Raw genomic sequence first — 72,089 nt, 5'->3', positions numbered from 1 at the left:
CTTGCTTCCCTCAGGGCACGAGCACATCTCGAAGATTGCTTCTGTTCTTTCGATCCATTAGGACAGTGCAAGGATCCCTCCGGTTCCGTTGAAGTATGTAGGTTTGCAGTTGATGAAATCTTAATAAGTACACTCCCGTGCACGTGGATGGATTTCACCATGGCTAGAGTTGGTGCCAGTCCCCGTTCCACTAACGCCCCCAGAGTTTACTTGGGCCATGGCGGCGGTCACAGCTGCCTGGAACATCATCGCATCAAACCGCTGCGGTGGGGATGGTGGTGGTGGAGTTTGAGTTGCAGGTCTGCCCCTGGTCGGACGAGGACGAGGCGGCATCTTTTACTGAAAATTGATAGAGATGATGATAATAGTAAGAATCGATTGTGAGTATGATGAGTGGGTTCCATGGACTAAATCGCCATAGTCCAAATATCAGATAGAGTCATAATAATAGAGTAGGGAAATGCAAAAGCACAGACTTTCCCATAGATTAGACAACTGCCAATATTACTGGTATTAATGATGTAAAATGAATTCAGGAAGAGTGACCTCACCGTAGGTCTTACATCAAACCATAAAGGAAAATGTTGGCAGTTTAGTAGTCTACTTATAAGATGATCGTTATTAGTTGACTCAATACTTGCATAGTGCATACCAATTACATGCAACCAAAACCGGATAGACCTTCGAATATGTGACCCTAACTCTAAATCCACAACCAAACAAGGAACAGGAAGTAAAGCAAAGATCACAGATTCTGAGTCTATAACGCCTTAGTCGCATGTAACCTTAGAGTATCCACTTAGCCACTATTTCCCTACTAGTAACGACCTTTTTAGTTCTCACATATGTAATCCACAGTAATGCAGAATACCCCTATGGTATTCTGTTCTAATGTTCTCCTTGTGGTAGTGTTGGTAAGTTTTTAGACTTGTTGCAACCTTACAATCATTCTAAGGCACATGCTAGTCACTCCTCAGAAAACATAGTTGATCAGGCTATATCTCCTTAGGTTTGACTATATGTCTCTAAACCTAATTGTGATGTCCAACAATCATAATACTTTTGTTCTGTTCTAGTATGATACTGACCCTGGTATGAATAGAGGTATATATATACTTAGTTAAATATTTTATTATTTTAAAGTATATATTCTTGGTCAGAGTGTTTTAATCCCGATGTGTTTATAGTTCGTATATCTTTTATGGGTTGATATACTTGATTCACTATAAACAGTGCTCTGATACCAATCTGTCACACCCCAAAACCAAGAACGGCGGAAACGTTCTTGGGTGGAGGACGTCATGTACAGTATCACAACAATGCATAATAGTAAAGACAAGCAACATCATCCATTTCATTAATATAATAATTTTAATACAAGCGTGTTCTGTATAGTTTGTAAGACACCAAAATTATAATCAAAATAAAAGATGAGTCTTGTATATGCTCCATCTTCTCAAAAGCTTCATCTGTACCTGTCAACTAATGACCTAAGAATACAAGTTATTTTGAAAGCGAGTATCAGCATAAAGCTGGTGAGTTCATAAATATTTAGTGTCATTGTTTGTATAAAAATGTTGGTAACAATGTAGTGTAGTAATCGAATTCAAATGTTTGTAAATAGTATACTCCCTGGAAAGCCCTATGTTTTCCAGTAAAAAGGTAGTGTAGTATACTCCCTGGAAAGCCCTATGTTTTCCAGTAAAAAGGTAGTCTTCTACCAAGACCCGAGTGTTTGTATAATTGTCCTTTTGTAAATGTAAGGGTTTTCCCTAGTGAAAACTATTAGTATAAAATATAGTTTACTTAAACGAGTATGTGACAAAGTCACAAAGTAATGAAATACAGACTCCAAGTGGTACTGAATGAACAATACGCCTCGAAAAGTCTAAAGTAGTAATATGTAGACCCCATGTGGTACTGAATGAACAATACGCCTCGAAAAGTCCATTTTTGCCTTAAATCCTTATTTAGTTAATTTAAGGTTTGAATGTGAACTCGTATGTAACCATGCTGATTGACGGCTGAATGATTGATGACCCTCCAGGTCACACGTAGTATGGTGACATTCTGTCACCCCTGGGCCTGGTCGGCTCGGACTGTAGCTAGCAGTCGGGATGTGGGAGTGTCTGTCCCGTATAGATCTATACACATAATGCCCGCTCTCCCTCCAGGAGACTCTGGTTACACGGTGATAGCACAATGAAGTGTCGTATCGAGAAGTAGTATGTCACATTCTGTTTTAGTATTAAATGTTTGTATAGTGTATAGTATGTTCTCTTGTATAATGTATAGTATGTTCTCTTGTATAGTGTATAGTATGTTCCCTTGTATGGTGTATAGTATGTTCTCTTACTCAATGTAGTACTTATGTAGTGACTCATAAATGTATTGACTCTTGTATGGGTCGATGTAATAGTAGTAGTGAGTAGTAATCCCTTAACTATACCTATAATAGTTAAATAGTAAGGTTGTTTGGATGCCTTTGTTACACAAAGGTACTGAACTGAAGTGAAAAGCCTTTATATCCAACACACACACACATATATATATATATATATATATATATATATATATATATATATATATATATATATATATATGATATATAACTAAGAATTCAACGACATTCAGACCGATTACAGGATACCCTAAGTCCACAACCAAACAAGGAACAGGAAATAAGGTGAGCTATCAATCCTAAGTCCTTCAAGTCTTACTTATATAAATATATGGGTGTAGATATGAGTTTGAAAATAATGAAAGTTTAAAAGAGTTTAAAAGCAGTTTTAACATTTAAAGAGTTAAATAAAAGGTTTGTAACACTTGAAAATCCATAAGTTTGATAGCAATTTGAAAGCAGTAGTAAATCTTTCTGTTTGTTCTAGTTATTAATCACATGTGATTAAAGCAATAACTAGAAATGTTCAACTTGTATCCCCCCCCCCCATAAAAGCATTTAAAATCATTTAAAAGGTTAATTAAGGGGTATGAACTCACCTGCAGTGAGTGGTTTGGATGGAAGTGCCGGGTAGGATGCTAGGTGTCAAGTGAGGACTTGAACACACACACGGATCCTATGTAACATGTAGTGATACATAAATGTACCCAATTAATCATTTAATAACTAATTAATCAAGTAAAGACACTCTAATACATGGTTTCAAGTGTTGGGAGTGCTAAAGGGTTGTATCTAAGGAGAGTATGGACTCACATTGAAGTTTACCTCCCATTTGGCACCAATACATGAGTTTACGGTTTTTGGTCAAAACCCCCATGAGTTTACGGCCGTAAACTCATGGTAAATGGTACCATTGTGTGATTTAAGGTCTTATACCCCTCAAGGAAGTGTTCTAGGTTTGAATCAAAGGCTTAGGAAGGGTTTAGGGCAAAAAATGGCCCATCTTTGGAGTTTACGGTCCTTGGACCACTCCTTGGGAGTTTACGGTCGTAAATCCATGAGTTTACGGCCGTAAACTCATGGTTACTCCAACCATTTCGTGATTTGGGGTTTCTAGCTTATGCATGCAAGGTTCTAGTCCAATATCCAAGCCTTAGAAGGTGTTAGGGGAACATAAACACCACTTGATGGTGTTTACGGTTCAAGGATATCCCTTGACCGTAAACACAAGTGTTCTTGAGGGTTTTTGATGTTCTTCAAAGGTTTAGCAAGTATCCTAAGCAAGTAACTAGTTAGGAGGAGTGTACTTACTTATAGGAAGCTTGTAAGAGTGTTTAAGGGCCAAAAACACTAGTGTGTGTTCTTGGTGTTCTTGGTGTTTTGAAGAACACTTGAAGATCTATGAAAAAGACAAGATTTCATGGATGAAATCGTGTATAAACACTAGATAAGGTGTTATATCAACAAATCTAGGGAAGAAACACTTACATTTTTGGAAGATTTGAAGAAATGTGATATGATACTTGAGAGAAAATTTGGGTGTTCTTGAGCTTGGAAGTGTAAAGTGAGGGAATAGTGGGTAAACTCATGCTATATGCATGAGTTCTTGGTAAAAAGGAGTTTACGGCCAAAACTCCTCATGTTTAGCCGTAAACACCTAGCTAGGGTGTTGTTTGATTTGTTTGTTACACATCACTCATAACGATACTTCCTTTTATTTTATTCGTTTGACGAATTTAAAATAAAAACACCCAAACGGATTTTAAACCGGCTAAAATTTTTCAAAAATGAATTTGACTAATATTTGTAGTGCTTGACTGTAGAGTTTGTACAAATGAAAATTTCGGGTTGTCACAGCGATCGTGGATGATGTGCCGATCGTGTGAGATTATCCAGAAGTGTTCCCGGAGGATTTTCCAGGGTTACCTCCGGAGAAGTAGGTGGAGTTCAGGATTGATTTGGTTCTAGGTGTGGCTCCGATAGCCAAAGCACCGTATCAGCTGACTCCTCCCGAGATGCAGGAGTTGTCTACACAGCTGTAGGAGCTGTTAGACAAGGGATTTATTAGGCCGAGCAGTTCGCCTTGGGGAGCCTCGATTCTGTTTGTGAAGAAGAAGGAAGGGTCTCATCGAGTGTGTATCGACTACCAGGAGTTGAATAAGGTAACAGTGAAGAACCGTTATCCCCTCCCGAGGATTGATGATCTTTTCGACCAACTTCAGGGTGCATCTTGGTTCTCCAAGATTTTTTTGCGATTGGGTTATCATTAGATGCGGGTCCGAGATGAGGACGTGCAGAAACTAGCTTTTGTGGACTCGAGATGGCCATTATGAGTTCGTGGTGATGCCTTTTGGGCTCACCAATGCTCCAGCCACGTTCATGGACCTCATGCACCGCGTGTTCAGACCGATGCTAGATCGTTCTGTGATAGTATTCATCGATTATATCTTGGTTTATTCTAAGACTCAGGAGCAGCATGAAGAGAACTTGAGGGAGGTGCTGGAGACTTTGAGGACGAAGAGACTTTTCGCAAAGTTCTCCAAGTGTGAGTTCTGGCTATGCGAGGTGCAGTTTCTGGGGCACCTTGTCAACCAGAAGGGTATTCTGGTCGATCTGGACGAGGTCGAGGCCGTGATGCAGTGGGTGGTTCCGAGGTCTCCATATGAGATTCGGAGCATACTTGGTTTGCTGGTTATTATCGCAGATTCATTCAGGATTTCTACAAGATCGATGTTCCCTTGACCTGACTGACCAAGAAGTCGATGACTTTTCGCTGGGGGCCTGAGCAGCAGGAAGCTTTTGAGACTCTGAGATAGCGGTTGTGTGAGGTGCCGATTCTGACCCTGTTGGAGGGTGTTGATGACTTTATGGTTTATTGTGATGCATCAATCACAGGTTTGGGGACAATGTTGATGCAGCGGGGTCGCGTGATCACTTACGCTTCGAGGCAGTTAAAGCCTCATGAAGCGAATTATCCAACACATGATTTGGAGTTGGGGGTCATGGTTTTCGCCCTCAAGATTTTGCGGCATTACCTCTATGGGGTCCGGTGTACAATCTGCACGGATCATAAGATCCTGAGGTACTTGATGGATCAGCTGAATCTGAATATGAGGCAACGTTGATGGTTAGATGTAGTGAAGGATTACGATTGTGAGATCCTTTACCACCCGTGGAAGGCGAATGTGGTGGCCGATGATCTCAGCCGCAAGGCGTTCGCGTCTCCGATCAGAGACCTATGTTTGAGGATGACTGTGATTAATCCGTTATTAGAACGGATTCGTGAGGTACAGGTTGAGGCTATAAAGGAAGAGCGTCGGAAGAGCGAGCATATTGTGGGTCAGGTGGCTTCCTTCGATTATGATAGTCACATATTGTTGACTCTGCATTGGAGAGTCTGGATTCCGTATTGGGGTGGTGTGTGCCAAGGTCTAATGGAGGAGGCTCATAAGTCGAGATTCACTATTCATCCCGGGGGGACGAAGATGTATAGGGATCTTCGTCCTGATTATTGGTGGCCCTGCATGAAGTTGGATGTGGCATGGTACATGGAGCGGTGCTTGACTTGCAGGTAAGTCAAGGCTGAGCATCAGCAATCTCACGACAAGATGCAGCCGTTGGAGATTTGCGTATGGAAATGGGAAGACATCACTATGAATTTCATCATGAAACTTCCCAGGATGACGCGCGGGGTGGATTCTATCTGGGTCATCATGGATCGATTGACCAAGAGCACATATTTCATTCCGATCCAAGAGAGTATTTCTGTAGAAAAGTTGGCTGAGATTTATGTTCGGGAGTTGGTGGCACGTCATGGGATGTTGGTATCAGTGGTTTCGGACAGGGATGTCAGATTTACTTCCGAATTTTGGAAGCGGTTTCATGACGAGGTGAGCACTTGTCTCCATTTCAGTACAACATTTCATCCGCAGACCGATGGTCAGAGTGAGCGGACTATTCAGACTCTTGAGGATATGTTGCGTGCATACGTGTTGGATTTTAGTGGGAGTTGGGATACGTATCTTTCGTTTGCGGAATTTTTGTATAACAACAGTTATCACGCCAACATCGATCAACCTCCTTTTGAGATGCTCTACAGAAGGAAATGTAGGACCTCGATTTGTTGGGGCGAAGTCAGTCAGTGAGTTATGGGGAGTACCGAGGTGGTGCTCAAGACCACTAAGTTGATTCAGCAGGTTTGGAGCAGGCTTCAGACAGCTCAGAGTCGGCAGAAGAGCTATGCCGATAGTCGTCAGTTAGACTTGGAGTTCCAAGTAGGAGATATGGTTCTCCTAAAGGTGTCACCTTGGAAAGGTGTCATCCGGTTCAGGAAGCGGGGCAAGCTGGGCCCCATGTATATTGATCCATTTAGGGTATTGGCTCGGGTGAGCCGGGTTGCATATAGTCTTGATATTCTAGCCGAGCTCAGTCAGATTCATAGAAAATTTCATGTCTCTTAGCTGAGGAAGTGTTTAGTGGATGATTCTGCAGTAGTACTATTAGAGGATATTCAGGTGGATGACTTCTTGAATTATATTGAGAGACCAGTGGTGATTTTGGATTGAAGAACGAAGACCTTCAGGAACAAGGTAGTCAAGCTGGTGAGGGTGTAGTGGCAGCACCACAAGGGATCAGATTGGACTTGGGAGCCTGAGGAGGGGATGAGGGATCACTATCCAGAGTTGTTCGGGGAAGCGAACTTCGAGGACGAATTCTGATCCAAGTAGGGGAGAGTTGTAACACCCGATGGTTCTAAGGTTCTATTTATTATTTATTTCATTGTTTAATTCAGTTATGTGCTTTGGGCTTTTTGAGTTGGCCTTTTATGTGTGGGCTAGTCGAGGTCGTGTGTTGGGGGTAAGACTGGTGTACGCAGAGCGTAGTTGGTCTAAGTGGATTGCAGAGGCATGCACGTACGCGCTGCGTATAAGGATGTACGCGCAGGGTACGTACTCAGACCCAAAACTCTAATTTTTAGGGTTCAAGCCCTATATAATGTCATTAAGTCCCAAGTGTTAGCCTCCCTATCAGCCTCTACAGTCCAGAAACCCTAAAATCGAGTCTTAACTTCCATTGTTGAGTGCGTGAGCCTTGGATAGGTTTTGGTGTTCATATTTGTGCATTTTGAAGGAGTTGAAGAAGCTATAAGTTTCTTAGCCTGAAGAGGAGGTCTTGGAACCAGAATCACCACCTTATTTGCCAAGATTTTGAGGTATCAAGTTCCCATCTTGATTGCTAGATGCTTAGATCTCTTTTTGGGTTAAATTGTTATGTTTTTACCCATGGTTTGGATGGATGATGGAATTAGGACGTCCCAAAGGCTTATTCTTTCAGATCTAAGGTCTTCATGGACTCTATTGGCATAAAGGTGCCAACTTTATGGGGTTTAGGGGTCTCATGCTTTCATTAAGTCCTTTATTAAGTCCTTGTTGAGCTTTAGAGCTTCTTATGGTCATGCATGGATGTAAAGTTAGCAAATTTACGTGGTATTTCAGCTTAAGGAGGTCAGATCTGCATTCTGGAACAAAGTTTTAATGGGTTAGGAGCCTAATCTTGAAGCTAGTTGAATTCGAAGAGTACGCTAAGCGACAAGCCTGTATGCACAGCGTACAAGCCTTCGAGCTAGTACGCTTAACGTACCAGCTGAGTACGCCGAGCGTACTCAGTCTGATGACATTTCGATGTTGGGCCTTGGGTTTGGACTTAGAAGGTTAGGTTTTGTTGGTCCATCTGATTTTAGGAGTTTTTGGGCCAGGGATATTATTGGGCCTTGGGCTAAGGCCCACGTGAGGGATTGGGCCTAATTGGAAATTGAGCCATATTTTGGGCCTAGATGGATTTTTTAACTTTTGGGCCCATTATATTGTTGTTATAGGCTTCATTCTTGGACCGAGCCAGGTTTGGGGTAAAATGGTCTTTTTACCCCAAGTAGGGATTTTTGGTTATGATGTAGATCCCAAATGTTAATTACTTATTATTTGGAAATTGATAGATCGGGGAGCTATAGAACCAGCAGTCAGGGATCATTCGTTTCATTCATCTTTTCGAGGTGAGTTTACTTACTGTGTTTAGCGGGTCCAAGGCACCAAGGCCGACCCTTGATTCGTTATGTCGATATACTTATTTTCTGTGTGATACTTGTATGTGCTTGTATATGTATGTTTATAGGGCGGAGTCTGTATCTCATTGGACGGGGCCCGTTATGCGAGTGTGGGTGGGGCCTGTTATATGATATGTTTGGTATGCGGTATCTTAGGGAACTCACTAAAATTTGTGCTTATGGTTTTTAGTTTATGTTTCAGGTACTTCTGGTTCCAAGGGGAAGAGCTCGGGTTGACTGCATCGCACACACCATATGGATTTTGTTTATGGGATAACTTTGATTTTCATGATGTTTGATATATTTATTCTATTGGGATGTTTGAACAATGTTTGGAATACTATTTTTACTTAAATCAAAAATGAAATTTTTGGGTCATAATTTTTGGATGTTTTAGTGAGGCACCAGTACTTTCCCTCCCTGAGGGAGTTGAGGATTTTGTAGTCTACTGCGATGCATCCATTACAGGGTTGGGTGTCATGTTGATGCAGAGGGGGCATGTGATTGCATACGCTTTGAGGCAACTGAAGCCCCATGAAGTGAAGTATCCCACTCTTGATTTGGAGTTGGGGCTGGTGGTGTTTGCTCTCAAGATTTGGCACCATTATCTTTAGGGTGTTCGGTGTACCATCTACATGGACCATAAGAGCCTGAAATATCTTGTGGATTAGTCTAACCTGAACATGAGGCAGAGGATGTGGTTGGATGTAGTGAAAGATTATGACTGTGAGATTTTGTATCATCCAGACAAGGCCAATGTGGTAGCCGACGCCTTGACCCGGAGGGCGGTCAGTACCCCGATTCAGGATGTGTGTATGAGGATGATTGTGATGACCCCAGTGTTGGAAACGATCAAAGAAGCACAGTCGAAGGCCATAAAGGAAGAAAATCGGAAAAGTGAGTGGGTGATTGGTTAGATTTCAACATTTGATATCGATAGAAGGGGGCTTTTGACTCTTCACGGGTAGGTCTTTTCACTATGCCACATATGCCATTGTATATCCTTGTATGTTAAGATAGTGATACTGTTAGAGTACATGTGTGCTAGTTAACTAGGATAACTCATTGTTATGTATGTACAATATAGGACACTTGGTGTCATAATATGCCAGACTGGTAGGGTCTTGCATGTTGACTGTATTGTAGGGTTCTAAATATGTTGTGAGATGTCGAAGCATCTTGTGTCATGTTTAGTGTTGAAATTAGTTTACTTGTATTCGTTGTATGCACTTCGTAAGGGCCGCTATAGAGTTCGAAGCATATGTGTCATAGCCCTTATGTACTTTTTGTTTACTTATGGTGTTCCTATAAATAGGGATAAGTATAAGGGTTAGAGTAACTTTTCGGCACTTGGTGTACTTTACTCTTTCATTCACTTGTGTCTTTCCAGAAGTATTAATTGAGCCAAACAGATTATATTTACGATTTGTGTTCTTGAATCATTTCATACTCTGATTACTTTTCTATAATCGATTCATACGAACTACATTTGGTATCATAGCAGGATTCTCTCAGTTGATTTATGATTTTCTTGTGTTTTCAAAAGTTTTTGAATCTCTTTTTCGATTCAAAAATATTCCACACTTTTGATCAAGAAAATCTTTTCTGATCAACTGTTTTGATTCGATTCTGCTTCTCGTTTGTTAAATCGAGTGTTAGTAGTCTCTTTTCTGGAAGATTTGTTCATTAGATTCTTCTCTCAAAAGCTTTTCATCATTTTTTTTCCGTACATCAATGGCGAACTTCAACATGAACACAATGACTGGTTTCTCTCATCTTCTTGGTTGCTCAACCAAAATTCCGATGCTGATTCCTGAATATTACGATCAATGGGCGGATAGGACGGAAGCTTATGTCAATGTGATTGATGAAGATCTGTGGAGTGGCATTACTTATGGAAATCGTCAAGCAAATAGGCTGGAACAAGTCATAACTGTTGGTTCTGATCCTGATGTTGGATCGCAAACAGATAAACAAAAATCAAATAACAAAAGATGTTTGCGAGAACTTCACGGTGCTCTTCCTCCTGTGGTTTACAACTACGTACGTGGATGCAAAACAACTAAGGAGATCTGAGATACTTTGAAAGAGAAGTATCAGGGGAGTGATAAGACTAGAAAGAGATCCGTGAAGCAATGCTTGCTCGAATTGGGAAAATTCAAGCAGAAAGAGAATGAGACAATCAAAATCTATTATGATCGTCTTAATGAGTTGATCTTCAAATGCAATCGATATGGAGTCATTGTTACTACTCTTGAGTACAATATCACATTCTTAATGGGACTTCGAAAGGAGTGGACGAACATTAGTTTGATGATAAAGACATAACATAACTTTGAAAACTATTTGCTGGGTGATCTCTACAATGTTCTAAAAGCTCATGAAAGTGAAATCACCGAAATAGCTGAAGAAGGAAAATTGACTTTGGGAGGTCCTCTTGCATTGGTTTTGAAGGTATCTGGTAATGAGTCTAAATTCGAATCTACTGAGATTGTTGGTTGTGGCGATGAAGGTTTTCTCATGAATTCGGAAGATGAAGCTGTGGCTTATTACTCGAACAACAAAGTTAAGAAGTTCTTCAAGAAGCTGTTCAATCCGAAGTTCAAAGGAAATAGTGATTTCAAAGGAAATTCGTTATCTGGGAGGAATGTTAGAGAATATTCGAAGGTTGAAAAGAAAGAGAGTAAGATTACTAGTGAGAAGTCGGAGAAGAAATTAAAAGGAGATTCTGGTTTCGATTGCCACTACTGTAATGGTGCAAACCATATGACAATTGACTGCATGTTGAGGAAAAGAGAGGAAAAGAATGAAAGAGTGAAGGATAAAGCCTATTATGTCGAGAGGTTGGAGGAAGTGAGAGCAAGGACGAAGGGAATGTCGCTTATAACAAAAGGAAGTGGTGATGGGGATGGTACCTATCAAATCTGGTCATTTGGATCGAATGACGAAGAGATGAGGAAACCCACACACGAAGCTATGTATGCAAAGTTTGAAGAGGGAAGTTAGGATGAGGAGAAACTAAACGGAAAATGTTTTGTTTCTACTGGAGCACACAAGTCTCCAATGACTTCAAAGGTACGTTCTCTTCTTGAATCCTTTAATATTCCTTCTAGTTCATATGATATTGTTTTGTCTGATTTCGATGATACTATTACGTATGTTAATGAATTGGTTATTTTTGTTACTAGTGATGCTAAAAAATCGAAATCCTTACTACCAAAAACACAGAAATGATTGGAGTCAAAGAGGAGTGTAATAGACAATCTTGAGTTGCAAATGAATAATGTTACTATTGATAGGGAGAATGTTATAAAAGATAATAGTATTTTGATGAAACAACGAAACATATATTGCAATTCAGCTAAAAGATTGTATGCTAAATTGGCATATTTACATCATTCATCTGAAATTAGTAAGGAACAACATAGGAAACTATTTACCTTATTGGTATTCAAGAGGGAGAAAATAGATTCGACATCCTATGATTGTGAGAAAAGGATCTCTGAATTTGATAAGGTCCCAAATGACTCATATGCATATGGTATTGTTAACATAGATGAATGTTTAGATGAATGAGACCTTAAATATGACTGAACAACTCAAAATTTTGAAAAGGAATGAGAATTCAACATTTGACTCTCATCATAATTTTGCTGATATCGAAGATGATTCTGACAATATCAGTGAGATTGAGCAAGAGGAAACTGTTGATTGTTCTCAGTTGTCTATCATTAATGTCACTTAGATGACAAAGGTTAAATAAAAATGTGATGATTCATTGGAAAAGGTTAACACTGACCAACCTTCAACATCAAAAGTTCATGAGTCGTTGTTCAAGTTTATGAGATGTTCCAATTGAACCAACAATTCCAATTGAAGATAGTCAAACTGATAGTGATACTGATGATGAAGATGTTCCAATGGAACCAACAATTCCCAGAGTCGTTGTTCAAGTTTATGAGAAAACAGAGAAATTCGAAAAAGTGATGAAGGAAAAAGGTCCTCATTATCTCGAATGAAACTCAGTTGTTTATCCAAATTTCAAATGCACCGATCATGTGGTGTTTCCCAATCAGGTGTTTGTCACTACAGGAAATGGAGACAAAGTGAATCCTGAAATCAACAAAATTATTGATGATGACAACAAAGTAGCGTCAAAAGATGGGTTTTTCTCAAATCAAAGCACTGTAAAAAATAACCTAAATAAAAATTCACCACCTTTTCAAAGACAAAAATCAAAAAGAGTTTGTGAAGTGAAAACAGGAAAAATGAATGATGTCAAACAATCAAATGAACCAGTTTATCAAAATCAAAAGACGAAAGCACAAATCTTCAATGAAGAAATTAACAAGGTTTCAAAAGAAGAAGGCATTTCGATGTCAAAAGCCCGAAACAAGGTGTTTTGGAAAAATAAAAAGCCTTTTAAGAAACCAAAGAAAATTGCACAAAAATCTTTTGATCATAGAACGACTGAACAAGTTCAGACTGTTCCTCAAAATAAGTCTTTTGTCAGAACAAACCGACTCTAAAACAAAATGATTTCTCAAAAAGTCATTCAAAAGTTCAAAAACCAATTCAAAAGTCGAATGTTCAAAAACCAAGAAATGAGAATTTTGTTCAAAACCAACAACAAAGGAATTTTGTTCCCAGTCGTCAAACTGCAAGGTTTTCACAAAATAATTTTCATTAAAATGTTTTTAAACAAAACGAACAAAGACATTTTCATCAATTTCAAAATCAAAGAAGTTTTTCAATAGAACAAAGTGCTTTTAATCGAACAACGGTCGGTTACAACAAACATTTTCAAAATCGATTCCAACATCCTCCTAAATCATCATTCCCAAAAGGAGAGTTCGAAAAGCCGGAAGTTAAATGAAGGAAGAATGTACCATTTAAACCAAAAGCACCTCACTTTCCCAATCCTAATTCAAAGCTGAAAGTCAATGCTTCATTTTTCAAAAGGAAAACTGACACAAAGAATATAAATCAATGGCTTGAAGGAAAAGGAAAGCCATACCAATCTGGGAAGTTTTCTTTAGAGGAAATTAGATATGCTTACGAAAGCTACTTGAATGAGTCTCAAATTGGTAGTTCTTCATCAAAGGAATCGTATCCTTCAGTTCGAAAATGGACAAAAGTTTAAAAAGTGAGAGTTGAGTCCAAACAAACTGCTGATGGAAGAGGGAAAGTTTGTGTCGAACCTAAACCAATGAATGATTACATTTTGACACCTAAGTCGATAGAAGTTGACTTGATGGATAGTTTGAAATCTAAGGTTCGAAGTTGGGTGTTAGGATCCTCATTTCGTAATGCATTCTATTCTAGTCACCAAGGAACCAAAAAGCCTTGGAGACCTAAATTCTTTAATTGATCGCATGTACTGTGTGACGAGCAATACGATGAACACTGGTATATCGACAGTGGTTGCTCTCGTCACATGACAAGTTGAAAGGAAAATTTGCGAGATTATTGAAGTTTAGAAAATGCAGGAGTTGTGAAATTTGGACATAATTCGAAATGCAAAGTTAAAGGCTATGGGAAAGTTACAAATGGCAAGTTCACAGTCAATTGAGTGGCATACGTCTAAGGTCTTAAAAACAACTTGGTTAGTGTTTCCCAACTTGTCATGGGCACCGGTAATCAAGCATTCTTCGATGAGGAAGGGAGTGTCATTACGAACAGAGATTCCAAAGAGGTTTTGCTCAAGTCTAAAAGGAAGGGGGATATGTTTACTCTCGACATCAAGCCAATCGTTGGAGTACCCTCTGTTTTCCTACTTTCGAAGGCGTCGTCGGATTTGAGATGGTTGTGGCATCGACGATTGTCTCACCTGAATTTCAAAAATCTAAACAAATTGGTGGTAAATGATCTTGTTCGAGGCTTACTCGTTTTAAAATTTGATAATGATTCGTTATGTGCAGCATGCGAACAAGGGAAGCAACATCGACAAAGTCATCCAATAGTCATTGATTCAAAGATCATCGAACCTCTAGAACTTCTTCATCTTGATCTTTGTGGACCTTCGACTGTTGAGACTCTCAACAAGAAGAGGTACATTTTGGTCATTGTTGATGATTTTTCACGATTCACTTGGGTTTTCTTTCTTCGTCGGAAGTCTGAAACAACACAAGTAATGATCGAGTTCATCAAGCGCATTGAAATCAGTTTGAGGAAGAAAGTCAGAAAGATCAAAAGTGATAATGGCTCAGAATTCAAGAATCATGTTCTTGATTCAGTTTTGGTTAATCTAGGGATTACGCATAATTTTTCATCTCCTTACACACCTCAACAAAATGGTGTTGTCGAAAGGAGAAATAGGTCTCCATGCGAAGCAGTGAGGACTATGCTCGCCTATGTGAATCTAAAACAATATCTATGGGCCGAGGCGGTTTCGACAGCTTGTTTCACTCAAAACCAACTGTTTATTCATCCTCATTTTTGTATCACTCCTTATGAAATTATCAACAAGCAAAAACCAAATATTAAATTTTTTTCATGTCTTTGGTTGTAGGTGCTTCATAATGAATCTTAAAGAAAACCTTTCGAAATTTCAGTTTAAAGTTGATGAAGTGATATTCTTGGGATATTCACACAATTCGGTAGCATATCGAGTGTTGAACAAGAGAACAAGGAAGATCGAAGAAACTTTCAATCTAACTTTCGATGATCACTTTGCCAAACGTGTCGAAAAGACTTTTGACAAAAAACCTATAATTCCATAAACGAATGATGAGCCAGATATTGCTAATTCTTTCGATTATGATTATGACTTAATTTTTGGTGTTCTTGACAGGGCAATAGATGCAGAAATTCATGCAGATGATAATCAGATTCCTAAAGCATCGAAACATTCTGATGGTTCGACATTAACTCAAGAAGATGCTGATTTAAATTATACTACAAACTCTCCAATATATGTTGAATGTCAACCTATGTTGCAAGATGATCAAGTGGAGGGGGAGTAGTTGAATTCGCATGATGGTGTCGGGGGGGGGGGGGGAGCATGAACATTCGAATACAGATGTCGATGGGGAGTATCATAATTCAAATCCAACTGTCGAGGTGGAGCATGTCAATACAAATCCAATTGTCGAGGGGAGCAATATGGATCAATACCTACTAATGTACATGTTGATGTTTTTCATGATGCATCTGATAATGTGTCCAATGTATGTGAAGTTTTTTAAACGGATGACATGCTCGAAGATGCACCTTTGGATTTCGTTCCTTCCTACCCACCACTGGACAGATGGATGAGGAATCTGAAGGGTTTTGAGCACTCTAACAACCTTATGGTGCACATGCAACCCTAGATGCTTTGGTGTATGTTTTCTCTAATTATACATGCATTTTGTTTTTCCAAAGCACACATCCTAACTACCATACAATTTGACAATTGAACAATATAACTAGTTAGATAACTTACCTCTTAATAGGACTTGTAGTTCTTGGCCTTCAAAAGATTTAGCACCTCAAGTGTGATGCCTCTAATGTGTTACAAACACCAAGTGCAAAAGGAGGCTTAAGAGAATAAGTTGCTTAGCACAAAAATCCGTTTACACTCTCCAAGAATGTGTGTGGCAACCAATTTTAGCTCTAAGGTGTTCCTTTTATAGTGTGACAAGTGCTAGGGTTACATCCATGTAAACCCTAATGTGCCATGACTCTTCATATTACTTAGGCTCCATGGGTTAAACCTCCATGGATTATCCATGTTGGTTTAGCCCATCCTAAATAACAATGGATCATTGGCCCACACTATAAGAATCATTGATTTACCAAATCAATCCCCGCATATTTAATTAGTCTCTTTTGATCACTAAATTAATTCCAAATTAATTCTTCATCAATACTAATTAAATAATACGATTTCATATTAATATATTAGAACTTATAATATATTAATAAATCACAAATAGCCTCATCTCAAAAGTCCATCCTTACAAATGTTCTGGTGACATGCAACCCAAATGGACCATGCTACTCTTGGGTCAAGTACATACCAATTATAGTTATGGACTTAGACACCTTATCCAAAAGTCTCCCACTTGGATAAGTCTAATAACTATAACTGCAAGTACAACCTAAAACACCGACTAGCAATCGTAGCTCTTAAAATCCTTTGTTAAACTATGACACACCATTTAAAACAAGCGATCATATAATCCTATGTTCTCAAAATATCAGTCGGACAAATACATGGAACATAGTTACTCTTATTGTCCAGCATTTGTTTCCTGATTTTCGATTTGTTTGACATAGAACTTAATCGAACACATCAATTGAAATTTGACCAGGCCCGACACATAAGTCAAAACAAAATCATCGAGGGGCCTATGATATCGCTTTTAATCCTCCAAAAATTATAAGGAACATATAAACTTTGACATTATATGCTTGTACTAACTATTCGTTAAATCATACATAACAGTGCGTTTTATAACATCAAGTTACTAATGCGTTTTCGCACTATCAATGTACAACCAACTCATAGTCAACAACTCATATATATTGGTTTGAAGACTTATATGATATTATCATCTCACAATCACTCGTGATAAATTCCATGAATCGATTCAAGTGAGCATGGGTTTAATCCAATACTCAGACCTTATGAGCACTCATGAATGTTGTAGAAAACTTTTGCTATGTCTAAAACACTTCAGATAATCTACAAGCCAAATTCATGACAGTCTTGCCTCAATACCTACTTCCAAAGTATGATCGACTGTGGACAGTTTGAATAATATAATTATTCTGGAAGTCAAAACATGCAAAGTGAAACAATAGTAAACAATTAACACAAGATAGTAACTTTACTCATAAATAAAACACCTTTTATTTAACCATCAAATGTCAGTTACATGTTATCTATTACAAGTTTCAAAATAGCTATCTAATCATTAAAACTAATATCATCCTTCAGCGCAATGCTCCTCGCATGTTGCAAATGTTTAACCCTACTCAATCCCTTCGTGAGGGGATCTGTTGGGTTCTCATCTGATGATACCCTCATTACCACGATGAGTCCTTCTTCCACCTGATGTCTTATGAAGTGATATTTCCTGTCGATGTGTCTGGATCTGCCATGATCCCTTGGTTCCTTGGTTAAGGCAACTGCACCCTCATTGTCACAGAAAATATCCATAGGCTCCTTTAGAGCTGGTACAACTCCAAGGTCTCTGATGAAGTTCTTTAGCCATATCGCCTCCTTCGATGCTTCGCTTGCTGCTATGTACTCTGATTCGCACATTGAATAAGCTACAGTTTCCTGTTTGGAACTTTTCCAAGTTATTGCTCCTCCATTCAGGGTAAAGACCCAGCCCGACTGAGAGAGGAAACTATACCATGTGACTGTTAAGTCATCACTCCCACCAAGAGTAAGGACCCAGTCCTTAGTCCTGCATAGGTACTTAAGAATATTCGTTACCGCAGTCCAGTGAGCTTTACCAGGATTCCCTTGATATCTGATGACCATGCTCAAAGCAAAGGCCACATCAGGGCGAGTACAAGTCATATCATAGATGATCGAACCAACTGCGGAAGCATATGGTACTCGACTCATCTCAGCTATCTTAACCTATGTACTCGGACTCTGAGTCTTACTCAGTTTGGTATTGCCTTGGATGGGTAAGTCACCTTTCTTGGAATTCTCCATGCTGAACCGTTTCAACTGTTGGATATAATGTCTAAGTCTATAGCTTTATTTGGTATGTACTTGACCCGACCCGGCATGGTCCATTTGGGTTGCATGGAATTGCAATACTTGGATAGACTAAATGAGAGAAAGGACACTTGTGATTATTAATATATTATAAGTTCTAATATATTAATAATAGTATTATTTAATTAGTATTGATCAAGTATTAATTTAGAATTAATTTGGTGATCAAAATGAGACTAATTAAATACATAGGGTTGATTATGACAATCATCTAATCTTTTATGGTGGATTCATGATCCATGGTTTATTGTGATTTGGAGCTCCATGGATATGGGAGTTACAAACCCATGGATCATTAGAAATGAAGAGTCATGACAATTAAGGGCATTCATGTGTAAACCCTAATTGTGACAACACTATAAAAGGAACCCTATAGCTAGCAAAATCGGCCACTAGTTGATTCTAAGAGGGCATAACCGATTTTGAGTGTTAGTGACATTCTCTCAAGATATGCCAAGTCTTGTGGTGTTGTGTGAAGCATTTGAGGCACAACATTTGGGGTGCTAGGCTCACAAAGTCTTCAAGGAATCCACGCAACAAGAAAGGTATGTACTTCTACTAGTTTTTATATTACATATTCCCCATGCCATTCTAGTTAGGAAGTAAACCTTGAAAAATCAAATTTGCATGTATATTAGAGAAAACATAGATTCAAGGTTTATAGGGTTGCATGTACACCATAGGAGTGTTAGAATGCTCAAAACCCATCAGTAGTATCAGAGCCTAGGATTGTTTTCTGTATATTTGATGCAAACTGCTTGAAAAATCGAAAAATTGTTCACTGTTCGACTAGACTCGCCGAGTGCAAGGGGAGAACTCAACGAGTCCAAGACAAAATTCATCCTACCCGTCGAGTAGGATAATGCACTCGACGAGTAGGTGCGTGCTGGGCAGTTTTCCGAGTTTTGTTTCTGGAAATGGGCTAGAATCATTATCCCAAACTGTTTTGGACTTGTGAAATCTGTTTTTAAAAGTGGTAATGATTATGTTAACCCATTTCAAATGACTATTATCAATTTTCAAGTTTTATATGTGTTAATATGATTTCTTGAAATTGTTTGATATGAATATTTGTTCTTATGAGTTTTAGAAGATCATAGGAATTGTGTGTAACCTACATGCTAGTTTAATTCATGATCTTAATGTTAATGATGGTGTTCATAACTTGTCCTCAAGTTATGGATAACCAAAAGTCACTTCTTTAAAAGTTGTCATTAAAGAATAGTAGGTTTCATAAAATGAAGAGTCTTCAACTTTATGAACCATTAAAACTCATAAGTTACAAATTGAAGACTCTTGAAATAGTTTCAAAACTTGCCCTCAAGTTTTGGAATTTGTTTAGTCTTACACTTTAATACTTTAATTCCAAATTAAACCTTAGATTTTTAAAAGTTTAAAAATCAACACTTATACTATTATTATAAATAATCTTATTTATATAGATATGTATAAGAATAAGTCAGTCTTACCGCAAGTAGGCCTCATTCACGAAGCCGGTCTATAAGGGGGGTATAAGGTTGTTGCCTATAAAATGGCAGCTTAATGGGTGTCCACTCTCACCCACCGCTTCCTTGACTGGTGGAGGGTCATTAGCCGAACGGGTAGGACAAGACTTTAACTCTCATTAAAAGTATAATGAATTATAAAGTAACTATACATTATTAATTCCCAATCTTAGTTACTTTAGGAAAATGTGAAATAGGTGCTAGCCCATAAAATTACACTTTGTACCTTACCAAGTCGTTAGTAGAGCGTGTGTGGTTAACCGACACACTAACAAGGACTAGTAAGTGTGGCAAAGGGTAACTTGACTTTATTATAGATCGGTGGAGCGTGTGTGGTTAACCGGCACATCGATTAGGTAATATAGTTAAGGCTACCAAGTCAATTTGTATGGTTATTCACACCTTGTTTGTGATCCTCGGCATCCCAGTCACAAACTTGAGAGGGCACAATCGAGATTTAAACATGCCACTGAAAAGTTCAATGTATCTCAAAAGATCTAGGAGTTTCAAATCAGATAAAACCTAATAATAAAATATTTCGTTCTTATGGTGGAAATTGGTAAATCGTCATTTACCTACCTTCAAATATTTTATAGCTTGGATTACGGCATCCCTCTTCCAACTATAAATATATTGTTGGATCCTAGCCTTAATATTTCATTTGGGTGACTTATTAAGGACTCTTAATCTAATGGAACTTGTTTTTCTTTTACTTCAGATGTCTTCCAACAATGCTCCTGGCTCAAACCCAACAGGCTCCTTTTCCCTTATGAACTTGTGTGGGAAAGTCACTTTTGATGGATCCAACTTCAATGAATGGATCAGAAACATCAGGATGATTACCCGCTATGAGGACAAGGAGTATGTCCTCGATAGGGAGCTTAATATTGTGAATGAAGCCACTGCTACTCCTGAAGAGTTTGCGGAGTTTGTTGCACATGAAAAGGATGCTACTAAAGTAGCATGCATCATGATGGCCACCATGACTCCTGAACTTCAAAAATCCTATGAAGATTTCTACCCCTATGAGATGCACCTGGATCTGATGGAAAGGTACCATCAGAGCGCGCATCAGGAGAGGTATGAAATCATCTCCTCCATGATAACAACCAGAATGAAAGATGGTGAACCCATCACCGGTTACATGAAGAAAATGCAAAGGTTCGTTGACCGGTTATTGAAGCTTAATGTGGACTTTCCTGAAGAAATGGCGATTGATATCATTCTCCATTCCTTACCTCCAAGTTATGATCATTTTCGTATGACTTATCATATGAAAAAGGAGGAAGTCACACTGAGTAAACTTCAAGGACTTTTAAGGACAGCTGAAAATGGCCTTAAGAGTAAAGCGGTTGTTACTTCTACTTCTACTCCTTCAACAGCCCCTATTCTTGCGATTGGGCAGGGAAAGGGTAAGAAGAGGAAAACCCCTTCGAATGGTACCAAGGGTAAGCCCCTTGATGGTTCCTCTTCTAGTGGGACAAAGAAAGGTACCATTACTCCTTTCTCAAACCCAAAGGAAGCACAATGCTTCTATTGTCAAGAAAAGGGGCACTAGAAGCGAAGCTGCCCCAAATACTTGCAAGATGTAAAGGATAGGAAAGTTAAACCCACCCATGCAGGTATTTATACAATATTGTCTAGTAAATCATCTAATGCTAATTCTTGGGTGCTTGATACAGGTTGTGGTATTCACATTTGTACTGATTTACAGGGCCTAAGAAGAAGTGAGCAAGTGGAGCACGAGAAGATAAACTTAGTCATGGGCAACAGGAAAGCATCACCTGTCACCAAGATAGGAGTTTATTCTTTATTGCTTAATAATGGGTTAATGTTAGATTTGAATAAATGTTGTTACTCGCCTGAAATGGCGAGAAATATTATTTCCTTTCATGGCTTGTACAAACAAGGGTTTACATTTTTATTTGATAACAATAATGGTGCTATTAATGTTTATTACAATGATGTATTTCACTTTAAAGCATTACCTTGTGATGGTGTATATGAAGCTGTGAATGTTGTAGACAATCTAGGGAATAATGTGTTGTATATTGATTCTTCGAATAGCTTGGATAAAGCATCCTTATGGCATTGTCGTCTTGGACATGTCAACAAGAAGCGTATAGGCCAACTCCAAAAGGCTGGAGTCTTGGAATCATTTGACCTAAAGTCGGATGATAGTTGCGAGTCTTGTTTACTTGGAAAAATGAGAAAGTCACCCTTCACAGGTACTTGTGATAGGGGTGAAGGTTTGTTGGACCTGGTACACACGGATGTGTGTGGGCCCTTCAGAGTTGCTACAAGGGATGCTAATCGCTATTATGTGACTTTCACTGATGATTACAGCAGATATGGATATATCTACTTAATCAAGCATAAGTCAGAAACCTTTGAAAAGTTCAAAGAGTTTAAATAGGAAGTAGAGAATCAATTGGGCAGGAACATCAAGATGCTCCGATCCGATCGGGGAGGAGATTATCTTAGCATTGAGTTCCTTGACTATCTTCAGGTGAATTGGCTGTTGACTGGGTTCTTCAGACGCTTCCTGAATCATATAGTGAGTTCGTTAGAGAGTACTATATGATGGACCACAACGTGACCCTCATTGATTTGACCTATTTGCTTATAGCTGCTGAATCAGCAATGATTTGGCGTGTTGGTCAAGCAAATTTGTCTGGTGAATCAAACTCCCAAACTTCAATGGACATTGAAAATGGTGACATTGGAAATCCAGAAAAGGTAAATTCTGAGATAGTTCCTTGTGCTATTCCAAACGAGTCCATTTGTTTCCATTGCCAAGAGAATGGGCATTGGAGACGAAGCTGCCCAAACTACCTGAGAGATCTAAGAGATGGGAGAGTCAAGTGTTATGGCTCTTCTTCAGGTATAAAATCCACTATCTAACTCATTTAAGTTCCTATTCTAGATTCTTAATACATGATGTGATAAGATTACATTTAGATGTTTTGTAGGATCGAAGAAAAAGAGAGGAAGCTTAAGGGAAGAAGTGAGCTGAATCTGACCGTGAAGAGATGGATTTCGATCGCATTGCTTGAAGATTGGATTCTTGAGCTACTACTTGGAGTTAGAATAAATTGCTAAGAAATATGTAATAGCATAGTTTTCAGTTGAATTGCATTGTATGGGCAAATTTTTTTTCCGCAATAAAATAAATTTTGATTTTATCTTATTTATTTATCCTTGCAATGGTGTGTATGAAAAATTGATGTTTGAATGTTTCTATTATTAGTAATGATGGGTTTGATTCTTAATTATGTTATTTGTGGAAATGTCGAGAATTTACCAAATAGGGAGAGTTTCTCATCGCCCAAGTTTCAATTGGACAGAAACTTGGAATCATACAACTTGGTTGCGTGATGAATGAGAAACTTCATATTTGGAAATTAAACTAATTCTTTGACAAAGTGTCAAGAGAAGGACTAGGAGATCGAGTACACTAGGTTGTGCGTTGATCAAGTCCACCACAAGAGTGGTAGAGATATTCGTCATGATATACTAAAGTTTAGTAAATATGATTATACTTATAAGATTAAGTATAATTCTGAGTTGATTGGAAAGGTTCCAATGAATAGCATAACGAATAATAAGAATCAAGTAGGCAGAAAGATAAAAGTTTCTCTATTCTAAGAAGAAGGGAGAGTAGCTTTTATTATGTTTTATGATAGGTCTTAATGATTAAGAACCATGTCTCAATTGATCCTCTAAGTGAGTCTTAGTGCAATTGTATGTCTAAAAAGAGGAATCGAGAATTGAAGAAATGGTTAAATCAAGAAGTCAATCATACTTCGTTCCAAAATCAAGTCTTAGAGTTAAGATTGTGACATTGAGTGACAAGTCTAAAGAAGGTTTATAACACTCATCAAATGTGGAATTTGGAAAAAGGTTTTCTTATTCTTGCACATTTGAAATTGGTAAGTTGTGATGTCTTGGATAAGACAAAGACCAACCAGGACCAATTGTGTGAAGTGTTAAACTTTATTGAAAGCTACACTAACTCTTGAATATTTGTTTGTCAAGAAATGTTTCTTGACAAGAGAACTTTATATGTCAAGGAGTCAGTGGGAGTCTTAATGGTCTTGAAAAGTTTCAAGAACACATCAAGAATAAACCTAGGTAATCATCACTAGCACACGACTTGAGGTTTAAAGCCTATCATGGATGACATACTCTTTTTCTGTGTCATTCCAATTAAGCTAAATACGTATGTGAGTTCTATGAGTTCTCATTTGTATGCATAAAGGCAAGCACCGTGATCAATGGAAAGTACATTGATATGTAAGGATGAGTTGCTAAACTACTTGGAAGACATGGTGGGCACTCGTGTTACCATGAGGCAAGAAATCAAGATTGAGAAATTTTAGTCCATATGGTTTTGGATTTGTCGCAAACCTTCCTTTTGGCAAATTCACATGGATAGGAATACATACACCATAAAATCTAAGTGACATCAGGTTTCCCTCCTTCATGAAAATGATTGTGAGGAAATGCTTTCACTAAGAGAGATTTTAAGAAGATAGCAATTGTGAAAATTGTATTCTCAAATTCGATTATGATTACGGCATCATCTTTCATAGTTCGAATTGTGAGATTTGGCAATTGGTCTGAACATCTGGGACTTAGTAACATAAGTTCTGAATTTGTTTAGACACACATATGAGCTTTCTAAGGCAAAGGTGTACGAGTTTAAGAAGCTTAGATAAAGGCTTATCAAAGCATCAAGTATTAGAAATATGAACTTAAGGAATTCAATAAGCATTGTTCTCTGGAAGTTCAGCAGTTTTCTGAATACATGTCAAAGCTAGTGGGAGCATAAGTGTTATGCTGGTAAGAAAATAATCATCATGTTAGTGGGAGCATGATTATTATGGTAAGTATTGCAAGTTAGCGATATTAATTATAGAAAACAAGAGTTATACTTTGCAAAGTCGCAAGGGTGAAAAGTTGTTTTGCTATAATTAAGGGAGAGAATATTATATTTCGTTTCAAAATCTAAAGCTTAGATTGAGAAATTTTAATATTTTAGTCAAAGGATACATAGTGTGTTCTCAAATTTCGATTATGATTACGGCATCTTCATAGTTCGAATTGTGAGAACGTGACACATAAAATATTATGGCAGAAGATTGATAAAGTATCATATCTTTATGTAAGACATTATGCATCGTGTCCCATACGCTTCGGGTATAGAATCGATTGCAAATGCTATAATATTTGACCATTCTAAAATTTTCCAAATGCCTAGGGCATTAAGAGCGAAAAAGGACTACAATGGATTTGACTAAAATAATTAAACAACTGTCAAAGGACGATCTAAGGTTCACCAAGGATTTGTTGCCTGTGAGTAGTTGGAAGTATAGTATTGGATGGACCATATCGACATTATTACAAATAGATAAGATTCTATTTAGAATGAGTTGTCATATGACAAATATGGAAATGTTTCCATATTGGGAGTTGGAAATTGAGAATTTATGTCTAGATTAGAAAATTTTATGCAAAAAGGATGTTTAAAGGAATGTACTTTGAGTGAGAGAGATCACATCTATAGAATTGTTTTGTAACAATTTATGATAGAGTACTTTGTAATTTCATTGGCCAAGTCTTGGTGACTTTTGTGCTATGAGTTTACGAAAGGATCATTGCATAAAATGTTAGAATCTAACATATTCCAATAGTGGCAAGAACCTTGTATTCTTACACTAACGATAAGGATTAGGAATTGTGAAATGAATGTCATTGGAAAAGTTTTCAATTGATCTATTTCACAAAGCACGGACCATAGGAAACATAGTGTGCATGCTTGATACATGGGACAGCTATTGTTGTAATTCAAGTAATAAGTTGATTATCCGAAACATTAACAATGAATAATGAGTAGTCAATATCGTGTTTAAATAAAAGTGTTTTATTTACACTCAAAAGTTTTGAGGCCATATAGGATTAAGTATTATTATTGTGTTTCAGTTTTTCACGTTTTGACTTCCAGAATAACTGGGTTATTCAAACCTCCACAGTCGATCATACTTTGGAAGTAGGTATGAAGCAAGACTGTCATGAATCTGTCTGTAGATTGTCTAAAGTGTTTAGACATAGCACAAGTTTGCTGCAGAGTTCATGAGTGCTTTGATAAGATTAAAGTATTGGATTAAACCCACACTCACGTGAATCACTTCATGGATTTTATCGCAAGTGATTGTGTGTCGATAATATTGTATATTCTTGAAACTGAGACGTGTGAGTTGTTATTTGTTGGTCGGTTGCACATTGATAATAAGAAAACGCACCAGTAACTTGGTGTTATAAAACTTATTGTTGTGTGTGATTCGATCAGTAAATGCAAGCAAGCCTTTGAGTCGAAGTTTATCCATTCCTTTTATCCAAAGTGGGATAAAAGCGATATATGTGGGCCCCTCGATGACTTAGTGATGACACCTAAGCGCTTGGCCAAGCCGGGACTAAGTTGACGTGTTCAATTGTAGTCTGTTGTCAGTTGTCATAAATCGGAAGTCGGGAAACAGTATAGAGAGAATGATTAAAAATTCATGTCTTGTGTCTATACGATATCTTGAGAATGGAGGAATATAGATCCCTTATCTAAAGGACATGCGTATCTGATAAGATCAAAGTTGACAGCGGCTTTTGAAAGCTACGATTGCTGATCAGGTTCTGAAGTTATGCAAAATAGTTATTAGACTTATCCAAGTGGGAGACTGTTGGATTAGGGTTTAAGTCCATTATTATTTTGGTATGTACTTGACCTGATTATGAGCATGGTCCTTTTGGGTTGCCTTCACCATAACAATATGTAGGATGAATTAAGGAGAGAAAGATTTAATTATGATTTGTTAATATATTATGAGAATAATATATTAAAGGAGAAATCATATTGTTTAATTAATATTAGTCAAGAATTAATTAAGAATTAATTTTGTGGCTAAAAGAGATTAATTAAACTTAGGGGACTGGAATTGTAATTATAAGATAATTGCACTTGGGCTATGGATCACCTTGGAATATAGGTTGGACGAATTCTATGGGGAAACCCATTAGAAATCGTCCAAGGCATGTTCCAGAAGGGGTCCATGGGCTGCTTAGGGCTTAAGCAGTCAAATTAGGGTTTCCTTGTTAGATAACCCTAATTGCCTACCTATTTAAGGAGCCCCTAAGCCCCAAAAACGCGGGGAATGATTCCCTTAGGGTTTCTGGACGATTTTGGGCAGCCACTTCTCTTCTCCTCTTCATCCAATTGCTTATTGGTGTTTGTGACTCCATTAGAGGTGCAACACTTGAGGCACTAAGCTTTCTGAAGCCAAGGAATTGATTGTTATTGCTACATAACAATCAAGGTAAGATCCAAACCCTAGTTTACATGTTTATTTGATTAATTGTATGTTAGATCTAGGGTTTATAAGTCTTGGAGGTTTATTGCATGTTCAAAGTAGAAAAACTAGATCCAAGCAATTAGGGTTGCATGAACACCATAGGAATGTTGTTATGCTCAAAATCCATCAGTGGTATCAGAGCCTAGGTCGTTGTTCTATTGAATAGAAGCATAATTGAACTGCCAAAAATCAAAAATTGGAAAGTTTTTGCTGTCTGGAGCAGGAATTCGACGAGTTCTATATGAACTCGACGAGTTGGTAATGAACTCGACGAGTTGGTAATGAACTCGACGAGTTCTATACTCAACTCGACGAGTTTTCGAGTCTGTTGCTGGATTTTTCGAATTTTTGAGCAGATTTTGCTAAGGATAATTGCCATAACTCGTTTTTATTGCCTAAGATTGATTTTTCATGTTTGGAATGTTTATCCTTGTCAAAGTTAATGGATTTGGTTAAATATGGATAATATAGGATTATTATTAGATATATATTTGACCTAGTAAGTTTGAAAAGTTTCAATTTACACCCTTTAGGTTTAATAGTTTAAATTTGAACTTAAAAGTTTCTGTTTTTTGAAATTTAAATAGTTAAACCTTAATGTTTTGAAAGGTTTCAAAACTTGTCCTCGAGTTTTGGAATTTAAATTTTGATTAAAAGTTCAATTTTGAAATATTTAAATTCTAAACCCTTAGTTTGAAAAAGTTTCAAAACTTGCCCTCAAGTTTTGGATTTTAAAATTTAATTAAAAGTCTTAATTTGAAGTTTTTAAAATCTAAAACTCAAGTACTTGGAAAAGTTCAAATTACACCATTATGGTTTTATTAATTAATTAAAGTGTATAATTAAAAGAGATTTAATAAATCCATAAAGTTTTGGTTTACATTTAATTAAATTAAAAGTATAATTTATTAGATTAAACCACCTAGTATTTTAAAAGTGGAAAATACACCCTATACTATATATAACATTAAAAGTCTAATATTATATATATGTATGAGTAAACAGTCAGTCTTACCGTTAGTAGGCCTCATTCACGAAGCTGGTCTATAAGGGGTGTTTAAGGAAATTTCCTGTAAAATAGCGATTGAATGGGTATCCACTCTTACCCACCGCACTCTTGACTAGTGGAGGGTCGTTAGCCGAACGGGTAGGATAGGACGAAACCTTCCATTATAAGTATAATGAAGTACAAAGTAACTAAATATTTTAAAAATTCCCAAATCATAGTTACTTTAGGCAAAATGTGAAATTGTATGCTAATCCATGGAATTACACTTCGTACCCTTGTCAAACGTTAGTGGAGCGTGTGTGGTTAACCGGCACACTAATTTGGGATTGACATTGGTGGCGATGGGTGGCTCGATGTTTATCATAGATCAATGGAGTGTGTGGCTAACCGGCACATTGATTAGGTGATAATAGTATTGAGTACACCACGTAGATTCGTATGGTTATTCACACCTTGTTTGTGATCCTCGGCATCCCAGTCGCAAACTTGAAGGGCATAATCGAGATTAAACATGCCATTGAAAGTTCAATGAATCTCAAAAGATCTAGGAGTTTCAATTCATTTAAAACTTAAACTTCATTTTTGTTTTTCATGATGGAAATTGGTAAATCATCATTTACCTACCTTCAAATAGTCTGCGACTAGATTACGGCATCCCTCTTCTAGGTTGTAGAGTATTGTGTTGGATCCTAGAATTGATGTTTCATTTGGATGTTACGTCAAGGATTCTAATCAACTTTACTTGAATTTTCTCCCGTTTTGTAGATGTCTAGTTCTGACAATCATGGTCTTCCCAAATCCCATGGAACAAGCTTTCCAAATGAAGATGACATTCCACGATATGATCGAGGAACAAGAGATTATGCTTCACTTCCTCCACCTCCTCCAATTGTTCTCCTTAACCCACAAGTTCGAAGGCTTGAAAAGTTCAAGCTCATTCAAGCCCTTTTGGCAAGTAAACACGAAAATGGGAAACCTGTGTGTGCACACGTCTTAGAGATAAACTCACACATTGACAGGTTAAGGATGTTGGGTGTCGAGATTTCAGGTGAATTGGCTGTTGACTGGGTTCTTCAGTCGCTTCCTGAATCATATAGTGAGTTCGTTAGAGAGTACTATATGATGGACCACGACGTGGCCCTCATTGATTTGACCTATTTGCTTATAGCTGCTGAATCAGCAATGATTTGGCGTGCTGGTCAAGCAAATTTGTCTGGTGAATCAAACTCCCAAACTTCAATGGACATTGAAAATGGTGACATTGGAAATCCAGAAAAGGTAAATTCTGATATAGTTCCTTGTGCTATTCCAAACGAGTCCATTTGTTTCCATTGCCAAGAGAATGGGCATTGGAGACGAAGCTGCCCAAACTACCTGAGAGATCTAAGAGATGGGAGAGTCAAGTGTTATGGCTCTTCTTCAGGTATAAAATCCACTATCTAACTCATTTAAGTTCCTATTCTAGATTCTTAATACATGATGTGATAAGATTACATTTTGATGTTTTGTAGGATCGAAGAAACAGAGAGGAAGCTTAAGGGAAGAAGTGAGCTGAATCTGATCGTGAAGAGATGGATTTCGATCGCATTGCTTGAAGATTGGATTCTTGAGCTACTACTTGGAGTTAGAATAAATTGCTCAGAAATATGTAATAGCATAGTTTTCAGTTGAATTGCATTGTAAGGGCAAATTTTTTTTCCGCAATAAAATAAATTTTGATTTTATCTTATTTATTTATCCTTGCAATGGTGTGTATGAAAAATTGATGTTTGAATGTTTCTATTATTAGCAATGATGGGTTTGATTCTTAATTATGTTATTTGTGAAAATGTCGAGAATTTACCAAATAGGGAGAGTTTCTCATCGCCCAAGTTTCAATTGGACAGAAACTTGGAATCATACAACTTGGTTGCGTGATGAATGAGAAACTTCATATTTGGAAATTAGACTAATTCTTTGACAAAGTGTCAAGAGAAGGACTAGGAAATCGAGTACACTAGGTTGTGCGTTGATCAAGTCCACCACAATAGTGGTAGAGATATTCGTCATGATATACTAAAGTTTAGTAAATATGATTATACTTATAAGATTAAGTATAATTCTGAGTTGATTGGAAAGGTTTCAATGTATAGCATAACGAATAATAAGAATCAAGTAGGCAGAAAGATAAAAGTTTCTCTATTCTAAGAAGAAGGGAGAGTACCTTTTATTATGTTTTATGATAGGTCTTAATGATTAAGAACCATGTCTCAATTGATCCTCTAAGTGAGTCTTAGTGCAATTGTATGTCTAAGAAGAGGAATCGAGAATTAAAGAAATGGTTAAATCAAGAAGTCAATCATACTTCGTTCCAAAATCAAGTCTTAGAGTTAAGATTGTGACATTGAGTGACAAGTCTAAAGAAGGTTTATAACACTCATCAAATGTGGAATTTGGAAAAAGGTTTTCTTATTCTTGCACATTTGAAATTGGTAAGTTGTGATGTCTTGGATAAGACAAAGACCAACCAGGACCAATTGTGTGAAGTGTTAAACTTTATTGAAAGCTACACTAACTCTTGAATATTTGTTTGTCAATAAATGTTTCTTGACAAGAGAACTTTATATGTCAAGGAGTCAGTGGGAGTCTTAATGGTCTTGAAAAGTTTCAAGAACAAATCAAGAATAAACCTAGGTAATCATCACTAGCACACGACTTGAGGTTTAAAGCCTATCATGGATGACATACTCTTTTTCTGTGTCATTCCAATTAAGCTAAATACGTATGTGAGTTCTATGAGTTCTCATTTGTATGCATAAAGGCAAGCACCGTGATCAATGGAAAGTACATTGATATGTAAGGATGAGTTGCTAAACTACTTGGAAGACATGGTGGACACTCGTGTTACCATGAGGCAAGAAATCAAGATTGAGAAATTTCAGTCCATATGGTTTTGGATTTGTCGCAAACCTTCCTTTTGGAAAATTCACATGGATAGGAACACATACACCATAAAATCTAAGTGACATCAGGTTTCCCTCCTTCATGAAAATGATTGTGAGGAAATGCTTTCACTAAGAGAGATTTTAAGAAGATAGCAATTGTGAAAATTGTATTCTCAAATTCGATTATGATTACGGCATCATCTTTCATAGTTCGAATTGTGAGATTTGGCAATTGGTCTGAACATCTGGGACTTAGTAACATAAGTTCTGAATTTGTTTAGACACACATATGAGCTTTCTAAGGCAAAGGTGTACGAGTTTAAGAAGCTTAGATAAAGGCTTATCAAAGCATCAAGTATTAGAAATATGAACTTAAGGAATTCAATAAGCATTGTTCTCTGGAAGTTCAGCTGTTTTCTGAATACATGTCAAAGCTAGTGGGAGCATAAGTGTTATGCTGGTAAGAAAATAATCATCATGTTAGTGGGAGCATGATTATTATGGTAAGTATTGCAAGTTAGCGATATTAATTATAGAAAACAAGAGTTATACTTTGCAAAGTCGCAAGGGTGAAAAGTTGTTTTGCTATAATTAAGGGATAGAATATTATATTTCGTTTCAAAATCTAAAGATTACATTGAGAAATTTTAATATTTTAGTCAAAGGATACATAGTGTGTTCTCAAATTTCGATTATGATTACGGCATCTTCATAGTTCGAATTGTGAGAACGTGACACATAAAATATTATGGCAGAAGATTGATAAAGTATCATATCTTTATGTAAGACATTATGCATCGTGTCCCATACGCTTCGGGTATAGAATCGATTGCAAATGCTATAATATTTGACCATTCTAAAATTTTCCAAATGCCTAGGGCATTAAGAGCGAAAAAGGACTAGAATGGATTTGACTAAAATAATTAAACAACTGTCAAAGGACGATCTAAGGTTCACCAAGGATTTGTTGCCTGTGAGTAGTTGGAAGTATAGTATTGGATGGACCATATCGACATTATTACAAATAGATAAGATTCTATTTAGAATGAGTTGTCATATGACAAATATGGAAATGTTTCCATATTGGGAGTTGGAAATTGAGAATTTATGTCTAGATTAGAAAATTTTATGCAAAAAGGATGTTTAAAGGAATGTACATTGAGTGAGAGAGATCACATCTATAGAATTGTTTTGTAACAATTTATGATAGAGTACTTTGTAATTTCATTGGCCAAGTCTTGGTGACTTTTGTGCTATGAGTTTACAAAAGGATCATTGCATAAAATGTTAGAATCTAACATATTCCAATAGTGGCAAGAACCTTGTATTCTTACACTAACGATAAGGATTAGGAATTGTGAAATGAATGTCATTGGAAAAGTTTTCAATTGATCTATTTCACAAAGCACGGACCATAGGAAACATAGTGTGCATGCTTGATGCATGGGACAGCTATTGTTGTAATTCAAGTAATAAGTTGATTATCCGAAACATTAAACAATGAATAATGAGTAGTCAATATGGTGTTTAAATAAAAGTGTTTTATTTACACTCAAAAGTTTTGAGGCCATATAGGATTAAGTATTATTATTGTGTTTCAGTTTTGCACGTTTTGACTTCCAGAATAACTGGGTTATTCAAACCTCCACAGTCGATCATACTTTGGAAGTAGGTATGAAGCAAGACTGTCATGAATCTGTCTGTAGATTGTCTAAAGTGTTTAGACATAGCACAAGTTTGCTGCAGAGTTCATGAGTGCTTTGATAAGATTAAAGTATTGGATTAAACCCACACTCACGTGAATCACTTCATGGATTTTATCGCAAGTGATTGTAAGTCGATAATATTGTATATTCTTGAAACTGAGACGTGTGAGTTGTTATTTGTTGGTCGGTTGCACATTGATAATAAGAAAACGCACCAGTAACTTGGTGTTATAAAACTTATTGTTGTGTGTGATTCGATCAGTAAATGCAAGGGAGCATTTGAGTCGAAGTTTATCCATTCCTTTTATCCAAAGTGGGATAAAAGCAATATCTGTGGGCCCCTCGATGATTTAGTGATGACACCTAAGCGTTTGGCCAAGCCGGGACTAAGTTGATGTGTTCAATTGTAGTCTGTTGTCAGTTGTCATAAATCGGAAGTCGGGAAACATTATAGAGAGAATGATTAAAAATTCATGTCTCGTGTCTATACGATATCTTGAGAATGGAGAAATATATGATCCCTTATCTAAAGGACACGCGTATCTGATAAGATCAAAGTTGACAGCGGCTTTTGAAAGCTACGATTGCTGATCAGGTTCTGAAGTTATGCAAAATAGGTATTAGACTTATCCAAGTGGGAGACTGTTGGATTAGTGTTTAAGTCCATACCTATTTTGGTATGTACTTGACCCGATTATGAGCATGGTCATTTTGGGTTGCCTTCACCATAACAATAAGTAGGATGAATTAAGGAGAGAAAGATTTAATTATGATTTGTTAATATATTATGAGAATAATATATTAAAGGAGAAATCATATTGTTTAATTAATATTAGTCAAGAATTAATTAAGAATTAATTTTGTGGCTAAAAGAGATTAATTAAACTTAGGGGACTGGAATTGTAATTATAAGATAATTGCAATTGGGCTATGGATCACCTTGGAATATAGGTTGGACGAATTCTATGGGGAAACCCATTAGAAATCGTCCAAGGCATGTTCCAGAAGGGGTACATGGGCTGCTTAGGGCTTAAGCAGTCAAATTAGGGTTTCCTTGTTAGATAACCCTAATTGCCTACCTATTTAAGGAGCCCCTAAGCCCCAAAAACACGGGGAATGATTCCCTTAGGGTTTCTGGACGATTTTGGGCAGCCACTTCTCTTCTCCTCTTCATCCAATTGCTTAGTGGTGTTTGTGACTCCATTAGAGGTGCAACACTTGAGGCACAAAGCTTTCTGAAGCCAAGGAATTGATTGTTATTGCTACATAACAATCAAGGTAAGATCCAAACCCTAGTTTACATGTTTATTTGATTAATTGTATGCTAGATCTAGGGTTTATAAGCCTTGGAGGTTTATTGCATGTTCAAAGTAGAAAAACTAGATCCAAGCAATTAGGGTTGCATGAACACCATAGGAATGTTGTTATGCTCAAAATCCATCAATTAGAACTTATAATATATTAATAAACCATAAATAGCCTCTTCTCAAAAGTCTATCCTTACAAATGTTCTGGTGACATGCAACCTAAATGGACCATGCTACTCTCGGGTAAAATACATACTAATTATAGTTATGCGCTTAGACACCTAATCCAACAGAATCATCCTAAAGAACAAGTTGTTGGTGATCCTTAAGTTGGACTCTTGACAAGGGCTCATCTACGTGCTAAAAATGAGGTACTTAATGCACATCAAGAATTTTGTATGTTCAATGTCTTTATATCGAAACTGGAACCGAAAACAGTTAAGGTTGCATTGGATGCAACCTGGCTGGATTGTTGCAATGAAATTCGAATTAGCTGAATTCGAAAGAAATAAGATATGGCGTTTAGTTCCAAAACCTAATGATGTGTCGGTAATCGGATTAAAATGGATTTTTAAGAATAAAACCGACAAAGAGGGTGATATTGTTCGAAACAAAGCACGGTTGGTTATTAAGGGATATTCGCAACAAGAAGGAATTGACTATGATGAAACCTTTGCCCCTGTCGTGAGACTTGAGGCTGTTCGAATATTTCTTGCTTATGCAGCATACAAGGACTTCGATGTATATTAAATGGATGTCAAGTGTGCTTTTCTGAATGGCGTATTGGAAGAGACTTTGTATGTTGAGCAACCACCAGGTTTTGTAAATGATAAATTCCCTGATCATTGTTATATTCTCGATAAAGCTGATTATGAGTTAAAACAAGCACCACGAGCCTGGTATGCTACTCTTACCAATTTCTTAAAACTCTCGAAATTTAAACAAGGATCAGTTGATCCTACTTTCTTTCGAAAAAAAATTTAGGGATCATCTCATGCTTGTTCAAATTTATGTAGATGATATTATTTTTGGATCTACTAATCCATTGTTGTCTAATGAGTTTGAGAATACGATGAAAATCCAATTCAAGATGAGGATGATGGGTAAGATCAATAATTTTCTAGGTCTGAATATTCATCAAAGCAGGGATGAAATTTTCATCAATCAAGAGAAGTATTCATGAAATCTACTTGAGAAGTTTGGAATGACGAATAGTTCGAAATTACGAGTATCAATGGCAGTCGGCACACGCTTAGGTTCTTCGTTGAATAAGCCTGTTGTTGATCTTACATTATTCAGGAGCACGATCGGTTCGTTACTATCCTTAACTGCTAGTATACCTGACATTATGTTCGTTGTTTGTAATTGTAACAGGTATCAGTCGAATCCCAGGGAACCCCATCTAACTGCTATGAAGAATACCTTTCGATATCTCAAATGGACTGTTTCATTGGGTTTGTGGTATCCTTCAAAAACTGGTTTCTTCATTCAGGCGTTTTCCGATGCAAATCTTGGTGGATGTCAACTCGACAGAAAAAGAACAAGTGGTGGATGTCAATTATTGGACGGGAAGCTTGTTAGCTGGGTATCGAAGAAACAAACATGTGTTTCGATTTCTACAGAAGAAGCCGGATATGTTGCTGATGCAGCTTTCACTTCTTAGATCATATGGATACAAAGTCAACTTTGTGATTATGCAATCAACATGAAAAATATACATTTGTATTGCGATTCACAAAGTGCAATACACATCTACCATAATCCAGTGCAACATTCTAAGACTAAGCATATAGCACTTCGCTATCATTTCATCAAGGATCATGTCGAGGATGGAAATATAGAGGTTCACTTTGTAAAGACAACGGATCAGCTTGCTGACATTTTTACAAAGCCTTTGGATAAGAAATCTTTTCTAAGGATCTTGTCTGGACTAGGAATGTTTGATTCAACTGGTGTTCCAAGCTTGTCTTCATTATGAAATAACGAGGAGTCAACACATCGTTGAACGAATTAGATGTTACTGTTCACTATTCAGCGTTCGACATGCTTCGTTTTCGACATATCGTTGAATGGTTCAGATATTACTTCGTTCTCTGAGAAGACTTGTTGTTTCGAAGTATTATGTCTGGATGTCGATAAATTTCACTTCAAAACTCTGGTAACATTTTTTATATTGTTTTTATAAACCAAAAATACCAAAAACATTTTATTTCTTTTGTCTTTTAGTTTCAATAACCCCAAAACTCCAAATTTATTTTTTTTCTTTTGTCTTTAAATTTCAAAAAAAAAAATTAAAAAAAGATTTTCATATTTTTGTCTTTTCATTTTAAATCCATAAATATTTTTTTGTGTGTTGTTTTGCATGTTTAATGCTTTTCTGTGTAGTTCTCAATCGACATATTCTGGTGGATATTGTTTTGTGACAATGGGGAAGGTATAATTTCGAATCCTTGCACTAGTTAGGTGTTCCTAGAAGCATGCTGTTGTATGTCAGACTAAGCCTCATAGACTCAATGTATTTTGAAGCCTTAATGGATCACTCACTATGTGGGTTCCTTCCCACTTAATCTATATTCACATTAGTCAATGAGCTACCTTTCTCTTCTCATCTTGAGTTAAGAGATTTCTGCTTAGTCCTTATCATTCGCAGAGGTACACTATGTTTCTTAACCAATCTTTTTCATCAACATAATTCTTCACGAATCACACACTTCACTTGCATATCCTCGACATCTCTGGTAGAAACCAACCAGTATGTAGATATTGCACAAGTCTGAGTTAATGATCTTGATTCATGAGTCCGTGATGATGGTGAAACCCAACATTTCTAACTTATAAAGGAATTGATGGTGAACTTTATGTTCAAGATTTTAACAAGACATTTGTTTCTATACCTCACGTCGATATTCATAGTTGTATTTCTTCGTTTTGCGTGATCTTGATGAAATGTTCTTTTCCCAAGCCATTTTCGCCCAAAAGATCCAATACTTTCTTTTTCATGGAATATGATTTCTGTATGAATATCAGTTTGAACCTATGTCACTTTAAAATAAATTCTAAACCTCACTTGTCCCTGACTACACTGGTCATACAGGTAATTTTGGTCATTGAATTCACACTTATGTTAAGTTGTGATCATGAAAATAACTGAGCCTACCTTCGAAGCCTACCTAAAAGAAGCCCTTCGATACTCATTTACGAGTATTTGATTGTAGTTCACGGGATATCACACAAGCGGTTCGATACGTCTCTTGATATTGAATGAAGTGATCTTTTTATGGGATCCATCTGCTTTTACATCGAATGTTTATTTGATGTCACTATACGCACATTTTTTACCTTGGTTCCCACTCTTTCTTTGGCACATATTTGCACAAAAAATCCTCGAGGCCTTGGGTATTACCAACTCAAACCTACATTTCGAAAGTCTGGCTATGATTTCGTTTCTCATCCCACAAGCGAATGAGCCCTGCCTCGAAACGAAGGTTCAGTGACGGTTCTTATCCTCTTGGGGCAAGCGAAATGATTGATTGATGTGATGGTTTGGTTGCTTCACGGTTATTAAAGAAAAAGTGCTCATCACTTTTCAGACGTGGCGACTTTTATGACAACTGGTCAACTTTCCAAGGATACACATGGCACGATTCTATTGATAACCGCTTCAAATTCAAATTGTGTTCTAAGTATAAAGGATTTTATAGGTCACATATTCAAACTTTACGTATCCTGGTTGAATATTATCCCCAAATTGTCTTTCCTTATACTTATCTCTTCACTCAAAAACTCCAAAACCCTAACAATGGCGGAAACAACTGCTCATGTTGATCCATCCCAAACCACTGATGAAGCCACATCTCAACCTTTGTTGAAGATCCAGAGTTCAACCAGATGTTTCAAAATATCCAGAAGGATTACAAATGTGGATCGTAGCTCTAAATCATTTTGTGCTTTCAACGGTGATGACTTCTTCTTTTTCAGTGCCTATGACCTGGTTATCTTTGACCGGTTCCACTGCTGTGTTCAACAAAACCTCCAAGATTGTAACATTCCAACTTACGAAAAAGTACAAGCTCTCAAAGAAACACTTTGCCCAGATCATGAAACTTCCCAACAATGGTCCGTTTTATGAAGTAACCAATGATCAGTTGATCCATATGTTCAACGAGATGGGTCATCAACCTACACTTACCAGCATCAGTCAGTTTAGGAAGTCCTCTCTACCTTGTATCTGGAATTTTCTCTTTGGGATTTTTCTTCGATGTCTCACAGGTTGAAGTGTTGGGCTTGACAAAGCCAAGTTGGAACTATATGCCCTAATTGTTGGGTTATATTATGACTTGAATGTGGACTATGTTTGACAATTATGGGAGGAGTTCGGAACTGGTATCTCCCATACCAATGTTTCCAATGGAGTCTCGTGTGCTAGGTACTGGAGTTTAATTCTTCAAGATGTGTATGAGAAGGAAGGGATTCTTGTTCCAACTGATGTTCCCAAAGCTGAGTTGACAATCTATCAACATCTGAAGATTGTTGAAGATGACTCGGATATTTTTCCTACAGTTGCAAGAATTTATAATGTCATGCTTAGTAAGGTGGATCCGACGAACCCTATGCTTATTGCATATCTGTCCAACATAAACCCTAATATGGAAACAGGGGATTTGTTACCCAAAGGAGTTGAAGGAACTTCGAAACGAAGCAAAGGGTCAAAGAAAGGAATAAAGGCTGCTCAATCGAAGCTCGATACTGTGACTGTTGAGAAGGAGATTACAAAGCCTGTTCAAGATCATGTTTCCCACGCTGAGAAAGGTCCTGAAAAGGAAGTGGTTCCTTCGAAATCAGGAGTTCTTAAAAGAACAAAGAATCCCACACACAGACCTCGTCATTCACCAAAAAGGAGGCCTATTGTCGACGAAGTTCCTGAGAAGTCTCTTTCTTCACCAACGTGGGGTTCTGTTTTGAAATTCAAGAAGATACGTAAACCTTAGCAAACTCGAAGGGGTGTGTTGATTCACGAGCTTCCAGCTCCTGTTTCACCTGCATCGAAAAAACGAAAAGCCAAGGAAATGGTGAAAAAGATTAAGAATAAGACGAAGCAATTATAGGATCCTTTGGATGAGGTTGTTCAGGAGACTGATTTCGAAGATGATAGTAATCCATCTCCAATTCGCAATGAATATTTTGACTTCGAATCACATCAAAGGGACTCTTCAGTCAAGTCGGCGTTCGAGGCGACGGGAAGTCTGGGAGGCTCTGTGAACGTATCTTATACAGACACAACCACTACTTTGGGTGATTCTTCAACGATTTCTATCCCTGAGCAGACAACGGTCTCGATGGCTGAATCCGTTTCGGAGGAGGTTAGAACTTTAAGCATCCCTGTGAACATATCTAATATGGACACAAATGTTAACATGGGTGATGGGATGTCGACATTCGAAACTCAAGGTGACCCTCCTGTTATAACTTCATTTTTTCCCATTTCACTCATTCTTTCGTCCATAATTGAAACCACTATTATCGACACTTCTACTTCTCTACCACCATTTATTACTCCTACTCCTACTTCATTACATTCTTCCACTATTTCACCTACCTACAACAACATCATGAATCAACCTATCACTTCTCTTTTCCCTTGTCAATCCACCGAAGGTGAAAAATCAATTCTAGATGTCGATCCAGAAGATGATGAAGTCATGGTTTCGTTTGCTGATATCTAGTTCGACTCAGAGGAAGAAAACATTCCTGACCATATGCTTATGTAAGGAAAGCAGTTCAAGATTTTGAATTGAAAGTTGAATTCCTTACTCCAGATTTAGGCTGGCACTGGGAGTCGAAACACAGTTTCTGGGATTGAACTTGATGTTCTACTTAAAGCCCAAGAACATCAATTGAAAATGGCCATGGAGCAGATTGAATCAAAACATGAAGAACGTTTGAAGCGTCAGAAAGTAGAGAAGGTTGTTAATCTCAAAATCGAGGCCATCCAAACCGAAATTTCGAAGGAGATTGTTAAACTTGATCAGAATTACTCAACTCTTCATAATAAGGTTGATGTAATTACTGATGTTGTTAAGAAAGTTGTGGAGTATTATACTTCTCTTAACATTCACGTTTCTTCGAAGACAGAGTCTGATTCCAAGGTGTTTGCCACACTGGAAGAGTTTTTGGGGAGTTTGAAGGAATCACTTTCGACGCTTAATGTCACTTCTCCATCTTCGGTTTCTCAGGAGTCTCTTTCAAAAATGGTTTCCTCTTTGGAGTCTAATCTGAAAGCCGAATTGGCTCCTCTTCTCAAGCTTGTGCATTTGATGCCAACAGATGATCCACCTGTTAAAACAGAGGTACAAGTGGGAGAAAAGGATGTTGGATCATTCAAGTATTCCGATCAAGGTAAGGTGGTCGGGAAGGTAATGAGCACACAAATTCCAACTTCACTTCCTACTTCAATGTCAACAACCTCAACCACAATAATTTCAAACCCATTGAACAAAGGCATAGTTATTGGGTCTTCTGTTGGGAGTTCAAGTTCAAAGCCACCACCTTCAAGTCAAGCTAAAGGTGATAGAGGGAAGGGCATGGTGAAGGAGTTAACAGAGGAAGAGAAAAAGAAAAATCTTGAATAGGAGATTGAAAAACAAAGACAAATCAACAGCATCATGAGACAAAGACAAGGTGATCCACCAGGTCTTGATAAAGGAGATCAGACAAAGCAATATTGTTATGAGAAAATTTAGCACATTGTTTGTCTTAGGAATATGTATGATTTTGAAAAGTTCCGAAAAAGAGCTTTGATATTGAAAATACATATTCCAATCAATTGGATTTTCCCATCAATCAAATGATGTTTATTTCATCTCAATATCAGTTAGTGGATAAATTTGATGACAATGAAGAATACAAGAAGCTGAAGATGAGATTTCATGTCGTTCTTGGGAAGAAGGAAGAAGAAGTCTGGTCCTTTGTCAAAATTGTCATTGTTTTGGGTGTTTCCAAGGATCAACTGTTTGAAGGCTTACTACAGAACTTTCGTTATCATGTAGTTTAAGCTAATAATGTCGCATGTGATTTCTCAGTTGAGGACTTTCCTCTAATGAATCTTAATGATCTCATCTGTGTTGCGAAGATCTTGAGCACTGTTGATGTGTCGAAACTTCAAGTAAATAGAAAAGAAGATTTCTTGTTAGGTTTTGCTCATATCAAGTTGTTCATAGACAATTACTACGATTGTTTAGCCTTGACTGATGTGGGACTTGCTTTAGCTATGGGAAGACAAGTAACAGTTCCTCAATCAATGTTGAAAGGTCCAGGAAGTCTCAGAAATTTCGAAGATGGAGAAATTTGTGTTAAGCCTCTAGGTGTAGTATTCGTTGGGAAGAAAAAAAAATAGAAAATGACTAAGTTTTTGTTCAAGGTTGAAGATGTTGAAAGATATATGAATTCGCAGTACACGAGTCTTCTTGTTCGTCTTAACAACGACAAAAGGAATTCAGTTGGTGATAAGGCTGAGATGAAAAAGACGATCATATGGTACACGAAGATTCGAAGGGTGCTACATCAAGCAACGAAAATGCTAATGGCATAGGATTTGACACTTCTCACAAAAGGGGAGAATGTAGGGTTCGAAATATGTTGTGAGATGTCGAAGCATCTTGTGTCATGTTTAGTGTCGAAATTAGTTTACTTGTATTCGTTGTATGTATTTCATAAGGGATGCTATAGAGTTCGAAGCGTATGTACATAGCCCTTATGTACTTTTTGTTTACTTCTGGTGTTCCTATAAATAGGGATAAATATAAGGGTTAGAGTAACTTTTGGGAACTTCGTGTACTTTACACTTTCATTCACTTGTATATTTCCAGAAGTATTAATTGAGCCAAACAGATTATATTTACGATTTGTGTTCTTGAATCATTTCATACTCTGATTACTTTTCTATACTTGATTCATACGAACTACATGTATGATACTCTTAGGTGTCATGTTTGGATAGGGTAATGATAGTATTGATTGGATACCCTAGGGGTAGTTTGGATAGTGTCATGCTTAGTATGTGTGTATGTGTATATATATATATATATATATATATATATATATATATATATATATATGTGTGTGTATATATATATATATATATATATATATATATATATATATACTTGTATATGTTTTTTTATTAATCATGACAAAAGTGTATATATAATTTGGGTTTCGTAGAACTGATTACAGACATCATGTATTCATCTATTAGGGTCACACCTGAAGAATACATGCAACAAATTGCAACATATTCTACCAAGCAGGTCAATAAACTTACATAAATGGGGTGAAATTTTAATGTTGAAAAGCTTATTTAAATTATCATGAGGAAAGTAGGGTCAAATTGTTGGAAGCTATGAAGAGGTATCTTAAAAGTAATGTAAAGACTAAGGTAATGATCTATCTTCATGAGGAAACTGAGTCTGGTTTAAAGTTGAAGAAGTCAATTTATACAATTATGGACAATATAGAGAAGTAGAAAAATGACTATGGAATTTTTGTGGCAAAGTATGAGTTGAGCTCAAGTTAGTTCAAGGTGTACGTAATTTGATGTTTATTTGCTTTCTTTTAATGTCATTTGATGTTTTTGTCATTTGTAATTGTTTCTTGTGGTTTAAAAAAGACAAAAGTATTGTATGGAATTTGCTTAACTAATGAAATTGTACTCTTTTGGTATTGTATGAATTTGCATAGGTATTTCTAATGTTTAAACTTTAATGTGTATGTAAGTTTTAGTATTTGTATGTATGGCTCTTGTTATGAACTTTGTTTAAGAAATGGTTAAAAATAACAACCACTTACAAAAAAATTGCAGATTTGCTCCCTGATATTTTCTGATTTTTTTTGTTATAGTACAAAGAGACAAAAGGGCAAGTGAAAAATTAAATATACCCTCACGTGAAGAGCACATTGAGCCGGATAACAAAATGATTTAATGGGTGTTATCTTTAGGGACCATGAGCACAACAAAACCTAGTTTTTTTGGTTAACCTACAAGTTGAAAAGTTGTTGAACCAAATCCAAGAAAGTAGAAAACCACATGGACCAATTATATAATTTTGTCTTGAACAAAACAACTTGTGATCTAGTCGTCTAATTTATTATATGAAAAATTAAATATCCTTCAATATTTTGTTTCTACCTATCTTCATACTCTTATAAAATATTGACATGTGGACACCACTAATTCTATTTTCTTAATCATATCTTTTAATTTTAACACTTGTCTTGATCACATTAGTGGGAAGACGAGTAGCAACAAAAAATAAGATGATATATGATTTTTCTTATTATATTTCCAACTAATTGGTTTGGAAAACAATTTTGAGCCCATACTTCACCAAAAAATGCACATTCACATGATTTTACTACAATATGAAATACATATAGTATTATTTTTTTTGTGTTTAGGCTTGTACATTACAAGGAAAGATGTTAGAAGATTCGTTGTTGGAATTGTTTATTTGGTCTAGGAAGAAAGCATATGACATAGCCCATATAATAAAAAATATATATATAATTTGACAACTGTGAAATTTCGTATTAATTCCACATGGTAAGAAATAAATTTTCTATACTTGTGGGAAATGAATCACTTCTTTAGTCTCTAATTTACAATTCGCGATTAACTTTTAATATGAAAGCATTTAGTCTATGATTTTATGATTTTTTAAATACGAGTCGATGATAGAGAAGAGGAGGGCTTTATTCGGATATATAGATAGTTGATGGCGTGGCTCTTTCACTGCACTAATAAAAATTGATAATCTATCAATCTTTGCAAATGAATGAAGTTTATTCAAATTATATCATTTCGAGATCGACAAAGAAGAACACAGTAAGAGTAACTTATATCCGATGAATTCGTTTTATTTGCTAACTATTAGTGATTTTCTCCCTCGTCACTAGCGGCTAAAAGTTGGTGTATGATAATACTGCTACAAATTGTCAGTCCCTCAATTGAGTTATATAGTTCTTACAATCATTTGAATTTGATCGGTTGATAATATCCTACAATGCATAGTTGGGTCATATTTTTCTATCCAAATACATTTGATGTGACTCACGCACACAAACTAAAGAAGAATACCTCTTTTCAATATCTCTTATTTGATTTAATGCATATTTTCATTGTTGGTTTCCAATAACAATATATTTCACCGAATAGGGCCGGATACATAACTAGTAATAATATTATACAATGTCATAATTGATAAGTATCATGCATAAACAAGCTTATGAAAAAAAACTCTGCCTTTTTATCGAGACGAGTCAAATTTTTAGAAAGTTGAAATAAATAAAGGTGTCATAGATAAACTCAAAAAAAATCATATTGTTAATGCTCTTAACTCCAAGTGTGCAACATGGTGCGGTGGCAGAAGTGTGACATGGACAACTTCAGATCAAGCAGGTGCAGAGGTAGGCTTAGAGTGTATACATTGTCTAAGAAGCTTGAAAATATCCCTATTAGAGTCATCTGGAGGTGGTCGAATGGTGAAGTAAGTCTGCAGAAAATTAGTGAACAAAATAGCAGTAGCCACCAACAAAGCCACCGTCTTCCACGGACTGCTAAAGTGGACGTTAATGAGCTCCGCCGCCCACATCTTATACTTGTTAGTACAGTGCTTCTCAATGCCTCGCCGGAGCTGGTGAAACATGTAGAGATTCACCGCCGGTGCCTCAATCTCATCATACATCTTCACCACTTCTTCATCTCGACCAAGACTATGAAGCAATATGTGGTTGCTTCGTAACTCCTTCACGTCATCACAATGAACAACTAGTGATTTCATTACTCGAATATAAGTCGAAACTCGAAAGTCATTCGGATTATGAGGGCACATCTCGTAAGCGATCATGTTCAAGTAAATAGCTTTTGAATTCAAGTACACCGCGCGAGGCACAAGCTCAAGCTCACCATAGTAACAATGCGAGTGAAACTTGATGTCTTCGGTAGAAGGCTCGTTCTTGAAGTTAATACATTTTAAGAAAATTCCTTTAGCTTTGAGTTCCATAATTGATGGAAGGGATCGATTTCTCTTTACATAATTCCATTCTTCATCAGCATCATCATCGATCTTTTTTATCGAATTATTAGGATCATGACTAAAATAGGAGGAAAGCAAGATGAAATGGGACCTGTATAGCTCGAGAAGATGAAGAGGTTTCTTCATTCCAAGCACCTTTTTTCCCTTCGTGGAGACTTCACCATACTTCAAGTAGTTAAAGAAGTCATTTAAGATCTTTTCGCCTCTATCTTCTTCTGGGAATCGCAAATCCAACAAAACTTGGAGTACTATAAACGGGATTTGGTTCTCGAGCAACAAAATGTCACGAGCTACGTGTGCGAAGCCCAATGCCCCTAAATACTCATTATTTAGCATCAACAAAGTGTTCGGACGATTAGCAACACACTCTATAAAGAACAAAATGAAGCAACCATCACGCAACATCATTCGATTAAACTCTTCATCATTGTATTCATCTGCAGAACCATCGATATAACACTTTCTAGCATCGTGTACAACTTCGAATACCTTGTTGTATAACGAACCCATGGAAGTTCCACAGCTCAAGCGATACTCCTCGAGCGTTACGAGCTTGTATTTCTCACCTACGGCGAGGTCGTCTCGTTTATGGTGGTAAGGGCCAAGTGAAACCACCGTTGGTTGGTAGCATTGGCGGTTTCTTCGACCTTTTTTGCCTTTTAAGAGCAATGGCGGTACTTTCTCCATTTTTCGTTTGCGTTCTGAACGTTGGGTGGTCTCATCGTCTTGAAGGCAACCTTCCCATTCCCGGGCAAAGCCATGGTTAACATTGTTTGTTGGTTCTGGTTGATCACCTTCCGGTATTTCAACACTTACATCTTCACTTTCGGACATCTCCGTCTCCATTGGTTTTAAATTTGTCTTTCTGATATGAGAGAGAGAGAGAGAGAGAGAGAGAGAGAGAGAGAGAGAGAGAGAGAGAGAGAGAGAGAGAGAGAGAGAGAGAGAGAGAGAGAGAGAGAGAGAGGTCAAAATATATTTCATGAGAGATGATAAAATATTGCATTTTCTAAGTAGACATGTTTAACAAACTTTGTTAAATAACCATACGAACATCTTAATGATGACTTTTTTAATATGATCTACATATATGACATTAATGGCCTAATGGGGTGAGTATGCAAGCAATGAAAGTTTGAAACTATGGTTCCTTTTTTTATGCCAGGATTAGATTAGAATTTAATTACATATACGATCATTTTTCTAGCGGTATTCCGTATTATTATTGTCTACACTATAATTAAGATGTGTTGTTTAATAGATTATATCCCATGCCATTCCTAAATAATGTAGGGAGTCAAACAGGAAGGTTTTCTTATGGCTTGTTCCAAATTCCAACGGAGTCCATTTCCCTACATTGTTAGTCTATGTTTTAATTTTCTTGCATCAATAATAAGTTTTTTGCATCTTAATAAATCGAAGTAATTTTTCTTTTCTTTTTTTGTGTATAATAGGCATCCATTATAAGTTATAACTTATAATTAAGGCTATGACTTCTTACAACAATAATAATATACTTCAGTGAATTTATATATATGCCTACTACTTATTCACCGTGCATTTGATTACACACGCCACTAGAAAGAAGAAACACAAAAATGCAATGCCATGACCGGTAATTAGGACCTTGTTGCTTAGACATAATCGATTCCATCAAAACCTTCTACAAGCAGGAAAATGTAGTTTTCTCCACTTAATAAACATATATGTATATACATAAATGTATACAAAGAGAGCGAGAGGGAGAAAGAAAGAAATAAAGAAAGCAACAAAAAAACCAGTATATGTACCTTTGTTTTTCAGTTGAAGGCATGACTTGATTTGTCTGCTTGAAATTGAGTGATATAACAAAACCTTAACGATACTTAATATAATAATAGCCACTTAAAGATGCTTATTATAATAATTGCCAAAAGTGGAGCTTGCATTCAAGTTAAGAGAATAAGTAGTTTGCTTGTAACTTTGGCCAATTTAATTAGCATCTATCTTTCTAACATTTACTCCTTTTATATATATATATATATATATATATATATATATATATATATATATATATATATATATATATATAATGTGGATGGACAACTATTGTGCGTACGTATGGACAATGCTATTCTATGAGAATTACTAAAAAAATAGGTTGTTTAGTAATGTGAATACATTCAACATCACACAACTATCGTCATTTTCATGCATTTTTACTAATTGTAATTCATTTTTGATACCACACATCGTTTTTCACTTATTTTCATTCTTACAGAATATGATCCAATAAATATTCTAACAACATTCTGACAGAATGAGAATAATAATAAAAAAAATCTATAATAACCTTATAGACGATTTAATTGGTGAGATTGTGTGATAACGACAATAGTTATGTAAAATTGAAAATATTCACATTATCAAACAATATATATATTTTTTGTCATTCTCACAGAATAACACTGTCCGCACGTCCGTACAATAGATGTCAATCCACATTTGAACCTAACTCTCTCTCTCTCTCTCTCTCTCTCTCTATATATATATATATATATATATATATATATATATATATATATATATATATATATATATATATATAAAGATCAAATGAGAATTGCATTGCATATCATTAAGGCCCATGTCTACGACGCGCAACGCATGTCAAGGAAGGCTATGTCATAAAGAAGATGACACGCATTCACGTGTCGTAAAACGACGCACATTTACGACTTGCATTGCATATCATTAAGGCCCATGTCATAAAGAAAGACGACACAGATTTTTGCGTGTCATAAAGTTTAAATGTTTTAAAAAATATATATATTTTTTGTAAATTTACTAATTTTCAAATTACATCACACATTTAATGTCTCATAATATAAAATAAAATTCATACACAAAAAATAAAATAAATTGCACAAATTATAATATGTCATACAAATAATCATTCAAATGTTAAACAAAAATAATACATTGCTAACATTGTTTATACATTCCTATAAAACCAACAACCCTCGGTGACCTTCATCTAGATCGAGGGTGACTTGGATCGATGGCGATGATTGGATTTTAGATACACGACATGATTATTGACCTAAGACCTTGTGCAACAAGTGCATTCCATGCCTTATTTCCAGCAACCATCACACGTTTTAGTGTCTCAAGGGCTAGTATACTTCCTCCTTGCCATCCAATAGCTTTCATTAACAAGGAACCACCTGTAATTTATTAAAAAAAACAAGGTCAAAACTGAAAACTAAGTATGCCCTTGCTCCTTTTTCCCCTTAACATAGGTAAATAATGATGTCTATCTGGATAGAGCTTGTTCCTTTTCTAGACTGTAAGAGGATTTTGATTGAGTCATTAAGTCCATTAAGCCAAAATGAAACAGATACTAACAGGTTTAATGAAGTACATGACCAAAATCAAAATGATCATAAAATATAAATAAATAAAAAAGAGAGAGACCTGAGTTGTTCAAAATCAAAATGATCATTTAAACAACTGTAAAGAATCAAGAACATACAAAAATTGCTCATACCACATCAATCTTCACATAAATGAATAACATTATTCCAATATTCACAATGTAGAGAAAGCCAAACAGGATCTGAAATAACAAGAAAGATTATCAGCCAGCAACAAAATTCTGTAATTGTCAAATGCAAGTAAAAATTCACCTGGGCAGGATAGACCTGGCCTCCTGTAACATATTGTATGGCAGAGTAAACATAAAGAAAGCAAACAGGATACACCAAATGTCCTGTGTCTCCTTTTAGATTGTTGTAATCTCTCTCTCCTTCAATAAATCCATCAACTTGTATGTCATTCCTAGAAGACAACTTGAGGTTGGAAAGAGCTTGCCAAGCCTGTAAACGCTTATATATCAGTTGACCAAACAGTTATAAAATATAAAGACATAAAAGATGACGATGTAAATTAAATAAGAAAGTGTTACCTTCTTAACATGTTGACTTTGTGAGTTTGTAACATTTTGAAATTGGGAAGAAAATGATCTACAACAAATGAAAAACAGTGAAGTCCCAAACATGATATCACGGAAAAGAGAAAATTAAAGATATAGAATTAGTTTTAGTAAATCATGGAAACTGTACCTTACAGCTGCTGACATGGCTCCTTCAACACAAGGTTTTTGTGTTGACAAAGAGAAAAGGAAACTTGATTTCAAGAATTTATCTTGGTTTGAAAAATTATCAGGTGCTTTGGCATGTTGAGACCAATTGTCCCTTGTAGGCTTGTCCACATGATTTGAACCTCCAGCAAATTTGGCTCTTTCGTGTCATCGTCCATATGGATTTCCACCATTTTTTGTCTACCAAGATCTTCCCATGAATATGAAGAAGTTGTACAAGGAGGAAGACAACACCATGAATCATCACCACCTTTAGTTTGTCGGAAATAGAAGGGTAAAAACATACTTCGGTTTTCAATCCTGCCATGAAGACCCACCCAGTTTTATTTAGTTTTTCTCAAGATTTTGATTTATTCGATTTGTAATTCATATACCAAGAAAAAAATTCAAAATTACCTATACTGGTTGGAAAATGAATTGGGACGAAAGATGAAATCAAAACATGAGCTTGTTGTTCCACTTCTTACTTCAACTTTCAGATCTAAATATTTGCCAGTAGTTTCGTTTTTCAAGGAAATGCGCATGGAGCCTTCATTTGCAACACTAAATGGCATACTCTATTGGTATCCATCGATTTTCAACTAAATTTTGACCATGAAAGAAAAGTAAGCACATGATCTATCAATCAAGCAAAGCAGTGATATAATAGATTCATAATTTCATATCCAAACCTTCAATAATTCAACTTTGATGGATTCCTGCCATTTAAAAAGATTTGGAGTATCGATAGGATGAAGCCAAGTAAGTCACTAAGTACCAGATTGTTGCATACATAAGCTTAATCCAACCCTGTTATAAAACACAGTGTGTGGTTGATAATGGACAACCTGTATTAAGTAATTTAAATCGTAAAGTCAAGTATAGATCTACAGTCTAAACTGTAAAGCTAAAATGAGAATCCATAAATGGTGTAACGTGTAAGTAAATGTATTTACTTTTGTCCTATCAGATGTCATATTTACTACTGGTGTAGCCTTGTTTCCCTCCAAGGGCAAACCAGAAAGTTGAGTTTTCAGTTCCTTCTTTACCAAATTTCACAGTGACGCCAGGCTGAGAAGAAGATAAAATAAAGTTAAAGTCAACATACGATACAATTCAAACTTATCATCAAAAACTTAATATCATACCTTCAAAAATTCAGCGATTTTTGCAGCAATGTTGTGCTGGTCAATACTACTCTGGTTAATATCCATGCCAAGTGAACAATAAAGAACCAAATTGAAGAAGAAAGCATTCATATGTATTCAATGAGGTCGCCACCTGAAACAAAGAAATTTCATTAGCCCTAATTTTAACGAGCCGCACGCAATTCCAAGGAATAACTTCAAAGGGGCTCATAATTAGGACTGTTAACAAAAATTTGGAACGACAAACCACCCTAATCAAATCTCGAAAATGAAATCACCTTTAAGAAACGGTGGAGGCATATGATCTTGATAGCAAAGATGATTGAAGGGGGTCGATTGGACAAAGTTATAAGAATGCTTGTGGTACGGCGGAAATGAATAGATGAAACGAGCCCTAACAAATCCAGAATCGAGCAGCGTGTGGTGATGATGGAGCCCAGTAGCCATCAACATATATATGGTTCTCTATACATCAAAATTGATGTTGGGTTTGCGATTTGTGAGTCACAAACTAGTCAATCGTGTTCTTGAATTCGTTATGTAGAAAGAGGAAGACAAAGATGGAAATGAAGGTAGATGAGAACATGGTGGGTTTTTTTGATTTTTTTAGGATTTAGTTTTCCGGCTAGCTACTAAGCAGAACGCACGTTCCTTAAAAAAAATATAAAGTGACACCTCTCCACGACATGCATATTTTTTAGGTACCCTTCGTGTTTTTGGACACTACTTTTAGGGCACACAAAAATGCGTGTTCTAAATCCTTCTAATTTTGGGAGAGATGACATTATATTTAGGGCACGCACTTTTGCGTATCATAAATATGTGCGTGTCATAGTCTGCGTGTCATTAAAGGGCTATTTTCTAGTAGTGACACAAGGCGTTTGATGAATTGCCTCAATGAAATTTGGTAAGTTATTAAGCTGTGAATTTAGTTGTGAATGCATACTTTTTGTGTATTAAACTGTGAATTTAATGTTTTAAGCTGTGAATTTTGTGTATTAACATGAAATATTTGTATTTAAAATTGTGAATTGAACACATTAATCTATGATTTTATGTTTAAACTGTAATTTGACTATATTAAGCTGTGAATTTTGTATATTAAACTATGAATTAATTGTATTAAGCTGTGAATTTTGTGTATTAAACTGTAAATTGATTGTATTAAAAGTTCAAAGTTAATAATATGGCTTTCAATGCATATTTTTTTGTATTAAATTGTGAATACAATAGAACCTCTATAATTTAATACTCGATAAATTAATAACCTTGATAAAATTAATAATTTGTCCGGTTCCAACTTGGGACCAGTACAAAATTGGACCCCAATCGATAAAGTAATAATATAATAATTTTTTTGAAATCCCAATGTAAATATATTGGTCCCAGTGAAACAATAAATTAATAAGTACTAAAATATTCCAAAATTCTAGAATTGTCTAGTAAAAAATGAATCTATAGTCACTTGTTTTTTGTGAGCTTCAAATCTATATTGAGTTCATCTTTAAATATCTCAATTGCACTTAAGAGTTGAGGCATTGTATTCTCGTATTGCAACAAAAAGTTGTGATGAGTTGCTCATTAGACATTTTATGGTGATCAATCTAGATCTATGTACATTGAACTTGACAAGTTCATTAATGTGTGAATGTACATGAGAATTTTGAAGGTCCTTGTTTATGTATTATTCAAATAGGTAAAGTGAACAAACATGGAAAATTTGAAGGTCAATGCATTAATTTGAGAGTTGCTCACGAATATAAGCCAACTCTTTAAATTAATAATTTATTAATTTATCGATATAATAATATCTTGCTAAATTAATAAAAATATATCAGTCCCAACATTATTAATTTATAGAGGTTTTACCGTATTCTGTATTAAGTTGTTTATTTTTGTGTTTTAAGTTATGCATTGACTGCATTAAGCTGTGAATTTCATGTATTAAGCTTTTATTTTTGTGTTTTAACTATGAATTGACTACATTAAGATGTTATTTTTGTATCCGAAAATTCCAATAAAATTATCAATTTTAAATTCATTTCAATCATGCGGTAATCATATCAAAACAGTCGAAAGTGTATCATAGCAACATTTTATCAGAGTACAAGTTCTCAAAATCACATAATGCGGAAAATCATAGGTGGATGCAGTGCGATCAGGTCGGGCCTTTCCCCTTCGAGTTGGAATTACCTGAAACATAAATTGAAAACCGTAAGCACAAAGCTTAGAGAGTTCCCCTAAAATACTCCATTTCGATACAAACATATAGTCAAGCATATCTGGGTGCTTGCAATCCCCTTCGGTCTATTTCAACCGGATACACTCAAGCATATATGGGTGTTTGCAATCCCCTTCGGTCTATTTCAACCGGATACACTCAAGCATATTTGGGTGCTTGCAATTCCCTTCGGTCTATTTCAACCGGATATAGTCAAGCATATATGGGTGCTTGCAATCCCCTTCAGTCTATTTCAACTTGTATCGGGTCTATTTCACCCCTACTACTACCACACAATATCATAACAAAAGAATCATAGAGTTATCAAGAAAATACATGCATAACTGACAATTGTCACGAAGACAATCATCATACTACATCATAAACTAGTGGGTCGACATTGGTGCCTTTGACCCACAGATACAGTGAAGGAAACTTACATCAGACTGAAGGTATCAAATCACACTCGGGCTGCTAACTTGCGGAATCCTCTCACTACATCATAAGTATAAAAATCCTAATTAGAAATTAGGTCAATAATCTAACCTGTCACACCCCCGAACCAGACGGCGGAAACGTCCGGGGGGTTGCGCGTGACTTCATCTTAAATATCATTACAGTGAATATAAATGAAACATAACATCATCATTACCATGCATAATATAATACAACTGCCATTGTCTACATCAAGTACAATCTTTTAAATAACATGACCAAAAAATTCAATGTATGATGCTTAACAGTACACAAAACAAAATCCCATATTCTTGCTGATTTTTCTGCTTAACGAGTCCCTGAGAATACAAGTTATTTTGAAAATGTCAACATATATAATGTTGGTGAGTTCATAAATATATTTGAAAGAAAATGATTTGTATAGCTTTGTAAACACAAGAAAATCTTGTATTTTCGTAAAATAGTTTGGTATGTTTATGTCCGATCTTGTATTAATGCATGTGTGTTATTGTTTAATAGAATGCCAAAAGTGATAGAAGAAAATGTAAATAGAATGCCCCCAGACAACCCGATGTTGCCCAAAAAAGAAGTATAGAGAATGTTGTCGTACCAACCCCGAGGTTGAGTACCAGTGTGAGTAAGTTTCCGAGAAATCCAACATAAAATAAAATAGTCTTCCGCAAACTTCATAACGTTAATTCCTCTAAGTGAGCCGTCATAACCATACTAAATAATGACAATTTCGCCTGGCTTGGCGTTTATGAACGCCGACTGAAAAATAGAATAAGGTTATAGTCACCCTAGACCGATGTAGTCTAACTGTAGCGAACAGCTCAGGTGTGGGGTGTCATCCCCGTATAGATCTATACACAAAACTCCGCTCTCCCTCAAAGAGACTCTGATTATAACTACAGGCTACGATCGTACACTCAATAGGTGTCAACCGACAAAACTCGCTAGATCCTTAATCGAATTTACGCGAAGAAAAACGTATAAAACTCATCCCAGGCCCAACGAACCATGTAAGTGAGCCACTAGGGCATCGCTAAACATGTGAGTCATTTCAAAACCTATTATGAATGAGATTATATAACATGGGCCTGAAATATATGTAAAAGGACAACTAAGTCCCATTTCACATGTAAGGTATTTATAGGCCCAAATAGCACGCAAATAGTATATAAGCTCCATCGCGCATGTTAACGGGTCAGTGAGGTCCAATGAACAATTAGATAGTATTCAGGACCTATCAAACATATAAATGGGCCACTAAGGCCCGATAACCTAAAAATGATCAAAATTAATCCGTTTATTAGTTTATTGTTGGTCACTAAAATAGCATAAAAGACCCACTTTTTGTAAAAATGACGTTCTTGGCCCAATAAGCCAAAAATTTACAATTAATGCCCAATTTCAGTAAAAATAGCACTTTAGTCCCCATTTTGTACAAAATTATATTTACGACTAGTTTTTGGTAAAAATAACATTTTAAACCCATTTTTGTCAAAAATATCATTTTTGGCTTGATTTTTGTGAAAATACACATTTTCTGGTTTTTGGCTTTTCTGACCTAGTTGTTGGAAAATTTGTAGAAAAATCATCGTAAGTCGAAATTTGGATCCGTAAATTCTGGAAGTTTGGAAATTTTATTTACTTTGTTCACAATGTTTTGCATAATTTTTAATGGCCTCTAACAAGTGTGAAATGGCTCACCTTCACAGGTTGGTCCGAAATTATTTCAAATCTGATAGGCAGTTTTCTAAAATTCACCAAAAATTGTAGAAAAATCGTATAAAACGTGAGAGTAGTCATTTTAAAGGTATAAACGTGAAAGTTTTGCATGTAAAATAGTTTTGAAAAATATTATCATTAAGGTGGTCAAAACAGTTCGAGATTGGACCAAAACGTTTATGTCAAGGGCTGAATTTTGCGTTTAGTTTATAGATCTTTGAACACAACTCTCATTTTTGCTATTTTAAGTGTATAAATCCTAGATCTACTAGTTTACATGTATTATATGTGATAACACATACTTTTCTCAAGGTTTTCATGCAGATCCAAGTGATAAACTTAATATTCTTAACATATTTTTAGATTTATGAAGTAAATAGCACATAATCAACAAATAAGTCATGAAAGCACACATAATCATGCATATACACATAGATCTACACAAAGAAACTTGTATTCTCCCCCAAAACCAAGTAAAAATCGAAAATAGGGGGTATGAACTCACCTTGGGGTGATGGATCGGTTTTGATGAAGAAGTGGAAGAAGATTTTTGATCCTAGCAAGCTTTCTTGAGTAGATCTTGAACTTAGGAGGGTTCTAAGAGTATGATTTACAAACACTTGTTTAGAAGGAGTGTCTTGACATAAAATGAAGTTATAGCACTTGGATATATGAGGACTTACCAATTATGGTTGAAAACTTGGTGTAAACCTCCTGAGGTACACTCTAATTCTCGAAAATTTAGAGGAAATGTAGGAGTTCTTGGGAGCTTCCTTAAGAGATTTTTGTATGCAAAAATGAGTGTGGAGATGGTTTTTGGGTCTCATGGCCGAGATTTAAGAAGAATAGGAGGGAGATGGATTGGTTTTTACTAAGAGGTCCATTGCTAAGTGCATAAATGTATGTGAAATAACAGCATAGTTAACTATAGGTTATTAGTGAGGTGGCACCTTACTAATCACCCTCTTATTGTTTTGTATCTTCTTTTTTTTGTTTTTGTTTTTTTTAACATGGGCCGAGAAAGGGGTAATTATGGGGAAGCTTGGGCCTTGTCTTGGTCCTTACTCAAAATTATAAGGCACGTAAGAAGGTTTTCGGCCCATTAGGCCCTTAAATGTATTCACGACCTAATTTGACATAAAAGAATGGATTTATGGCCTATTAGGGTTAATTGGATTAGTTATGGCCCATTAAGGGTAAACCAATCTATTTTGGACCTATTATGGACCAAAATGTTAAGTTTCATGAAAGTGGGTCCAATTAGAGCCCATTTAAGGGTCCTAAGCCCAAAATAGTCAAATTGGAAGCTTATTGGTCCATTAGGCCCAATAAGGAAATCCTAGCCCATAATGGATTTAACCTGGGATTCTTAGGATTTTAAATCCCTAAGTTGACTATTGAAACGTTTTGTATAGAATTTTGAATTTCGATTGTCAATCTTGATTAGGTTAGTTGTCATAGAATGAATATAGTGTATAATCTCAGGTTAAAACTACAAGTATTATCATGGATGATATTTACATGATCATAGAACTTCCTGGCTAAATTGCCAGTTGTGACATCATCCCCCCGTTAGAGGGAATTTCGTCCCGAAATTCTTTCGAAAGGTAGGTTCGTGAATGAGAGAATAGGTGAGGGCACTTCTGCTTCATCTGGTCCTTGCGTTCCCATGTGAATTCCGGTCCACGCTTAGCGTTCCATCGAATCTTCACAATCGGAATGCGACTTTGTTTAGTACGCTTCACTTCTCTGTCCATAACTTCGACCGATTCTTCGGCGAATAGAAGGTTCTTGTTTATCTCGATCTCTTCCAAAGGAATGACAGGAGTCTCATCTGATAGGCACCTTTTCAGATTCGAGACGCGGAACACGGGGTGTACGTTTCTGAGTTCGGCATGTAGCTGCAACCTATAAGCCATTGGACCAATCCGGGCAAGAATCTCGAACGGTCCAATGTATCGCGGTTTCAGTGTTCCCCATTTCTTAACGCGAATCATTCCTTTCCAAGGAAAGACTTTCAATAGTACCCGGCCTCCGACTTGGAATTCCAGAGGTTTCGTCATTTGTCAGCATAACTCTTCTGTCTATCTCGTGATGCTTGAAGTCGAATTCTAATTTGGATTATCTTCTCTGTCATTTCGCGAATGGTTTCTCGTCCCGTGAGAGTACTGGCGAGTGATCTGCATTTTCTACCATAAAGAGCCTCGAAAGGAGCAACCTTGATGCTCGTGCGATAGCTGTTATTGTATTAGAATTCAATCAAGGGCAACCGGGTATCCCATGACTTGCTGAATTCAAACACCCAGGCTCGGAGCATGACTTCGAGTGATTGAATGGTCCGTTCGCTTTGGCTATTGGTTTGAGGGTGGTAAGCAACGCTCATGTCTAGCTATGTTCCCATAGCCTTCTGAAGTGACTGTCAAAATCTTAAAGTGATTCCGTTATCCCGATCTGAGATAATAGATACTGATATTTCATGGACTCTCACGATCTCTTTGATATAGATCCATGCTAATCTTTCCGTCTTGTTTGATTTCTGTATTAGCAGGGAAATGGGCAGATTGGGTTAACCTATCGACGATCACCCGGATAGCACCCAACTCAACTCTTGTAACAATAAGCTTCGTCTTTGACTTTGAGCATTTTATCCCATCCAAGCAGTGCTTCCTTCGCGATATTCTCCGGCTTCGATGCCTTCAAGGCCGGTCGTAGGTGTTGACAGTGTTTTGTTCTTGCTTCGTGAGCAGGCGAGTATGTTATCGATGAAAATAATTTAAAAAAGCTGACTAGGAATGGTTGGGAATCCATGAATACCGTGGGGGCATTCGTTAGACCGAAGGATATCACAATGAATTCGAAATGGCCGTATCGAGTTCGGACAGCAATTTTTGGAATGTCCTCTTCTCGGACTCGGAGTTGATGATAACCGGATCTTAGATCTATTTTGAAGAAGTAGATAACTCCTTGGAGCTGGTCAAATAGGTCGTCAATCCGAGGGAGTGGGTGTCGGTTTTTTTTTGATAGTGAGCTTATTCAATTCCCTATAATCGATGCACATTCTGAAGGATCCGTCTTCTTGACGAACAAGACTGGAGCTCCCCAGTGTGAGAAGCTTGGTCTGATGAATCCTTTGCTCAACAATTCTCTTAATTGACTGGATAACTCCTGAATTTTCGGCGGAAGCTAACCTGTAGGGTAAATTAGCAATTGACGTGGCTCCTGGTATTAGGTCGATTCGGAATTTGATCTGCCTTTCTGAGGGTATTCCCGGTAGGTCTTCTGGAAATAATTCCGAGAATTCGCATGCCACTAGGATGTCTTTAACGTTCACTTCTTCTCTGGATTTATCCACAACATAAGCGAGGAAAACGTAGTTCTTCTTGTGCATGCACTTTTGTGCCTTGATGCACGAGATAAGACGAGGATTGGCGCCAGGTTTATCACCATAGATTATTAAAGTTTCGTGATTGGGGAGGTGACGACAAACGGCCTTCTCGCGACACATAGTATCAGCATGGTGGGGGCTTAACCCAACCATGCCGTTTATCACATCAAAGCTCCTAATATTTACTGGCATTAAATCTATTTGAAGTGAATGGTTGTTTAGTGTTAAGGTGCACCCTACATAAATATCTTTGGTTGATTCGGTTTTTCCCATTAGCTATCTCCACCGTGAAGGCTTCGTTTAGCTTCTGGGGTTGTTGGTTTAGTAAGTGTTCGAATTTGTTACTAACGAAGCTTCGCTCAGCTCCACTATCGAGTGAGGTGCAAGAGAAAGAGTTGTTAAGTGGGAACGTACCAGTAACAACCGTCGGGTCTTGAATTGCTTCGCCTTGACCTAGGGTTAGGACCCTTCCTGATCCTCCTGCCCCTTGATTGCTAGCCTTGGGGCAATTACGTCGAAAATGGCCGATTCCTCCACACCCATAGCAGGTGTGACTGGCCCCAACATTGATGTTGTTGTTACTGTTGTTGCGATTGTTGTTGTTGTTTGGCTGCTGATTCTGTTGTGGATAAGTTTTATAGTATTTGGCGGTGTGACTCTTTCGGTCGCATCTATTACAATACGGCTCCCAGCAGGCTCCCTTATGATGGAAATTGCACTGGTTGCATTTTGGAAGGCTTCCAGAATATGATCTCGCTGGTGTTGATGTAGTAGGTGTCATGGTCGCATGGACAACAACAACATGTTGCTTCTTCGAGAACCCTTGAGTTGGCTGCCCCTTTCTCTTAATTCCAGACTTTCGCTTCCTGCTCTTAAGCTTGGGGTTTAGAGTGCCTTGACAAGCTTTCACTTGTTGGTTTTCGTGCTCGTTCCTTCGGTTGGAGTTGTCGATGCTATTTCCACCTCTATTGGTGTTGTTTGCGTTGAGTTGTGCCATAACAACGGTTACTGCCGCTGTTACAGCAGCTTGGAATGTAGCAGAGTCCATCCGCAGGAGCGGTGTCTCACGGGTGTGCTTGTTATTTCTGTGGAATGACATTTTCCTGCTGCATGTTGATAAGCGAGATCGTAAGTAATGATCGTCATTCCTGGTTGTACTCTATAAATTTCGCGTCTTGTCGTATGAATCTCATTGTTTCCATCTACATCCCTATGATGTATTTACGGTACTAGGTAATCGCAGATTTGGCACGATCGTTACGTCTATCCTTAGAGTATATGGGTTGTTTTGGTTTCGAGATCCTTAAGTATCTAGCGATTTCGAGGGTTCGGTTGTGCATATAATTGAATTTATGCAATACCACGAAATAAAGATAACACATATCTGTTTCATTGGTAAGTGCCGTCTTAGTACACGAAAGAGAGTCATATCGGATAGTACGGGGGGGGGGGGGGGGGGGGGGGGCGGAAAGCTGTTCCTAATCGTGGCGGAAAGCGTCTGGTGGTGGTGCTGATGAAGTGGATGCACCCTAGAGATGAACTACTTGTCGCTCGGTGTCTCGTACTCGTGCCTCCCAAACTGACTGTCTCTCTTCAAAGTCCCCAATCACTTTCTGTGTTTGTCTCTCCTCTTTCTCAGCAGCAGCCCACATTTGGTTCGTTTTAATTGGGGTGCCCTGAGCTTGGTTATCAATATCTCGGGTGCGCCAGACCATGACTGGGAGGGCCCAGTCACCTGGTCCTCCATGACTAAGATCGAAGAAACCTCGGTTCCTACCGTAGTGTGGTCGTATCCCCTGCTGGCGAATCTATCTCCAATATCGAGTGCCCATGAGGCGTGGGGCCACCGAGGCCCATACGATAAGTCGGTACTCTGGTCATGTATGGAGGATTGATGACCTCAGATTCTGCATCCGAGGCATCATCGTCATTGCCCTCGAGCTCTTTCCTCTTCGAGGTCCACCACTGACTCGGCGGGTTCATCTGTAAGTTCTACTTCATGTTCCTCCTCTGGTTCTTCCTTTGAGTCTTCTTTTGGGTCAAGCCACCCTGCATTCCCCTGATAGGGAGATAGGAATGATGCCCGTCCATAGTGTATTGCATGAAGGGGTATAAATACTAGAAGCAAACAGCACACCAAATACTCCTATAGTATTTTAATTTTGTTTAGGTTTGGTTCTATAAGCTCTTTGGATAATTAAATGGTAAGTTTTTGATTCATTGTCCATCACAATTACTCCCGAACACATGTTGGTCGTATTTTGAATGAATGTAGTTGATCAGGCTACATTTACCCCCAATACGACTACATAACTGCCCGGGTTTAATAGCGATGTTCAAATCCTCCAAAGACTTTTACTGTTCTTGTTGTGTTATTACTCTAAAATGCACACATAAGTATGTATTTTATTATTATTATGTTCAGAGTAGTTAGTCACATTGTATTTATAGTTGCATATCTTGTATGGTTAGATATGCCAGTTCACTATAAACAATGCTCTGATACCAATTTGTCACACCTTCGAACCAGACAACGGAAACGTCTAGGGGCTTGCGCGTGACTTCATCTTGAATATCATTACAGTGAATATAAATGAAACATAACATCATCATTACCATGCATAATATAATACAACTGCCATTGTCTACATCAAGTACAATCTTTTAAATAACATGACCAAAACATTCAATGTATAATGTTTAACAGTACACAAAACAAAATACCATATTCTTGCTGATTCTTCTGCTTAACGAGTCTCTGAGAATACAAGTTATTTTGAAAACGTCAACATATATAATGTTGGTGAGTTCATAAGTATATTTGAAAGAAAATGATTTGTATAGCTTTGTAAACACAAGAAAATCCTGTATTTTCTTAAAATAGTTTGGTATGTTTATGTCCGATCTTGTATTAATGCATGTGTGTTATTGTTTAATAGAATGCCAAAAGTGATAGAATAAAATGTAAATAGAATGCCCCCAGACAACCCGATGTTGCCCGAAAAAGAAGAATAGAGAATGCTGCCGTACCAACCCCGATGTTGAGTACCAGTGTGAGTAAGTTTCCGAGAAATCCAACATAAAAGAAAATAGTGTTCCACAAACTTCATAACGTTAATTCCTCTAAATGAGCCGTCATAACCATACTAAATAATGGCAATTTCGCCTTTCTTGGCGTTTATGAACGCCGACTGAAAAATATAATAAGGTTATAGTCACCCTAGACCGATGTAGTCTAACTGTAGCGAACAGCTCAGGTATGGGGTGTCATTTCACATGCTACGATCGTACACTCAATAGGTGTCAACCCCGTATAGATCTATACACAAAACCCCGCTCTCCCTTAAAGAGACTCTGATTATAACTACATGCTACGATCGTACACTCAATAGGTGTCAACCGACAAAACTCCCTATAAAACTCATCCCAGGCCCAACGAACCATGTAAGTGAGCCACTAGGGCATCGCTAAACATGTGAGTCATTTCAAAACCTATTATGAATGAGATTATATAACATGGGCCCGAAATATATGTAAAAGGACAACTAAGTCCCATTTCACATGTAAGGTATTTATAGGCCCAAATAGCACGCAAATAGTATACAAGGTCCGTCGCACATGTTAACGGGTCAGTGAGGTCCAATGAACAATTACATAGTATTCAGGACCTATCAAACATATAAATGGGCCACTAAGGCCCGATAACCTAAAAATGATCAAAATTAATCCGTTTATTAGTTTATTATTGGTTTTGGTTCAATTATTCACTAAAATAGCATAAAAGGCCCACTTTTTTGTAAAAATGACGTTCTTGGCCCAATAAGTCAAAAATTTACAATTAATGCCCAATTTCAGTAAAAATAGCACTTTAGTCCCCATTTTGTTCAAAATTATATTTACGACTACTTTTTGATAAAAATAACATTTTAAACCCATTTTTGTAAAAAATATCATTTTTGGCTTGATTTTTGTGAAAATACACATTTTCTGGTTTTTGGCTTTTCTGACCTAGTTGTTGGAAAATTTGTAGAAATATCATCGTAAGTTGAAATTTGGATCCGTAAATTCTGGAATTACTTGGTTCACAATTTTTCGCATAATTTTTAATGGCTTCTAACAAGTGTGAAATTGCTCACCTTCACAGGCTGGTCCGAAATTATTTCAAATCTGATAGGCAGTTTTCTAAAATTCACCAAAAATTGTAGAAAAATCGTATGAGAACGTGAGGGTAGTCATTTTAAAGGTATAAACCTGAACGTTTTGCATGTAAAATAGTTTTGAAAAATATTATCATTAAGGTGGTCAAAACAGTTCGAGATTGGACCAAAACATTTCTGTCAAGGGCTGAATTTTGAGTTTAGTTTATAGATCTTTGAACATAACTCTCATTTTTGCTATTTTAAGTGTATAAATCCCAGATCTACTAGTTTACATGTATTATATGTGATAACACATACTTTTCTCAAGGTTTTCATGTAGATCCAAGTGATAAACTTAATATTCTTAACATATTTTTAGATTTATGAAGTAAATAGCACATAATCAACAAATAAGTCATGAAAACACACATAATCATGCATATACACATAGATCTACACAAAGCAACTTGTATTCTCCCCCAAAACCAAGTAAAAATCGAAAATAGGGGGTATGAACTCACCTTGGGGTGATGGATCGGTTTTGATGAAGAAGTGGAAGAAGATTTTTTGATCCTAGCAAGCTTTCTTGAGTAGATCTTGAACTTAGGAGGGTTCTAAGAGTATGATTTACAAACACTTGTTTAGAAGGAGTGTCTTGACATAAAATGAAGTTATAGCACTTGGATATGTGAGAACTTACCAATTATGGTTGAAAACTTGGTGTAAACCTCTTGAGGTACACTCTAATTCTCGAAAATTTAGAGGAAATGTAGGAGTTCTTGGGAGCTTCCTTAAGAGATTTTTGTATGCAAAAATGAGTGTGGGGATGGTTTTTGGGTCTCATGGACGAGATTTAAGAAGAACAGGAGGTAGGTGGATTGGCTTTTACTTAGAGGTCCATTGCTAAGTGCATAAATGTATGTGAAATAATAGCATAGTTAACTATAGGTTATTAGTGAGGTGGCACCTTACTAATCACCCTCTTATTGTTTTGTTTCTTCTTTTTTTTTTTATTAACATGGGCCGAGAAAGGGGTAATTATAGGGAAGCTTGGGCCTTGTCTTGGTCCTTACTCGAAATTATAAGGCCCATAAGAAGGTTTTCGGCCCATTAGGCCCTTAAATGTATTCACGGCCCAATTTGACATAAAAGAATGGATTTATGGCCTATTAGGATTAATTGGATTAGTTATGGCCCAATAAGACTCATTAAGGGTAAACCAATCTATTTTGGACCCATTATGGCCCAAAATGTTATGTTTCATGAAAGTGGGTCCAATTAGAGCCCATTTAAGGGTCCTAAACCCAAAATAGTCAAATTGGAAGCTTATTGGTCCATTAGGCCCAATAAGGAAATCCTAGCCCATAATGGACTTAAACTGGGATTCTTAGGGTTTTAAATCCCTAAGTTGACTATTGAAACATTTTGTATAGAGTTTTGAATTTCGATTGTCAATCTTGATTAGGTTAGTTGTCATAGAATGAATATAGTGTATAATCTCAGGTTAGAACTACAAGTATTATCATGGATGATATTTACATGATCATAGAACTTCCTGGCTAAATTGCCAGTTGTGACATAACCCGAGAGTCCAAACCCTAAATCCTAGGTTTAAGGGAAAAGTAACTTAATCCTTGCCTTATTAAGCCTAACCCACCGAGGCCCATAAACAATTAGGCCCAAGGCCCAAAAGATATGCCATGACAAAAATGGGTCCCAATCTAAAAGCCCATCACAGAAAAATTCACGGCCCAACAAGGGCCCAAGGTCTCTAATTCCCAAAATAGCCCGAAATAAGCCCAAGTCTTCCCTCTGGTGAGTACCCTCAGTGTACCCTCGGAGTACGCCCAACGCACTCAAAACCCTCGCAGCATCGGGACCTTCGGCACGTACGCGCAACGTACATATGCATACGCCGTGTGTACAACCCATATGACCAACTTCCATTTTTGAGGTCTTAACCGGTTAAGACATAACGTCCAAATTCATATCTACGCTCGTTAAAATGTAGTAAGCCATAAAGTTGCAAACTTCATTCTTTTGCTTGTCTTAATGGGACCCAAAACCTGATTTTATCCATCTAAACCCATAATATGAACATCAACTTAAGCATGATTCATCAAAACCCATCAAGATGATATTTTTATGGTTCCTAATAACTCCATAATGGATAAAGTATCCAAATTTATCCATTAGAATGGTCCAATCAATCAAGATCTAGTCTTCAAGTCTCAAAGGGACCAAAAGTGCATCTTTCCAACTTAATTCATTAAGTCCAAGTATCAAGATTTTAGATTTGAATTAATACGATGTTTAGATGGATAAAGTTTCCAACTTTATCCATAACAAGGTTGCAAACTTTCAAGATCTAAACTCTATGCACTAAAGTGACCAAAAGCCCATAGCACCAAAGAGGAGCTAGATCTATCAAATACATCATCAATATTCAAACTTTATACCTCTAGAAGAAATATCAAGGTGAAAAAAGTCTGGATCTATAAGCTCCAATGCAACCAACACTTCTCCAATGAGCTCCTTCTTCTTCAAGATGCACCAAGAACACTCTAAAGCACTTAAAAACATCTTTTTTTGCTCATATGGCTCAAACTAGGGTTAGGGTTTAAAGGGAGGGTGTTGGAGAGGTGGAGGCTAAGAATGGAATGAGTTTGGGGAAGTTAGGGAGCTTAAATAGGGCACAAACCCCGAAAATAGGGTTTGGGAACTGATCGCGTACGCCCAACGTACTTCATGAATGCCTAGAACGCCCAACGTACTAGACTAATCCCCAAAACCCTCCTAACTTCAAACGCTCATAACTTCTTTGTTCCAACTCTATTTTCAACGATCTTTATATCCACGGAAAGTTAATGAGAACCTCTACAATCCTATCAACTCTCCTTTGCCTTAAAACGTTCCGAACTTAAATCCAAAATTCATAAAAGGCCTAAACTATGACTTTACAGTTATACCCATAGGCTCCAAAGCACCGACCGAACTCTCGGATCACCTAATCTACATTACCCACATCCAAAGGAGCCTAAATCTCTCTCTACCCCAAGGCTTGAAGCCTTATAATAACTGATCTTGGGGTCACGAATCCGAATTATGAAACAATTCAAAACAGTGTGTTACAACTATCCCCCACTTAAATTAGATTTCGTCCTCGAAATCATTCCTTACTATTTCCTCTGCCATGTGTTGAGATAATAAAGAATAGATCGATAGATTCTAAACTGGAATATGAATCAAAACAATAAAAGCTATGATCGAAGTAATGTCGAATGATTAATTATCACTGCCTTAGAAGAGCTCGATGAAGAACTTCTATTGTAAAGGCACGAAAGGGGATCACCGAACGATTAATCCTAATACAATACATGCATGTAATATTTAAAGCCTAACCCTAGCATCATAAAGACGGATGGACATGCCCAATTCGTAAAAAGGCTAACTACATACACATTAAATTTGACACAATCTATTAAATAACCCAACAATATCCCTCTTTGTGTCAAATAAGGAAGGCAGATTCTTTAGTGTTGTTGGCGTTTTTGAACTTTGAAATGTATTGGCATTATACCAAGAAAAGTTTTACGAACAGTGATGTACCACATAATAATATATGCGAAACATTTCTTGTCAGCAGCATCGTAACCACTTGCTAATTCCAAAACATATTCCAGGCACGGAGTGGAATACAAATGCTTGTCAGGAAGAAAAAAGCAACATCTTTGAAAATTCGCACCAACTCTTTCTCGTATCTGGAATGCCATACTCCAGTTGTCCTTCCGAATACATCCCAGTTTCATTTTGTCGAGATCTTTTGGAGGCTCCTTTGGTAGAACTGTAGGTTTCTTACGAAGAACAGTCGCAATCTCCACATCCATCTTACCAACTTCTTGGATGTAACAAACCAACATTCTTTTGAGATGTGCAATAATAGGTTCAAATTTCTGTTCATCTTTTAGCAATATATGCAATAGAGAAATCCAGTTGAATGGGTTAAGGCATGGCAGATCAGCGAGAGTAAATTCAAACACAGAAATTCGAGCCCCTCGAGCAACCTTGAAATAAGCATTGATGAAGTTTTTTGTTTCAATTGGGCCAAAGACTTTCACAGCAGTAATCTTCTTAAAACTCCAGGTTTCGTACCGATTCTTTCCGTGTTTGAGGTAAAACGAGATAAGCATCTGATGAACATCGTTGTCCAAATCATGTGCACTCGCAACCCTGTCAAAGCTTATAAACAAGAAAGCTTTCAGAGTTATTGGAAAGTCAAGCTGTGAATCCAAAGTGTTTTCTAATTCAAACGAAGTACCTGGTTCCAACTAGTATACATTCGGATTGTCTATCACCTCGTTCAGAACCCTTTCCATAGAACAATCAGGAAATAAAAGCTTCTGAATTTTAAGAGTAACTTGGGCTTCACATGCTTCTTTTTCAGCTTCTTTTGCGACCTGCTGAGCTTCATCCAACTCTTGGTCACGTTTCTTTCTTTTCAATTGAGCTTCTTCTAATTGATCTTCTTCTTCTTCATCATCATCAACCAACTTCCCTTTTCCTTTTGATCCCGAAGCTTCATTATCCTTCGTATCTTTTGGTTTCGACTTTTATTCATGCTCATCAAAGCCACCAGCTGGTTTCTTGATTTCTTCACCAGATGCCTTCTTCGCTTCTCCCCCTTGTTTCGGAAGAGTGACCGATGCCGAAACACCTTCTATCCGATCAAGCATAGAGAACACTGGTAGAAGTTTGTCAACCAATTCTCTCAAACAGAGACTGTGAGTATAGAATCATGAGTCTCGATGAGAGTTCGCAAATACTGATTAACATCGGTGACAACACTTTTGACCACAACTTTTTCAGACTTAAGCTCTTGTATTTCCTTGTTGGCATGAGAGAGATGGGCGGAAACAACTTTCACTTTTTCAGATTTGATGGCAAGCTTGTCTATAAGAGCATTCTCATGAGCAAGATCTGATTGAAGCTTTTCAACCGTGGAAGTGATCGACATTTGCAACTCTGCATTATCTGTTTGGATACCAGTGCGAACCTTGGAAAGAGCGACTTTCTTGGTTTGGAGAGTTATACCAAGGTTCGTAATTGCCTTGTTCGCAGCAGCTGTGTTTCATTCCGAAGAGGTTCAGAAGTCTTCCATAAACAGTTTAACCTCAGAAAGTAGTTTATCGACTTTTTCGGTTGTTTCACGAACAACTTTTTCAGAGTGCTCAACAGCCTTTGTCTCTTTAGCAAGATTTTCAGCATGCTCCTTCGTGAGAGTGTCAAATAAATCTTTGTAAGATGCTTGGGAATATTCACTGCTGGACGAAGATTTGGAAGACTCAAGGAGAGTATCCAACTTATCATTGAGGGCTTTGAATTTCCCCTTCATCATAGGTGCATCTTTGTCATCACTAGTAGGTTGGACGTTGAAAGGGATGTAGTGGAAGCCTTGGAAATAATCCCGATCATCATCACAGACCGCATCAGGTTCATCAATTCTTAGAGGTGAGACGTGAGTGAAAGCAGGACCAACGGTGAAACCAGAAGCACCTGCCCCCGTATCAGATACGTTGATAGTTAATGGCGGTGTACTAGTGGTTGTTGTGGTTGTTGCTGTAGAATCTGTGAAAAATAGAGCAGATTGTGGAACTGAGACTTGTGGCTGCAAAACCAACAGAGTTCGGACATGGAGCAATGGTGATTGGAGTAGTGGTTTGAGTGAGGGTGTGATTCGGAGAAGATGGAGGAGTAAAGCCCCGAAAGAAATCTTCTGTTAAAGGAACAGAGGTGGGCGTGGAAAAAGTTACCTCCGGATTGGTCTGAGTAGTTGTATCTTCAGTTTCATGCTGAACTTGCTCAGTACTCCGAACGTTTGAAATGGTGTGAGACTCCAAATCCTCCTCAGCAACAGGAGTACGAGACCTTGTCTTGAGAGCTGATTTCTTCATTTTCTTCTTCGGAACTTGAACTGGTTCGGAAGGACCAGCTTTCACCTTTCACTTATCTCCTCTTTTAGGCTTGTTCGCATCCTCCAAAGCCTTTTTCATCTCAGGAGTTAAAGGGCGACGACCTAATGTAGGTTTCTTTCTGTATTCTCGAATTACCACATTGTCTGTTGGAACATTGACAAGCATGGCGTCTGGAGGCGAACTTCGTAGGATCATACACGATGATGTTCAAAGTGTGAAAGATTGGAATACCTGCGACGATACATCCCTGAGTCACCAGAATATGAATTTTAGAGATGGCTATGTGGACGATGACAGACCAGAACCAAGCACACAAAATCTCCGAGTGGCATGTTGTGGAAAGAGTACTTTGAATCAGTTGCGCCCAAAGGATGGAACCATAATCCATGTTGAGCCCATGATAAAGTCCATACATTATAGCGCAAAAGAGCTTACTTGCACTATCTGAGCCCGTGAACCTCTCTGAAAAACTTTTGATGATAAGGGTAACAGTCCATTCCACATTAAAGGTAGGTTGGGCTTCTTGAACTTGGATAGAAGGGTCAGATTTCCCACATAACCCATCTGGTAGAACATCTCCATAATGGCAGAAAAATAGATTGACTCCGGATCAACCATATCCCTAGTTTGAGTAAACCCTAGCAGTGGGCTGATGCGAGACTTGGAGATTGATGTTTTGTGGGAAGTGATCTCAAAGGTAATCACTGACTCACCTTCCTAATAACTTGCAGTTGAGTATGCCCTGGATAGATGAACCAAGGGAACACCTTCTGACACAGTGAGAGCATGAGATAAAGGATAGTGACGAAGACACTCGATTAAAGGTTTGAGGGATTCTTCATACTTGGATGAATCGAGATCAAGACTGAGATTTTGGTTGTCTTTGATGGCCAGCAGCGTCGACGAGGTAGTCTGTTCAGCAGCAGATGGTGTTTCTGTCGAGGCAGCCATGGATGCAGTTGAGAAGAAGATGAACAGTGCAATATTTTGCTTTAGAGATTTGAGAGTGGTGTGTAAAGCAATCGACAATTTTTCCTTATATACGGTATGACTAGAGAGAGAAAGCCAGCTGTAAGACGGTTCAATTCCCTAAAAAGTCACCTGAAAAAGTGTGATTGGCAGGCATGATGTCAGGCGGCGTAACTGACAAAGCGTGATGTCAGGAATTTTGAAAATTTCATGTGCCTAAATGTTGTTGTTTCAGTTATGCACATTCGCAATAACTCACCATTTTCTGTTCTCCGAATCTGAAAGTAACCATTAGGACAAAGAACCAGACTTTTGGAAATTCATAAGGATTTCCATGCAAGAGTGTGCCAATAGATAAGGAAATAAAACAAATAATATCTGGGATTCTGTGATGTCAATAAATCGACATGAAAACGGTTGAAACCCGGGCAACGATCTCTTCCTTCGGAGTCAAGAGAGACTCGGAAGTGTCTGTGTGGTATCCCATTGAATTACGATCATCTGTTTGCTGAGAAATAGTGAAAGGCTTCTTTTCATTAGGTTCATAGGGTGGCTTTATCTTCAACTAAACTCCAAAACTCAACATGAGTACGAACATTCGGAAGAAGTACTTGTCTGACCAGTGTAGTCATAATAACAAATATGCTTTGGAATTATTTAAGTGACCGGATAATATAGAAATCTCAAGAAAAATAAAAATTGGATCTAATGGGAAGAAACGTCTTAGCTCTAGAACATTTCATTAAGATCTCGCAAAAGTAAAATAATGAGATTTCAAGGTACAAACCACGAAGGTGGATTTCGTCAATTCCATGGTGAAAAATCTAGAATATGTTAATTGTTCACCGTCAATTCTGAAATTGGTTTTGGATTTTGGGTTCACTCAATTCGTGGTGATAACGAATTTAAGATCATAAACACAGAAGTTGTGTAGCCATAAACCTCAGTGGTAATATATTAGAGTCTCAAGGGTTATGAGTGTGAAAGCGAATGTAATGGAGAAAGTATTGGTGGTGGTTCCGAAGAGAAGAGTACCTCTGCTATGAAAGAATGACTAAGCAGTCAACTCTTAACTCAATATGAGAAGAGTAAGGTAGGTCAATGACTTATGTGAATTTTCAGCCTGATTGGGAAGAAACGATTGGTATTATGAATTCATTAAGGCTTCAAACATAGAGTCTCAGAGGCTTCAGACAACATGCAACATCATGCTTCTAGGGACACTTAGCTAGTACATAGAATCAGAGTTATATACCTGCCCCATCTTTCTGAATTGAGATGATTTAATGGTACCTAAGATAAGACAAATTTAAAAATAACACACAAATAAATGAAACATAAAGATATTTTTAGAGTTTTTAATTTTCTGAAAAGATAAAACAAAAACAAGAAAGAAAATATTTTGGTATTTTGGATTTTTCTTGAAAAGGAAATAAAAACAGAAAAGAAAAATATTTTTAGATTTTGAAATTTTTCTAAAAAGAATTAAAAACATAAAATATTTTTGGATTTTTGAAAGATTTCTGGAAAAGAAATAACAGTGAGTGTGAACAGTGAGTTGCGAGTGGCTCCGAGTGTTCAGACCCGTTCGGAGTGTGAACAGTGAGTTGTGAGTGGCTCCGAGCATTTGGACCTGTTCGCAGCGAGAACAATATACTCTGATTGATTCCGAGGGTGCGGAACCATTCGTAGTTTAACCAGTGCATTCCGAATGTGAAGCTGGTTTCGGAACAGAGTCTGCTTCTATCATTCATAAGCCTTGTAGAATTCGATTGAAAGATTGTTCAGGTAAGGCTTTCGTGAATATATTGGCTAGTTAATCAGCAGATCTAACAAAGTGGATTTCAACATTGCCATCCTCCACATGGTGTTTTATGAAGTGTACCTCAGTGCTATGTGCTTGGTTTTGGAATGTTGCACTGGGTTGTGGCAAATGCGAATAGCACTTTCGGAATCGTAATATAAGGGGATTCTCTTCATATTAATCCCATAGTCCCTAAGCTGACTTTGAATCCAAATCACTTGCCAGGTACAGGAGGCACCTGCAATATACTCTACTTCAGCAGTCGATAGGGAGACACAATTTTGTTTCTTTGATTGCCAACTTACGAGTTTGCCATCGAGAAATTGACATCCTCCAGTTGTGCTTTTCTGATCGAGACCGCATCCACCAAGATCAACATCAGAGAATGCTTGCACAAAGAACCCTGAGTTGGAAGGGTATCGGATTCCGAGAGAAGATGTTCTTTTTAAGCATCATAATATATTCTTTACTGCAGTCAGATGGGGTTCACGAGGATTTTCCGGAAACCTGGCACAATAGCAAACAGAAAACATAATGTCTGGACGAATAGCTGTTAGATACATCAATGATCCTATCATTTGACGATAAAGAGTCATATCAGCTGCTGGTTTCTCCAATGACAGTGTAAGTTTCGTTCCAAATGCCATTGGAACCTTGACCTTCGAGTCTCCCACCATTACGAAAATCGCAAGTAAGGTCTTTTTATAAGCCTCCTCATTGATAAATATACCATCCTGACTCTGTCTAATATTCAAACCAAGGAAAAAGTTAATCGGACCCATTGAGCTCATCTCAAACTTAGTCTCCATCGATTTTTGGAATTCAGCAGTCAATCTAGGATTATTAGATCCGAAAATGATATCATCGACATAGATTTAGACAATCATCAGATGGTCACCATCTTTCTTACAAAAGAAGGTTGGGTTGACCGAGCCTTGTTTAAACTTAGATTGTTTTAAGAATCTAATGAGGGTT

General features: G+C 37.1%; 1 protein-coding gene across 1 annotated transcript; it reads right to left on the bottom strand.

Moving 5' to 3' along the window:
• Window positions 1–44,330: 44,330 nt before the first annotated feature.
• Window positions 44,331–46,987, bottom strand: LOC145116821 (UPF0481 protein At3g47200-like). The gene is made up of 2 exons (XM_079053133.1): window positions 46,960–46,987; window positions 44,331–46,034 (listed from the first exon to the last, which is right to left on the bottom strand). The coding sequence occupies exons 1-2, from the start codon at window positions 46,980–46,982 to the stop codon at window positions 44,525–44,527; spliced, it is 1,533 nt and encodes a 510-aa protein (XP_078909259.1). The 5' UTR covers window positions 46,983–46,987; the 3' UTR covers window positions 44,331–44,524.
• Window positions 46,988–72,089: the final 25,102 nt, after the last annotated feature.

This window comes from Lactuca virosa, chromosome 5 (genome assembly GCF_052849685.1).
Source record: "Lactuca virosa cultivar CGN04683 chromosome 5, Lactuca_virosa_CGN04683_v6, whole genome shotgun sequence".
Classification (NCBI taxonomy): Eukaryota; Viridiplantae; Streptophyta; class Magnoliopsida; order Asterales; family Asteraceae; genus Lactuca; species Lactuca virosa.
This window is presented reverse-complemented; position numbering and strand designations above follow the sequence as displayed.

Excerpts from the sequence above, each read along its gene's own strand:
- LOC145116821 (XM_079053133.1), bottom strand. The coding sequence starts at position 46,982 with ATGCCTTCAACTGAAAAACAAAG. Across the intron at positions 46,035-46,959 it reads CCTTCAACTGAAAAACAAAG|AAAGACAAATTTAAAACCAA; the intron begins GTACATATACTG and ends CTCTCATATCAG.